The 72,089-nt window shown below is 36.5% G+C and overlaps 5 protein-coding genes across 6 annotated transcripts; 1 reads left to right on the plus strand and 4 right to left on the minus strand.

The window, feature by feature from the left end:
• Positions 1 to 3,468: 3,468 nt before the first annotated feature.
• On the minus strand, positions 3,469 to 6,695 carry LOC116122711. Its single transcript, XM_031408528.1, has 6 exons — positions 6,496 to 6,695; positions 6,160 to 6,408; positions 5,815 to 5,988; positions 5,209 to 5,273; positions 4,286 to 4,402; positions 3,469 to 3,622 (listed from the first exon to the last, which is right to left on the minus strand). The coding sequence occupies exons 1-6, from the start codon at positions 6,604 to 6,606 to the stop codon at positions 3,469 to 3,471; spliced, it is 870 nt and encodes a 289-aa protein (XP_031264388.1). The 5' UTR covers positions 6,607 to 6,695.
• Positions 6,696 to 30,012: 23,317 nt separating this feature from the next.
• Positions 30,013 to 34,816, plus strand: LOC116122714 (E3 ubiquitin-protein ligase RFI2-like). Its single transcript, XM_031408531.1, has 5 exons — positions 30,013 to 30,350; positions 31,541 to 31,765; positions 33,205 to 33,229; positions 33,336 to 33,707; positions 34,113 to 34,816. Exons 1-5 carry the CDS (start codon positions 30,158 to 30,160, stop codon positions 34,540 to 34,542), a joined length of 1,245 nt encoding a protein of 414 aa, XP_031264391.1. The 5' UTR covers positions 30,013 to 30,157; the 3' UTR covers positions 34,543 to 34,816.
• Positions 34,817 to 38,660: 3,844 nt separating this feature from the next.
• LOC116122712 (beta-glucosidase 11-like) lies at positions 38,661 to 42,257 on the minus strand. The gene is made up of 13 exons (XM_031408529.1): positions 42,119 to 42,257; positions 41,908 to 41,971; positions 41,433 to 41,488; positions 41,218 to 41,293; positions 41,053 to 41,124; positions 40,862 to 40,949; positions 40,517 to 40,772; positions 40,174 to 40,289; positions 39,679 to 39,902; positions 39,406 to 39,434; positions 39,232 to 39,319; positions 39,052 to 39,142; positions 38,661 to 38,948 (listed from the first exon to the last, which is right to left on the minus strand). The coding sequence occupies exons 1-13, from the start codon at positions 42,245 to 42,247 to the stop codon at positions 38,702 to 38,704; spliced, it is 1,536 nt and encodes a 511-aa protein (XP_031264389.1). The 5' UTR covers positions 42,248 to 42,257; the 3' UTR covers positions 38,661 to 38,701.
• Positions 42,258 to 43,263: 1,006 nt separating this feature from the next.
• Positions 43,264 to 46,056, minus strand: LOC116122713 (phytochrome A-associated F-box protein-like). Of its 2 annotated transcripts, XR_004126950.1 has the most exons (3): positions 44,965 to 46,056; positions 44,330 to 44,418; positions 43,264 to 43,366 (listed from the first exon to the last, which is right to left on the minus strand). XR_004126950.1 is itself a non-coding variant. In XM_031408530.1 (2 exons), the coding sequence occupies exon 1, from the start codon at positions 45,954 to 45,956 to the stop codon at positions 44,985 to 44,987; it is 972 nt and encodes a 323-aa protein (XP_031264390.1). In that variant the 5' UTR covers positions 45,957 to 46,056; the 3' UTR covers positions 44,041 to 44,418; positions 44,965 to 44,984. The 2 variants fall into 2 exon arrangements, 1 of the variants encoding a protein (XP_031264390.1); XM_031408530.1 differs by lacking the exon at positions 43,264 to 43,366 and having other exon boundaries at positions 44,041 to 44,418.
• A 4,380-nt stretch (positions 46,057 to 50,436) lies between these two features.
• Positions 50,437 to 53,727, minus strand: LOC116122715 (F-box protein SKIP5-like). The gene is made up of 5 exons (XM_031408532.1): positions 53,452 to 53,727; positions 52,479 to 52,623; positions 52,316 to 52,394; positions 51,242 to 51,300; positions 50,437 to 50,850 (listed from the first exon to the last, which is right to left on the minus strand). Exons 1-5 carry the CDS (start codon positions 53,597 to 53,599, stop codon positions 50,505 to 50,507), a joined length of 777 nt encoding a protein of 258 aa, XP_031264392.1. The 5' UTR covers positions 53,600 to 53,727; the 3' UTR covers positions 50,437 to 50,504.
• Positions 53,728 to 72,089: the final 18,362 nt, after the last annotated feature.

The raw sequence follows: 72,089 nt of genomic DNA on the forward strand, positions 1-72,089 counted from the left end.
ACACTCCTTGATTGCTTTTGGTCAATGGAGAACGAGAATTCTGTGTGAAGAAGACTGATTGGCTTTGACTGATCTCTCCGGCTTCCACACCTAGTTTTCTTCTGGAAGTCAAGAAGAGAGATCAGTTTAGATAGTACTATTTTCCGTTCGGTCTGTTATTTTCTGTCTGGTTCCCGCGAAATTGACAGAAGATAGCGATCACATAGTTAACTTGAGCCTTGGTTAAGCATCTTTGGTTTGATCTAAACCTACAACCCTTTTCATGTTTATCAGGTCAGCCTAGAAATTCCATGTAATTTTTGCATTCTTCAGAAATCTCTTCAAAGATATCATTTTTTTAGCTGAATTTTAATTCACCGATTCACAGCAAAGCCAATTTTCAGTTTGTTTCTCTTTGTTTTAATAATTTTTTTTAATTATTTTGCAAAATTTATTATCACCACCATAACCAACTGGTCCTCTCCAAATTTTGATTTGTTGGTCGGGACAGATAGAAAGAAGAATAGTATCATGAACTTGCGGAGTTGCGGTTGCTTTACTTTACGCGTTTTCCTGTGTTTGGTCACACTCTGGTTGGCTATTAATCACTGTCATTCGCTTTTTTGTCTTTTTCTTTTCTTTTTTATCCTTTTTTTTTGGTTTTCGTATTACTTACCTTTTCATTTCATTTCACCCACCCCAAGAAAATAGAATCCCTTTTAAAAAAATACTGGGTATTTTTGGTTTATAAACCTTATCTTCTGCTGTTTCCCTCTCTTTCAATTTCCTAGTACCCTTACATGTTTGAGCTTGAACAGGCTGCTTTACGGATAATGCTGCTGCAACTCAAAGCTTTTTGATAACCATTGAGCAAACAGTCATCATGATGCTTACCTAATGGTAATTGGGCAGGTGAAACCAGAGTCTTTTTTTTTTAATTCAGAAACGTTTAGATTGACATGTAAAAAATAATACTCTTTAATGTCACTCCGGTTGAGGGCATTCACTATTGCATACTCTGTTTGTTAATAAATACGTACAGCGATTCAGGTAAGGGAACTGAAGTTAAGGCAAGGATGGGACCTCTGGTTTAAACTTATGAATGTGGCATGGTTGAGGTGCTCCATGTGTGAATGAAGTTGAAGCAGGATATGCAACTGAATAAATGGCCTTAAGGAAAAGCTATGTGTTGAGTAGGCTGTAACGGTAACAAGCCACAGTTGATTGCATTTATCTAAGTTGTGTTGAATATTAACCCCTCGATTTGACTGGTTGGTTGCTTGGGTTGAATGAGGTTTAACCAATGAGAGCTTAGTCATTGAATGTCACCACAGGTTCGAGCCCCTAGTAGGTATCCTTGCATAGCCAAAGGAAGAACATGCTACAGACACCGATCTGTGCCGCGAACTTTGTGTAAGCCGATCTATTGGCATCTGACTCGGACTCCACGTAGGACACACCAAAGTATTCCATGAATGAACCACCTCCACTATATGAGACGACCGTCATCAGCACACAAACAGATCCAAAAATTCAATGACTTCCGTCCATAATATTATGGTACAGGGTCGCCTTTACTATGGATATGGTCCATATAATGTTAGATTAAATATTCTTTTTTAAGCACAAATTTTTTAGATAAAATAAAAGGAAAAAAAAAAAAAAACTTTGATTCTAAAGTAAAAATGTGGGGAAAACGTCACCCCCACCAGGCATTACTATGGATGCGTATCAATGACATCCAAATAGTGGAGCTAGCTTCCAGTTCTCAATGAATTTTTTTTTTTTAATTTTCAAATTTTTTTTGTGCATTTATAACAAAATGCAATGTAAGAGAGAAACTAACATGTTTTTAAACTTGCTTTGGAAGCGCCACAATTTTAACATCTTAATTGAAATTTTTTAAAGAAATTTTTTTATTAAACTACAATTTGGGTATGCTGCGGCATGCTACTATCAGACAGTCCACTATAAGATTTGTCCTGTCCATTATCTTGTTTTCAAACTTTCTGGACGGGTCCATACGAATGAATCTGCTTGGCGATCGTCCATTGTGATAATAGATAACGTTGACGATCCGTAATGACGTCTATTCACAGAATTAGTATATTTCTTTTCAACGTGACGCGTCTTAGTGGATGTCCACGTGTTCGATTAAAAAAATTTTCAGTGCCACAAATTCTGTCCTAGCATTATTGTAGGCCCAAAACCATGTTTTCTCATTCCTTAAAGACCATTTATTAACTGCAGTGTGCTGATTATAACTCTCCTATTCCGGTAAAACTTAAAGTTTTAATGATTCTATGTATTAACACTTCTACTAGAAAAAATGTTTCATCATTAAAAATCTTGATAGCCTAGTATGGCGATTTATGACCAATTTTGATTCTGGTTGGATCTTTCCTATGATTTTTCTTAATTTTATAAAATGTGAATGCAAGTGTTTTAAACACTCCGGGTATTTATGAATTGGCCATGGTCTCTGAAAGTGTTTTGGAGTATAGAATGGTAACTTCTTCTAACAGGCTAGCGGAGAGTTTAGACTAACAGAGGACACTGCTAATGAAACCCCCGCCAAAGAGAGAAACTCCCCGAACAGAAAAGAACTGAGCCCATTCCAGCCACCGATGCTTTCCTGACGGTCGGGAAGAAGGGGAAAGCTCTCTTCAACCACTGGACCCTACAAATGGCCCGGTCATCTCGTGAAACTTGCTACCACCCCCCACCAGACTTTGACGCTTCTGTGCTATCCCACGGCTTGGCTGATCGGAAAAGCGGAAGCTTTAAAATGTTGATGTTGTAGAGAGCATCGCGACGGTTGTTGCTGTCAAGAAATTGAATAGAAGTGCTACTCTTCAAACACCAACCCCCCATTGCCTACTATGTCCTTTAAGATCAAGATTGTCTATCAATTGACCAATCTTGCAGGACGGGGAAATAACATAATGGCCTAAACGAGCAACTCGAAAGGAGTCGTTGTCTCTAACATCTACCTCCAGCTTCTGCAAGAGCGGAGCAATCGTGCAGAGGTCGAGAGGACAACACAATGGCTGCAAGTATCAAGAAACCTGCTGATGAAACTGTTGCAAAAAACGGCAATGGAAAGACGAGGCACCAGAGTGAACCTTGATCTGATAGTTTGTTGATTGTATGCCTGTTTGTTTATTCTTTTGTAGAATTGTTTGGCTTAAGTATAGAGAGCAAATCACTACATGCAATATAATTTCTTAGCTACAAAAAAAAAAAAAAAAGTAAGACACTGAGGTAAATTAGGTCGTCATTGTAGCCTTTTTGTTGCTGCGGACGCGCCTTGCTATCTTGTATTGTCTACTCGAGTGTCTGGAAGGTATTTTTCTAAATATGTGCTTGCTATCATGCGAAGAATTTTCTATTTATTGTCTTGGCTCTCCCTAAACTGTGTTTGACATTTCAACACAAGGTTAACATCTCAGTTATAGTATTCTAAAATCACTGACTGATTAGATTAGATCAAACAGAAACACAGAATGTTTCCAAGACCATTATTCGAATTTTTCGGCGGTAAACTTTTGCACAATTCATAGCCATGGAATCCAATTGAATGAAATCCATTAGATCACGAGAGAAGAGCACATGTTTTCGAGAACCGGTGACAAGGGATTTTCTGCGAATATTTACAGATGTAATCTAAAGCGTAGTGACAAAACACATAGGTGTCCCTGACGAATGTGGAGATCCTTCCTCACTCATCTCTGAATCCAATACAAATTGTTAACAACTCGCAATGTCATATCACATACATATAATGAAACTACCTTAAGCTGTGTAGATGGGGCTGTGGATGAAGATCACACTAGCTTTCTTCATTAGAATCTTCAAGAAGTTCAACATAACTTGTGGAGAGATGCGATCCTGTAAGACTGTGCAGCAGTTCTGCAACTGAGTCTTTCCTCTACATGGCGGTGTTGCTGCTTGCGGCCAGAAACATTGCTTGACTCACCCTCGTGATGCACCAAAACCTTGTCAACCTTGTTTTCAACCTCGCTGAGGGATCCTAGTTTGGTTTCATCTAACTTTGTGACACCATTTATTTCAATACCTATCTACTCTTGTCCTGCAAGTTTTGTGTTGCTGCAGAATCTTTCTGCAGAAGGCATCAAAGCGAATTGACCCTTGACATTATGGACTTCTCATCAAGGTTGATGTAATTGATGTCACTAAACAGTATTGGGAATCTCCTCCAGAACGTCTCTTCCTTGTATCATTGCCAAAATCAGGAACCACCAGTTGTCCTCTGTTCCGCAATGCCATGCCCAATTGTATTCACCGATCACTCATAGACATAGATGGGTGGAGTCCAGGACTTGGATCTGGTCCCAATGGCTGAGCATCTTTGGTTCCTCGCTCACTGCTACTGATTTCTCCATTGCACAAGTATCCATCACTGCAAAAAGATACAACTTAAGACCATAATAGTTTCAAGATAAATTATCATAGAAGTTAATCCCTAAAAATACAATAGCAAACAGCGATATGACGATACATCATACATGCTATCAAAGATCAATCCCAGGAACTAATTAGTAGGACAAATATACTGAGGATGAGTCAACCAGAGTGAAGGCATCTTTTCAGTCCGCAACAAGAAGAACATGTCCAAGATACTGATGAGAGCTTGATGTGACAAGCTAAACATAGACCATAGTATTTGACTATGGGAAATTATCATATAAAAAACAGAGATTCCAACTTGAAAATATACTTTGGTATTTGTTATCATTATTTCAGCATATTTTGCAATTTCAGGATCAATTGCCTACCTGAGCTAGTGATCGATTCATGAAATCTTTGTGGTTCAACATTAGAAATGATGACTGACACCGATGGTGATGCCCCATCGCACAATCAAATAAACACGGTCGTTCCTCCTCTTTAATGGCTGGAAACATCTGGTTCATCAAAGGCTGGAGCTCTAGTTCAAATATGGAGAATCTACTACAATTTCTGCTGTTTGACTCAGGAAATTGAGACAGTGATCCTTGTATGAGCTTTTCAAAGTGCTTCGCAAGAAAGCTTGTGGGCACATCAGAATGCTGCCTATTTAAGTAAAACAGTGTCATTGCCACATGTTAAAAATTAATTCAAAATAAAGTTGATTAATAAGAGATGGCAAAAGCATATACACTTGACTCGAAACTCATATCTCTACCTGGTGAATGCTTGCTTGTCCACCGTAAAATCTGATGTTGCCTGCCAAAAGTAATGCTTCCGGGTTGTGGATTTGTCTCCCTAAAGAAAAGAGGCTGTCTAGCCAGCTGCATCAAACAAGAACATCTTCAATCATTACTAACTAAACTAAACTAAATGCTTTTCAGCTTGTGCATGACCAAAAAGATGACAAAAAATCTTACTCATTATCTTGTACACCTCACTTATTTAAGCATTAAACTTGTATTTCTTCTACTAAACGAAGTCACCATAAGGAACCAGAAGGATAATATATGAACATATAATGGGAACATCCTTAAGTGCCCTGTAATTCTTCCTCTTAAGTCTCATAAATAACTTCAAAAAGAGGAAAACAACACAACAGGTAACTCTTTTAGGCAAGTTTCAGTTCTACAAATTCTCAAAAAAGTTTTACACATGTGAAAGGCAAATTCAGAAAAAAAAACCTAATATTTTAGAACTGACTTCCGATGAATTCCGAAATTAATAAGACTTACACCATTATAGTTATAGTGAGAATTTCGAGAAATATTCCCCTTTTTGTACACAAAATTATCAGTGTGAGTGCATATGCATATAAATACAGCCAAAAGGCATAAAACAACAACAGAAACAAAGTAAAATTACCACGACATCCAAAGTCTCAGGTCCATCATCAGAATAAGTTGCCTTGATCGCCACGATATCTGACCACTGAATTTCAATCTTGTTCTTCAAACCGCCATCAAGCACTTCCCACACTAGCTTATGCTTCGCAAAGTAACATTTCCCCACCAAGTCTCCCTCGTATCTCGACTTATACTGCACAAACCAACATTCAATCGCAAATTTCAACCATCTAAATTAGCTACTGATAATTAATGATCCCCTAGAAGTCCTTAAAATCATTATCACCCAAATACTTTCAAAAACTATAAATTAAAATAAAAAATAAACCTGAAACGTTACTTTTATTAGTTTATTCAATTATACCTCCCAAGTTCCGATCCTGAGAAGCGAAGCTGGAAAATTAGAAGCTTTTAGCTTATCATTCGAAGCTGAAACGACACTTCCTTTAGACTTTCGCTTCCTCAAATTTGCGTTTTCTTCCGAAAGCTTCATTTGAATCAAATCCAAAAACGACGGACTCTTCTTAAGATTTAACCCCAACGGACTCGGCTCTTCGAGTGGATTGCACATGGAAGGTGGAAGCGGAAACGGCGACGTGTTAAACTCACATTCCTGAATATAAAAATAAATCAAATTGAATTCCAAATCAAAACATAAAATTTTGAAATTAAAAATTATAAAAGCAAAATAAGGAATTACTTGTTTGAGTTTGGATCGTTTGTGAAGCGGACCGAGCTGGTCCGCCAACGAGTCGTCGAGCTCTAACTTCACAGCAGCCGATTTTTTCGCCGAATTCATCGACTGAACCATTTCAATTAATCGCCGATATTAATTTTTTTTGGTCAATTATCCGAACAGAATATGAAAATTCTTTCTCTAAAGCTTTTGCCTCTTCAGTGAGAAAGTTTTGTTTGTTTTAAACAAGTGGGAGGGGACGCACGTGCCTAACGGAATTGCCACGTGTTCTGTCTTGAACATGAAGAGAAGCTTCGCTGTACTGTGGGAAGGTGAATTTACGATAATATTATTTGTCTTATTTGATGATTGCGCACGGTGAGGGGCGTTTATGTCTTTTGAGGGATGATAAGGATGATGACGTGGGAGTAGAGGTGTCACGTGAGGGCACGTGAAAAAGATTTTGGATAAAGTGTGGGACCCGGTTCGCGAAGAGTCTGAGGCGGGTGGATTTGTCGTGTTGTACGGGGAAGTGGCGTGATTGGTTGAGAAGCGACACGTGGACGGACGCGGTGAGATTGGGAGAGGCGTAGGATAGTTAAGTGGAATGAGCAGATGCGTTTGTGGATAATGTTTAGAAATGGGATTCCGCCGTCCTTCGTTGACCGACTTTAGAGAATAGTTTTGGTGCGTCGGATGTACGTGCATTCGGTTCGATACGTTGATTTTAGATTTTATTCTTTAATATCAAAAGATGGATAAGATTAGACAAGCTCAATGATTACATTAGTAATAATAAAATATAAGGGATATTTGCACAAAACGCCGTCGTAGATACCTCAACCCTCGTTCTGTTAAATTATGTTAATGAAAATCCGTTATATTCTGAAATGACCTTTTTGCCTTTGTTCAAGCTGTTGAAAAATGACAGATTTTCCCACGAGAAAAATTTTATGACACCCCCATCTTTCAAAAGTTGGTCGTCAGTAACTCCAATAGCTTTGCGAAGCCTCTGGAGGCCTTCGACTTTAGGCCTCACGAGAGCCACCAAACCCATTGATGCTACACAATGTCGTCGATTGAGGCCAAATAAGGCCTTGCTTAGCAAATTGATGGTAGATCCAGCCTTTACTAGTCTCTCGGCGTTATTAGAGGTTAGATCCGGTCTCTAGGTGGTCAATAGAGGCAAGATCAAAGCTCTAGGCTTGCCGTTGAGGTTGTTAATAAGCAGGGATTTTATGAAAATCCTGGAAACTCAAGAATACCCTTCCTTAAAGGTGAAATTATCAAGTTTATTTAACCTTCAGGTAACTTTAACAAAAAATGTTAATTAAAAGGAGGGTTAAGGCCACATTTCTAACGAGAAAATTTAACTCTCTAGACATCCCAAGTTTAGATTTTAAAAAATAACCCTGAAAATCGAAAGTTGTTTTTTTTTTAAATTTAAAAATCTGACATGGCACACTTAATTGTAACTAAGCATGCAAAAAGTGGCTAGAGTGAAAAGATTGAAACGTATATGGGTAATAGTTAATTAATGAAAATTTGTTTAAATTCTGAAAATTAAAAAATGACCCCCTCCCTTCAAAATCGCTTAATCGAGCAATATATCCAAAAAACGACCGACAAAACACCTTCCATTTCTCTGTGATTTTCGGCGATAAAAGTTTCCTATTTTTGGTCAATATTTGATCCTAAAGCTTCGTTACAAAAAAATTATAGCTGATATTCACAAAGAGGAGGAAAACCCAATCCCACTCCAAATCCTAGAGTCTGGCAGCAGTGATGGTTGTCAAAGAAGACGCCCTAGTAGATCATCCGATGAGTGAAGGTGGTCCGATGAGGAGACAACAGCAGCACAAGAATAGAGAGGAAAATAAAAAAATGGTTCTGAAGAGGAGGATGCCGACAAGAATTCAGGTGAGGAGGAGGACGCTGGTGAAGAAAATGTACGTTTTTTACTGGTGGTTTTGAATTTGATGAAAAAATTGATTGGTTTGTGCAAATTTGAGAGATATGTAGCTGGTTTTTATTATTATGGTGGTTGTGGCGTTTTTCGAGCAGTTCGCAAATATTGGGGGAGTGGCTTTGTTTGGGTTCCAGAGGATGGGGGAAGGCAAGGGAGGTCGTAGGGAGGTTGTTTGTAGGAGGTTAGAGGGTTGGGGATGGCAGGAGGGGGCAGAATAGGGGGTTGAAGGGCTATCCTGCATATTGTAGGGCTAGCCACGCATAGCTGCATGCGCACAACTGAGCGTGCATAGTTGCCTGTGGCCAGCCCTACAGTATGCAAGGCAGTCCCCAACCTCCCATATTCCACCCCCTCCTGCCATCCTTAGCCACCTCCAATCATGAAACCTGCCAATGCAGGCCCTACACCTGCCACAACAGCCTCTGTAGGGCCTGCATTGGCTTCCCCGATCCTCTCGAAGCCAAAAAAAACCCACTGCCCGATGGCCTCAAAGCCCATATCCTCCAAATTGGTAGTCTATTGGTTGTTTTGGTTTTTTTTTTTTTTTTTTTTTTTTTTTTTTTTTTGCGCAGATTTTCTGAAGCATAAATTATAAAATTATGAGTTGAAGGTTATAAGCTATAAGATACCGTACTTCCCCGTAAAGTGACAATTAGGTCAAGTTGGCAAGTTTTTATAGAATAATGGTATTTTAGAGAAACAAATGAACGGTATGGCCGATTCAAAGATAGTTGTTTTGATCATTTTGCGAACAGAGAGGAAAATTGGAGCAGGTCTTTTAGGGGTAGGGAGTGCATTATATGTTGCTGCACTCAGTTAAAGCCGAAAAAATGAATGTGGTTCGTGGTGGTGGGAAGCCACAACGTTTTGGGATGATGGAATTTGCCATGATGTCAGGCTTAAGATGTGGGTATTTCCAGATACGGAAGAGCAGGAGAATAACGACGAGTAGGGCAGCCGATAACTTGGCTAATTTTTTTTTTTTTTTTTTTTGGGGGGGGGGGGGTGGGGGGGGGGGGGGGGGGGGGGGGAGGGGGGAGGAGTCTATTACGGGATGTGATTTAGAGGAGAGGTTAGGAGAAGATGGGTATACCTCTTCGAAGAAGTTCAAAATATGCCTAGTATGGTTCGTGCATACGATCCTAATGGCTTTTGACTCAACAAAAGTCATTAAGATGGATTGAGTGAAGTTTGCAAGCAACATGAAGTTCTTTAATGCTTATCCGTGGGGACGGTTATCATTTCAGCTAACCATTGAGTCTTACGCAGAAAAGACATGGCGATAAAGCATCGCCAAGCTGTCGAGAAGGATAAAACGAGCACGTACAATTTGTTTGGCTTCCTATGGGCAATACAAGTAAATATTAATAGTTTTTTGTTCTATTTTTTGTATTATATGTGTTTTAATTATGATATGAACTGTTTTTTTACAATGTAGGCTTGGATGTATAAGGCCGTCCCTTTCCAGGCTAAGGCAGGGGTAAAAGAAGACTTTGAATGAGAGACCGTAATTTCCTAGAATGTTCCGGTGGCACATCGAGAAGTGTGCTCATTAGGACTATGACAAAATATAAATGGAAAGTCAAGCGGCTCAGGTAAGATTAAAGGATTAATCTTTTGAATATGCATTTACTTTAAAATGTGGCTTAAATTTGATTGATTTTTTTTTCTTATTGTAGGGAGTCGTCCGTCCTCTCCTCACTCGTAATAGGGGTGAAGTGGGAGAGGAGTATGTTACATCGTTCACAACACTAGACGATGTAGCAGATGAGGGGATAGACCACCTAATACAAGACCTAGAAAGGGTCACGCATGTTAGTGCAGCTGAAGGGCCACTACTTGACAATGTGTTATAAGCCGAGGAGGATGAAGCTCCAATCTGCAGGAGGTGAGAGGAGGATGAAGAGGTTCGTACGCCTCCACCCAATTGGCAAACCGGTACAACAATAACCGATATGTCAAGGCATCGGGGTCAGGAGAATGCGGTGGTTGACCTCATAAACGGTCTCTTTGACAATTTTACAACAGCCGTGCATAAGAGGTTTGAGAAGATGGAAGAGTAGATGAAAAGGGTGGAGGAGAAAGTTGATAGGGTGAAGGAGGAAATTGGTGGGGTATTGAAAGTGGTTGAAGTGTAACCTAAGCATAAATGAGAGAGCCGAAAGAGTAAGCACATAAAATCTCCTTACACAGCAGTTTTGTATGGAAAGAAGAGGAAAACAAAAAAAAAAAAAAAAATGAAAAAGTCCGTGAAAGTGGAGAAGCAAAAATGGAGGAGGGTAAGAAGGATGGCGGAGGAAGTGGGAAAGTTAAAATGGAGGAGGGTGAGGGGAGACGTGAAGGAAGTGGGGCAGTGAAAATGAATGAGGGGGAGGAGAAAGACGGAGGAAGTGGGCAAGTGAAAACAGGGGAGTTAAAGGTCAATTTTGTTAGAGTGGATGCCCTAGAGCCAATCAATTACTGTAAGATTGACTATATAATAAATGTTTATTTATCAATAAAAGGCATATTCTTTTATATAGTCTAAATCATAGTTATATGTAATGATATATGTCCTTAGGATGGTAGAACCGTGACGGGGGTATCAAGTGTTTCAAATCTTGATAGTGAGAACCCTATGATCATATATGGTGGCCATTCTAGAAATATTCGTAGCCCTAGTATTATTTTGACCAAGGACAGAAATGATATGGTAAGGCTATCAAAGCGTTGAACAACCCTGCCGAAAGGCAATGACTGATCTTACTTATTAAGGTTGTTTGCCGACAACCTAGTACAATGCATGGGTGCTTGCTAGAGGCAAGTACACTAGACAGACCCACCAGACAATTCCATATGGATGGTAACCCTAGTGTCTATGGAATAAATCCTCTAACAAATGGTGGTGCATGTGATCCTTAGACTTGAGATCACCGGAGTGCCTTGTGCACCAATTGGTGTAGTTTGACACTAGCCCAACGTAGTTCTATTCAGAGTCATCAATACGGTAGTGATTGGCTAGATTGAGAAGTGTATCGAGACTATGGTGGGTCGACAAAGGATTCATCACTCTTGGGTACGGGAGAAGTTATCTCACTAGGTAATTTAGTAAATGGCAATGACACTGAATCTATGGCCACAATGGGATTGAGTTGATGCTCAATCCAATTTATTATTCCGGTCCTTGGTCCATTAACTGAATACAAACATGTCGAGGATATCGGAGGTTGACACTATTTCTGTACCTTAGTCTCGATGAGATAACAGATGATGAAATGATTGGATTGCACGATAACCATACCGTTGACAGGCTGTGGCTTTGATAAATCCCAATATACCGGGTGGCCATGATGCCTTGCTAGGGGCCAATCTTGGTCTATGTGTAGTGAGATGATTAATTGGTGTTAATCGCGATACTACACACTGCTGATATGATGAGGAGCCTACGAGTCACACACTTAGAAAATAATTTAAGAATCAATTTGTGAGAAGGGTATTTTCGTCTTTCAGGACAAAAGAGTATTTTGGTAATTTCACAGTACAATTAAATTTGCTGAGGTTGTTGCATGTATTTAATTTTAATATTAAAATTAAATTAGTGAGATTATATTTAAATATATCTATTTATATTTTAAATGAATTATTATTATTAATTAAATGTTAATATATTATTATATATTAATTGATTTAATTATAATAATAATTAATTGATTAAAATATCATAAAAGGGGTGTTTGGTTATAAGGGTGAATTAGGGTTGGAGCCCATGTCTATTCCTAAGTGGAATATAGTTTAAATTGCTGCACTATATATATAAGTGCAACTTACAATTATTAAAAAAAAAAAAAAAAAAAAAAGGGTGATATATTCATTCAATCAAAATAAAAAAACCCTAGCCACCCTATATCTCTCTCTCTCATGTTACACTCTTGTGTGAAGAAGAAAATTCTTCTTCTTCTTCTTTTTTCTTGATTCTTGAAACCCTTGATTATTCTAGCAAAATAATCAAAGGTTCTGCGGATCATCTTCATGTGGACTTCCATGAGTGCAATCCTACATTGGATCGATTAGCAAAGAATCACATGAATAGTGTCAGTGAATAGTATCCAATGAACAGTTCGGTGAACAGTATCTGGTGAATAGTAGCCCGTGAACAGTGTTCATGTCTGAAGTCAGAGATATTCAGAGGAGTCTCCAAACGTCGGTATGAACTAAATCCTTGTATGGATTTGTTTTTATACAGTTTTATTTTACATTTCAGTTTATGCATAAAAACGTTATAATCTATACCCGGATCTTGGTTCGTGTAATTGATCGATTTGTTTTAAATATTACATTTTTTTCCGCTGCGCGAATCCGGTCAGTTACTAATAGATTTGTATAGGCGAATAGATAAGGAAAATAAAAAAAATCATTCTATGCCTATTATAATGATTCTGGAAGTGATAGGCATGTGAAGTGCAAGACCGGGGACTATCCCCGGGAGTGGTTTGAAAAGATGTTGACAATGGACAGGTGGCTCGACGACTCGATGAGTTATTTTCTCGTATTTTTCCTTATTTTTGCTTATGAGATATTGGCACTTATGAGTTTGCAACAAAGCAATAACAATGATATTCTGTATCCACATTGTACCATCACCGATGTGGCCTTTGGCCAAAGCTGAGTAACTACATATGACACATTCATGAAAAAAGCCAATGGTGGAGACGCAACAAAGGGAGGCAAGCGGAAAAGAATGGCCACAAAGGACTTCAATGGTGTCCTTGATGATTTTCGGTTTGATGAGAGGATGATGCAGTATGTACGAGGGGAAAGCCCAAATATGCCAACAGTTGGGCAAACGTGAAAAGAGTATACTATATTGTGAACATCAAGGATATGCATTGGATAATCGTCGTTTGGCTACTAGAGGAGGGCTTGTTGCAGATCCTTGATTGCAACCCAAGTATTTGTCAAGAGAGGCAGTTGGAGACGGAGTTGCAGCCGTTGTGTACATTGTTCCAGTGGCTGTTGTGCAATAGCAAGATGTTTTAGCGCTTGGGCGATGAACTATTGACGAGAAAGTAGCCACTCAAGTGCCTTCCCGTCTCAATAAATAACTCGAGGAAAATTTTGTATAAAACTTACATAATACAATTGTTTTATAAGCTGATTCTAATGCTAATATCTTCCTTCTATTGTAGTGCTGTCGACATGACGAACACCCCAATGGACAGGTTGAATGACGATACAATGAGCAACTTTCAGGAGCGCTGGGCTATTGAGTGCTTCCATGGGCATATGGATCCTTTCTAATTGACCAAAACCCAATCCAAGTCATTGTTGATGTTGTCATTAAAAGGTATGGAAGTTGGACTTAGAGTTCTGTAGTTTATGTGAAATGCATTTCTCATTAGGTTGTCTTGAATTGGATCATCTTGACTTGGATCAGTTGGTGTTGTTAGGCGTCAAGTTGTTGATGCTTGAGTTGTGGTGTTATGTATGTTTTGTGGCCAAGGCCAAGGCTAGATAATTTTGGAACAGGTGCTGTAGAAGAAGACGAAGAGGCTGCTGATGCTGAAGGTGTACTGGATAATTTTGGAGGATGGGCAAGTGGCTGAAGACAATGATGAAGAGGGAGGATGGAGGCTGTTGACGCTGCTTTTATTTTGGGTGTATATAGGACATTTATTTCTTGTTTATAATGTTGTAATTTAATGTAATTGACACATTTCAGATTTGTACAAAAGCAATTCAGAATTTCTTTCCCTCTTTTGACTTTGAGTTTATTTAGTATTTTTGTTAAATGGAAATGTTTAGTGTTGATGCAAATAGGTTGTCAAATTGAGGAGAAAATATGGAATTAATGTGTTGCTGCAATTAGGTTGTCAAATTGAGGCGAAAATATGGAATTAATGTGTTGATACAATTAGATCATCAAATTAAGGAGAACAGATGGAATTAATATGTGTTGGTGATTTTATATTGTCAAATTGAGGAGAAAAGTTGGAAATAATATGTGTTGGCCATGATCGCTTAAGCGTCGAAGGATAAAAGCGAAGAATCATTTAAGTGATCTTGATTCTGTCTTGTACATGATCGCTTAAGCGACTGTACATCGCTTAAACGACTAAGGCTAAATATACTGGAATCGCTTAAGTAAGACCTGGAATCACTTAAATGATCCAGTATATTCAGATGATCTTTATTCTGCCTTTGACAAGATTGTTTAAGCTATAACATACATTGCTTAAGTGACCAAGGCTAAATATACAAGATCACTTAAGCAATATGCGGAATCTCATAAGCAATCGTGCACTGAAGATGTTTTTAACAATAATTGGCCTCGGTCACTTAAGCGATTTATTTTATCGCTTAAGCGACAAAGGCTTATAAACACTAGATCGCTTAAGCGATCCCCTTTTTTTTTTTTTTTTTTTTTTTTTGAATAGGTTGTCAACCCCATATTAAGTGATGTTAATGTGAACTTCGGACGTTCACAACATCACAAGAATAGTAACATTAATGTTAAGCGACATCGGTTATTAACACATATTAAGGCCAATTAAAAAGGATTATTTGCAACCTAATTCCATCAACACATATTAAGGCCATGTAAGAAGATTATTAACGTTAAATTACACCTCGGGCGTTCACAACACCAAAATATAACAATTAAGATATGTGGCATACAACCATATGATATATGGATAAATGTCATAGCACACTAGTGTGACACGTTAGTATAAACGTACCTCATTTCACAAATATGGATTGTGTATTTGAGAATGATTATTGTGCTCTTTTTACTGACCAAAATGCAATCAAATCTTGTACGAGGTGGGGAGACTAGATTGAAATAAGCTTGAATTTTGACTGTATGATTAGTTCAATGGACTATGACCATGTGTAGATGAAAATGGAAAAGAAATATTAAAGCATACAAATTTTAATGTTTTTAAAGTACTAAAGTAAATTAGCCTTGATCGCTTAAGCGATGTAAGATCTTGTTTAAGCAATCCTGTATATTTATCCTTAGTCGCTTAAGCGATGTATGTTATCGCTTTAGCGATCTTGTCAAAGGCAGAATAAAGATCATCCGAATATATTGGATCACTTAATCGATTTCAGGTCTCGCTTAAGCGATCCAGTATATTTAGTCTTACTCGCTTAAGCAATGTACAGATGCTTAAGCAATCACGTATAAGGTAGAATCAAGATCACTTAAGCGATTCTTCACTTTTAGCCTTGGTCGCTTAAACGATGCATTATTGCTTAAGCAACCAAGGCCATTTTGCTTCTTATCTCCTCAATCTTTTGATATTGTGCACGTTTGAGTGACAAATTGTATTCCGTATTGTGGGTCAGCTCTATATTCAATCATAACCATCCATATTTGTGAAATGAGGTACGTTCTTACTAATGTATCACACTCGTGGCTAATTCAGTAAATTGATTGATTGATTGACTTGACACGACAATGATGTTGATAATATTCATTTGCCTATCTTACTTCTTTGGGCAACAGTTAGTGTCTTCCAAAGGTAATATGAGAAATTTTACTTACTTAAACCCTTTTTAAAATGGGAGAAAATGAAAAATAATTAATTTTATTTAATACGATATAAAGGATGATTAATTCAAGGTAACAATTAAATTGAAAACAACAAGTCTTCAACGGTTGGCCTTGGCAACTCTCTTGATTTTCATCATTCTTCCTGATGATATAGCTAGAAATACAAGGATATAAAATCAGTTAAATACACCCAAAAAAAAAGAAACTAATAACTTCATCAAATCGCTTAAGCGATCTACTGGTCAGATCTATAGATAAGAGCAGAACGCTTAAGCGAGCTTCTGTCGCTTAAGCGATATGATGTTCACCAGATCTTATCAGAGCAGTAGATCGCTTAAGGGACCAAGGATCACTTAATTCATCTGGTGTTAACTAGATTTTATCTGAGCAGTAGATCGTTTAAGAGATCTTAGATCGTTTAACCGATCTGCTGTTTAGAGCTACAGATAAGAGTATATCGCTTAAGTGATCTGCTCTTATTAGGAGATCTAAACAGCAGATCACTTAAGTGACCTAAGGTTACTTAAACAATATGTTCAAATTTATAAATAACAACCGATAGCTTAAGCGGTCTTCTATCGCTTAAGCGATTTGCTCTTATTTGTAGATCTTACGGTAGGTTGCTTGTTTTCTTGCTTTTGATTGATTCAAACCTAATTTCTGGATTTGCATGTGATCGATTCTGGCAACTGCTTCTCTTATGGCCAGATTGCTTGCAAATTGAGCACTTATTCATCCTTTGGGGAACCTCACAGTCTAATGGAATACGCTTAACTCTTTTTCTCATTTTTTCTATCTTCCTAAATGGCGGATGGATGATAATGTCAACCAACTCTGGAGGCACCACCCACTGCTCTTTTAGAGGATTTGAATATATCATTTTTGAATAAGCCAACATGTAATGGTTTGCCATATAGAGATTTGAGCAAAGTTCCATGTAAATTCTTGAACCAAAATTTGGCTTCTGTTGGTGTTTTAGAGCTGCTAGTGCATGAGGACAAGATAAATGTTGAATGTCAATCACTTTACAGCTGTAAGTTTTACTAAGAAGGTTAACTAGGGCATTCGGACCATAGCCAGTGAACTCTTGAGCATTAAGAGAATAGGCAAACAATGCATTTGATAGTTCTATACATTCTCACAATAATTTCTCAGCTAACGAAAAAAGGGTGTGGTAAAAGTATCTAACTCCATACAATGCTCATAGAACCATCATGACAATGTCCTCTGGATTGCATCAAAAAGGGCAACAATTGGAAACTCTCTTTCTATTAACAACTTTGAATTTATGGACTCAACAATGTTTGTGGTTATGACATCGAACCTTCTTCTAGGAAAGTAAGCTCTACTTTATCACTCGAAACCAACATCATGCTCAAGATACTTAGCAATTCTATCATCTTTGATTCAGATTTGTCGGAAGTACTCCTCAAACTCATCAACTCGATAAGCTTTTACTACCATATAGTATGTCTGAATGAGACTAGCACACTTAAACTTTTATTTTATGTTTTCGCCAAGGTACCTCATATAGAATCCGTGATGTGTTTAAAGGTAAATAATGGCAATCCCCTTCTTTATAGAGTTCTATGCGCAACTCGTCTCTATCAGACACTATCGTAAGTAGTTGCTAAAAAAACCAAGCCCACAATGACTTGTCGTTCTCAGCATCAACTGCACACCATGCAACGAGATATATGTGATTCTCGCTATCCTGTACAGTGGCCACCAATAATGTACCTCCATATTTTCCCATCAATAACCAACACCTTTCTCATGTTTACAAAACCCCTTATAGCAGCACCATAAGCAACAAAAAAAATATTTAAACCTCATATTCTTGTCCCACTTCAAAGTCGTCTCTTCAAAGTCGTCTTGCTGCCTTGGTTTGTCAACTCAAGCATATAACGATACACTTATAATACTGCGTACCTATGCTCTTGCATGCCCCTCACAAAATATTGTGCATGTTGTCTCCCTTTCTAGCATTTCCAACAACTAACATCACATCATAACTCTATGCGCACAAGTTTCTAAATGTCCTTAGGAGATGGACCTTCCCCTTCAACAAACTAACTTTTGACAAATTGTCCAATAACATCAGCGGAGGCTTGTCGATGCTCACTTGAAATATGTCCCAACCCACATGTGTTTTCACAGGTATATGTGCTAACAATAAATTTTTCAGACTCCGCCAACCTTCTACAATAAACTTGCCACTTGCACTTTCGATCACAACATGCAACCGTCACTACCAATGAATTAGACTTTTTGGTGATGAACTCAAAATTACCTCTCACAGCAACAAGTTTTAGCTTCCTCACCACTTCCCCCTTGCTGTCAAATAAATAACCTACGCGCAAGTCTGATCCATCTGCAAAGACGTGAGGTGATTCACTAGTACACGCAATTGCTGCCTTTGAACCTGCATAAACGACCATAGTGTTCTCCTCCTCACAAACTACACCTTCTGAATAATCTGTATTTATAAGAATCTCTACATGTGCAGGAACATGTATGGGGTCTTCCTCGTCCACATTTTCATTTTGCCCCACATGACCAACCTCTTCTACAGTGTCCTCCTCACCACCCAAATCATCGCTTACTCTTGAACCAACTTCCAAAGCTTTATCCACAACCAAAACTGTTAAAATCGGCCTCCAACCATTATCGTCCACATCAAGTATAAATAACTTCACATCTTCATCAGACATTACTACAACAAGGGGTACCTTAAAATTTGCAAGAGCTTTGCTCAAAACATACTTCACAACTATATCACTACGTGAGCAACTCAACCCAACTCTTCTAATAATTTCATCAATCAACTCATCAAAACTAACTTCTGTACTCAAAGCAATTGCTTTAACTTGTTTGCTCTTCCCAATCCACTTCCAGCAACTTTCTTCCTCCACCCACTCACCAAAATATTCAACACCTGAAACCACTTGTCCCATGTCTAATAATAGCCAAGTACCTATAATGCAAGAAAACAAAAATTATTAACCGATATATTAAGGGTTGACAAATTTTAAAAAGCATCTGCAGAGTCGCTTAAGCGATCTAGTATATCGCTGAAGTGATCTAGTATAAATAAGTTGGATTGCTTAAGTGATCTTCTGCCATATACCTGATCGCTTAAGTGATCTGCTACCATATACCAGACTTGTAGTAGACCGCTTAAGCAATTTTCTATCATATACCTAATCGCTTAAGTGATTTGTCATATGTTGCATGATATTAGACATACCAGATCTCTTAAGCAATACACCATATCACTTAAGCGATCTATCAGATCCAGAACACATTTTCAGTCATCTCCACCTACAATCGATGCTACCACCCCCAGCTACTACACCTGGACTAGGTCTAGACCCGTACCCGGGTAAAAAATATAGTGATATGGGTCTAATGCATTGGACCCATTTTTTATGGACCCATACCTGACCCGACCCGGCCTGTATTTTCAACGGGTTATACGGGTAAACCCGCGGGTGCCTGCAGGTACCCGTTTATTATTAAAAAAAAAAAGGATTTAAAATCCTTAAATCAGTAAATCATAATCCTAAAACATATTAGTTCGACTCTCAACTCTCAAGTCTCATCCTAGTTCCCACCCAGTATAGACGCAACACAACTCTCTCACTGTCGCCATCTCCTCTCTCTCATCGTCGCCACTTGCCATCTCCTCTTTTTCACCGTTGCAACTCGCCATCTCCTCTCTCTCACTGTCGACATCTCCTCTTTCTCACAATAGCCACTCACCATCTCCTCTCTCTCACTGTCTCACATCGTCACCGTCGCCATCAACATCTTCTCTCTCACATTGTCACCGTCGTCGTCGCCATCTCCACTCTTCATTACTTTTCATTTTTAGTCCATCACACCTCCACCGTTGTAGATTGGTGAGTTTTTACCAAAGATTGTATTTTTATTCATTTTTTACATCTAGGTTTTGCTTATTCCGTCAATTGCTATCTGGGTTTTGCTTACTTTGTCCACACTCACTTTGTCACACTCACTCATTTTTTATTTGTTGTCTATGTTTTCAAGAAAAGAGTGAAGACCCCTCCTGTTTGAATTTAGAGTAGTTGATTTTGGAGGTGTAAATGTAAAAAATTAAAACTGTAGGAATTTTGGGGTATAACTATCATAATTGAAAACTATTAGGGGTGAAATTGTGAAAACTAAAACCTGGAAAGAGAGAAAAAACCGGCACTCATGGGTCCACTCATACCTGCATAGGGTAGGTTACAGGCCCAATATTTTGGACCCGTATAACTCGACCCATATTGAGCCGGTACCCATGGCAACCCGGCCCACCCACCCGGTTTGCCAGGTCTACCAACTACCCACAATGCAAGAAAATATTCAACAAATTTCACTCCTTTCAACTTGCATTACATCAAACACAACCCAACAACCTAAACAACTAAATCAAAATCATAACCCAAACCCAATCCATCATTAAATCTTTGTAAATTGAAATTTAAAATGCAAAGAGAAGATACACATACCTAAACGAAATGTCAGGAGGAGAAGGAGGCAGATCTTTGCCGAAGAAGATGTTAATGGCAGAGGAAGAAGAAATTGTTAACGGCAGAAGAAGAAGAAGATATAGAGGAAAGAGGAAGAGGAAGATGTAAAGGAACGAGGAAGACGAAGATGTAGACGAAGCTTAGAAGAAACAAAAACCAGGGGATGTGCATTAATGTGGCGGAAGGAAGAAGAAGAAGGTGTTTGGGTTTGTTTGCAAGAATTTTGGCTTTTTGAGGACATATTACAATTTTTAAAAGATTACACAATACTTTATTAATCCTAATTAACCACTAATCAAGTTTAATTAACCTTAATCAATAATAAGGCTATTTACTTAACACTTTAAAACTACATGACCTTTTAATTAAATTTAAACTTCATTTGGTCTTTTAATAAAATGCCCCGACGAAGCTTCGAAGAAATAGCAACCAGCGGAGGTGCATTAATGTAGCGGGAGGAAGAAGAAGAAGGTGTTTTGAGTTTGATTGCAAGAATTTTGGCTTTTTGGGGACATATTATAATTTTTAAAAGATTATACAATACTTCATTAATCCTAATTAGCCAATAATCATGTTTAATTAACCTTAATCAATAATAAGACTATTTACTTAACACTTTAAAACTACATGGCCTTTTAATTAAATTTGAGTTTCGCTTAGTCTTTTAATAAAATGCCCCCATTTCTAATACAGTGTGGGGCTTATTATAATAGGCCATAGAGATGGGTACAAAGCCCGCCCCCGCGGGGATCGGCCCTGACCCGTCCCAAACGGGGCGGATTTTCCCCGAAAATTTCAGGCTACGGGCTACGGGCCGGGATCAGGCCCAATATTAGCCCTCGAATTGGAGGACGGGCCGGGGCCGGGATTGGCTTTGACCCCACCCCGTCCCGGCCCGCATATTTATATATATAATTATATATATTCATTTTATAATATAATATATATATATATATATATAATACACACATTATAAATATTTGAAAATCATATACATTATACAATAAAAAATTATAATTGTGTAACAGTGTAAGTATTTATGAAACTATATACAAATAGGTAATAAATAAACTAGATTAAATATAATAAATCATTATAAATATTTGTATTATTATATATATATATATTATAATATATATGAAACAAAAGTTATGGCTCCGTTTGGTTATTAATAATACCCCTTATGTTTATATTTACAAAAACACCCCTATAATAAAACATTAAAGTTAACAAAAACACCCCAACCAACCCAAATATAGACAGGCGGCCACCACTACTGGAGGGTGGCCGAAGTCGCCGTATCGGCTCATGACCGGCTAGATCTTGCCGGTCGTGCGCGATATAGCCTTTTCTGGCCAGATCTGGCGCATTTGCCATAACGATGATCGTGTTGGCCGTCGTTACCGACTATTATGGCCAAAGATCTGGCCGTCAACGGCCAGATCTTTTGCCTTAGATCTGGACTTTTCCGGCCAGATCCACTGTGGATATGGCCGAAAAGGCTAGATCGGCTCAATACAGCTAGATTCAGCCGGTAGTGTGCCATCCTAATAGATTCCGGCTATTTTTTGGCAGTGGTGGCTGGAATGATAAAGTGGATTACTGGGGTATTTTTGTAATTTTTAAAAAAATATTTAGGGGATTAATTAATTATCAAATTTAAGGGGTTTAAAAAAGTTGAATAATATTGGGAGTAGTATTCTCAAAAATCAGAGTTGGGGTATTTTACTGTTTAACTTTTTTAGGAATACTAAAAGTAGTATTCCCAAAACAAAACAAACGAAGCCTATATATTTGACATTATATATATACATTATATATGGTATACATTTAACATTATATATTTAATATGATCAATTAGTATGATGGTTTTTATATTAATATGTACATTATAGATTTAATTTTTTTTTTTTTTTTTTTGATGATATATGGCTTTATGTTAATTATTGTATATTATATTTAATTTCTTTTTTGGTTGGTATATATAATTGGGAGAAAAGAATAATAAAAGTATAAAATTAAGGATTAAAAAAAAAAAAAAAAAAAAGCCAAACGGGGAATTCGGGGATTGTTTGGGGAATGGGTTTTTTTCGGGGATTCCCGAATTCTCCGAACGGGCTTCGGACTGAGACTGGGGAATCCCCTCGGACTTTCAGACTAGGGCCGGAGACAGTGGTCCTCGCCCGTGCCCATCCCTAATAGGCCATCCACAGGGGGTTTGCTAAAACTATCCACAAAATAAATCTTCAATTTCAAGGTTGACTGTGGCTCTCCATTACTTTGGTAACTTCACAATTCTTATACGTAATATTGGTGTGATTATTTCAGAATATAGTTATTTACGTCTTTTATATAAAAATTAAATATAAATTTTTGTTTCTGAAACAAAAGATACGATAAAATGAGCCAAAATATATTCAAAATCAGTTTTGGATACTCTTAAAAACTAGTCTAAATTTTGAATTGACTAAATCTATTTCATAATATTTTAATTTTAAATATTATATCAAATAATTTTCAAATATTAGAAAAATTATGGTTTAACAAAATTTTAAATCATATTTTAATTTTAAAAATTTATTTTAGATCACAAATCAAACGGACTAGTATTTTACATATTTCAATAAAATTAATTGAGAACTTTTAATATGTCAATTAATTATTCCTTATTTGAAGTTGATTTTTGGTAAGTTTTACATGTTAGCCACCCTGGCTTTTTTTTTCTTCTTTCATTGGGGACTTTGGGGTAATCGAAAACCCAACTTAATCCAACCCTACAAACTCCTAACATGAATAATAAAAACAAAAAAAATGCAATGATACTATACATATAAAGTTGAGATTTTTAAATCCTAAGTGATATGGCGGCTTAAATGTGTTTGGCATAGAGCTAAAGTTACTCAGGCCTGGGACCCATGAGAAAAATGAGGACCTGAACCAGGCCCAAGACTAGTAGGGACTGGTCCTATGGGCTGGATAATTTTTCCCCCTGTCTTTTTATATTTTGGGGCGAAATAAAATTTTATAGGGGGTTTTTAGTATTTTTCAGGGGTTGATTAGTAAGTTTCAAAAATTAATAATTTGAAAAAATAATAAATTAATAGTTAATTTTAATTTTAATTTTAATTTTTAATTTAATAATATACCATTTCACACACTCACGCTTCACAAATAAACAATTAAATAATTTTTTTATTAAATTATTCATCTTCAATTTCATCGTCAACACTAGTTAATCATTCAAATCTGTATCCCTAAAGAGTTCGAATAGTTCAGGATCTTCAGGATGCTATTGTAGTCTTCTTTCTGCATGAGTCCAATCCCATAAACACGTTATACTTCAATCATCTCATCGGTTAAAGAACATCTGTCTTCAACAATCCGACCTCTGTTGAAAATGTTGACTCGGATGCAATTGTAGAAATCGGCACAGATAAAATGTCACGTGCCATTTGGGATGCAATGGGGAATCAACTTTCATGTTGGTTCCACCATTGAAGAATATCCATGTCAAGTTGCTCTTCATCGTCATAAAGGTCAGGTCCACCGTAGGTAGCGATTCAACTCATTTGGTCCATGGTGTACGAGCTGGAGCTTCTGCCACGTTCCACATACGTCCACTTGCTCCAATCCTTGACAGAGGGCTGATCAAGGTCCTGATCCTCTCTCCTAGACGTTCCACTTCCACTTCCACTTCCATTTACCTGTTCTCATATAAAGAAAAAGTCTATCCAATTTTTATTTAAAGTCAATCAAATAAGACGTATATCATCCTAAATGCTGGCCTAACTCAGTAATTACACCGTTAACTAGGGTAATTTAACCTAGGATCTAGAAAAATGCTAATCCATTAAGAATGAAATATCTAACCAAATCTCTCATTTTTTTCTTCCATATTTAAACTTTCACGTAAAATGTTATTATATCTATATTGAGCCAAGTTTTAGCAATTTGAAGTAAAATATCTAACACTAATAGTTGTTGGATAATAAATACCACTTAATGTATTAGTAGATCTATCAAAAATTTTAAGAAATGAATAAAAAAGTTCACAAACCGCCCAATCATCATAGTTGACAACTTCCTTTGGATGGTCCTTCCGGTTGACGAAATCTGTAATTTGTTTCACGGTTGGCAAAGCTTTTTATAACATCAAGTAGGTAGAGTTCCAACGGATAGGCATGTCTATACATAGCTTCAAAGGTCGAACCGGTGGCTCCTCTTGCTTATAATATTTGAAGTACTCCTGCCATCTTTTATTGGTACCGCTGACGATAAATCTGATAGCTCTATGCACCCTCTCCATCTTTGAATGTATAGCATCTTAACCTGCTTTAACTATCAAATTGATGATGTGGCAAGCATATCTCTGGTGAAAAAATTTACCTTCACCACGTGGATCCAATCTCTTTTCAAATAAAGAGATTGTCGCAGTGTTAGCAGCTGCATTATCAAGCGTTAGCGCTACAACTCTATCGGTTAATAAATATTCTTGCAAAACTTCAAGAATTGTAAAATAAATAGTTGCAGCACTATGTTTTTCATATAATGATTTAAAACCTATCAATTTTTGTTGTAAACCCCAATTATGATCAAAGAAATATACTGTGACAGTTAAAAAATCGGTTTTTGATCTACAAGCCCAAATGTCTGATGTAAGTGCAATAGATATATTCCTAAAATTTTGAAATTCGTTTTTAAGTTTATTATTTATTTTGTTATAAAGTTTTAGTATATCTCTTCTACTTGTACTTCTACTAACGGGAGTATATGCTGGACAAAATGCAGTTTTAACTATATTAATAAAAAAAAGATTTTCAGATAAACAAATGGGAGAGTTTGTAGCAACTATATATCTTGCTATTTCCTCTCGTGCAACATGTGTATTGTATTACCATGTTGAGAGAGTTGAGGATTGAGGATTAAAATTAAGTTGAGTTTGAATTTGTCTGCTTGATTCGCTTGAAGATGCATCGGGCAACTACATTATTTGGGGATGCTTCTTCTCCACATGTCATCGCATAGTCGAAGTCCCCTTCTTAGCACCAATAATGGTTCCACAGAAATTACATATCCCACACGATTCTTCGCATTCCCCATTTATCTTTGGCCGTTTTGATTTGGTGAAGTATCGTCATACATCGGACACGACCCTCTTTGACGGTCGGGGGGGTTGGGCTATGCCCGTGCCCTTGACTCGTAGCTCGTATGTGTTTGGCTACATCTCGTCTCGACCGAATGTGGTTGTGGAATTGCTGCTGCTTCCTCTGGAGGAAATGGTGAAAATGGATTGAAGCCTTCCATTTCTTCGGTGGATGGAACGTAAAACTCATTTGGGGAAGCCATTATAAATTTATGATTAAATAATAAATAATTTAAATGAAAAGAAATTAAATAATAATATGAAATTATGATGATATTGAAAAATAGAAAAAATTGAATAATATAAATAAATAATATGAATAAATTATAAATATAAATATAAATTGAATGAGAAATTGATTGGAGATTTGGAGTAGAGAGATTGAGAGAATGAAAGAATGAGAGATTGATTGGTGTGAAAAAAATGAAAGATTTTAGAGTTATTTATAGTGTAGTTGTGGGGGGAAAAATGAAAAAAAAAAAAGAAGTTATAATTAATATAACCGTTGGATGGCATGTGACCGTTGTCGGCCAACGGTTATAAAACTTTATTTTTTTTTTAATAATTTTTGTAAAAAAAATTTTAACCCTCGTAATTTATATTTATTTAAAATTAGCAGAGGTTTTTAGTAATTGTGCATGAGACTAAATGGAAAAAATATAAAAAAATTTGGGCCCAAGCTCGGGCCTTGGAGGAGGGCCCAGTGGAGGGCCTGGGCCCTCCTCCTTAGGCCTAGTCCTGTTTTGGGACCAAGCCTCCTAGGACTGGGTTTTGGGGTAGAGCTTTTGGGCCCGATCCCAAATACCCAGCTCTAGTTTGGCACCACATTAATTACTAGGAAGTTATTAATTTATCTTATATCTTAATTATCGTAGTACTAACATGTAAGCAACCCCATCATTTGGGATGATCTCAACTGTGTATAATATATAAATTAGTAATACAAAATGAATAGTTACTAGCATTGATGTTTTATGTTAGTAGTTTCTACATTCAATGCTACAAATCTATTATGTATTATTTATTATGAGATTATTAATGTTATAAATATCAATCACAGACACATGCGCACACACACATACACATATATAATCGGGGTATCTGAGCCAGCTTACGTATACATCAATTAACTTTTGGGGTCCATTGAACACCCTACAGGTTTAAAAAGATTAGACAAGTCATAATGTTGTGGGTGACTCTAAGATTTGAACCCAAAAACTTGATAAAATGAGCAAATCTCCTTGACCATCAGACTTGACAAGTATATCGCAGAAGCATAATGTGAAGAATCGCATCAGCTTGTTTTTGCATTGGATGCCGACATTATTGAGATGATAAACATGCTTCTAACTGACAAGGAAATGGACATGATGATGAAACAACTTGGAAAGGATGGAGATTTTTGGAACCAGTATTTGTATTGTGAGGCTGAGAATCAACAGCTTTGTTGTTGAAGAGCAAGAGACATCTTTGTGTCTGAAAAATTGACAACTTTGTCTTAAGAAGAAGAGCCAAAGGTTTGGTTTTTTGTTTTTACTACAACTTAAACTCAAGATCTCTTAGTCTTTTAACTCCTCAATCTATTCTTCACTCTATCAGGCCACAAGGGGTGGTTGGTTTGGTTTATTTCCTCTAGAATGAATTTCGATGTTTTGATTATGTATTTTCTTATTACTTGTTATAATATAATCTCTTTCTTTTTCTATTCTTTGTGTTGAGTTTAGTTATGCATTTTCATTTATTTATTAATGTAATATATATATTTGTATCAAGTATACTACTACCATATCATAATGTTATTTCCGATAACTACATAATATATGAACTGATATATTTGATTTTATAAAAGAATAGAGGGTGTATGCGCAACAAATCAACTCACAGCCCTGCAAAAAGCTGCATCCTGTTAAGTTGTCTAGTTCAAATTGGTAACACTTTCCTCTATTGTGTTTATTAATATTCTATCACGAATCTCTTACTGAATATTCCAAAAAACTTCATTATTAAAATAATATGAAATATTCCAAGTACATGCTGGTTATCTTCAAGATATTGGCACTCTTATCTAAGCACGTGTGAAAAGGAAAATACTAAATGTTAAAGAGGTTAGTAAGATGGTTAAAGAGATTTGTCCCGCTCTTAACTTATTAGGTTCTCTTGAGATCATATATCACATTATGACTTACTTGGTCTTTTAGACTTGTAAGGTGTTTAATGAATCCAATGATTAATTGAAGTGCTTACAAACTGATCTGAATATCTCAGTTACCAAAAAAAAATAATAAAAAAAGGAAAATACTAACAAAAACAAATGCAAGAAATTGGCTTCCTGTAATTCATAGCATGTATTACCTCCATTACCCAAAACAAAAACAAAAAAAAAAAGGATGAAAATACTAGCAAAAGCAAATATAAGAAATTGGCTCTCTTTAATTCATAGCAAGTATTCCCAGCCCAGTCTCAGCATCTTTGTACGAGCATTTGGCATTAATAAGTAGAAAGAATAAGTCTATCCTTACAAAGAACTCTACAAAAAAACTTACCAAGTGAAGAAAAAAACAAAGGAAAAACGGAAAAAGAGAAAGAGAGAGAGAGAGAAATGATGAAGATGAAGGGTGGAGGTTAACTTTGTAGGCTTCTTTATAAGACTAACATTGCTGTAAGTAGAAAATACCGAAAGGAAGCTCAACTTTGAAACCCTACACATTATATGTAACCTTCTAAACTAATTAGGCATAATAGACTCACCGTCACTCTCTTTACAAAATATAAACATCCCAATATTCAGATAATTACATACTGCACATCAATGTGCTAACTTCTTTTTTTTTTTATATATATATATAATTAAGCTTTTATAAACCAAAAAAATAAGGGCAACTCAAGAGGCTACAAACAATCTGCTACTGGACAAAACCTAGAAACAGTAAGAGAAAACAAACTCCCGGAAAGGAGCGTGGTAACAAAAAGTCCCGCAGCTGAACATACCCAGAGTTCACCACTTTGCCTTGTTTTCGTGTTGGATGAATGAACAAGTAACACTTTCAGTGATGCTTGGTTACACATGGGCAGAATAATTTGATAGCCAACTTTTTGATTTATTGAAATTGTAATACAACATGTTATTGGCTTGGAGAAATATATGATGCTCAATGAAACTCTAAATTGAGAATTCATAAACATGACAAGTTTCACATGCACACCACCACTACCACTACTTCAGCCTGCCCGAAGATGGAAGCAAATCAACCCTTTAATTTAATTCCAACCACTCCACTTATAATAATAACATTTTATATCTTATACCCTAACTTCCATAAGGATGGCCTAAGGATACCAATAATACGGAGTTTCAGTAGGGATTGAATTATATCAACTCTAGGCTTTAAAGTTGAGGGGTTGGCTTGACGGTCAAAAAAATTTACTCTCTTTCTTCAGTTTTTCGATTCAAACCTTGAGGTTACTTACCACAATAATATTGTGGTTTATCTAGTCCTTTAGGTTTGTAAGGTATTTAATGAATTCTAGAGATTAGTTGAGATTCATGTAAGCTGACTTGAATACTTCGATTGCTAAAAAAAAAAAAAAAAAAAAAACTATGACTTAGAGAATTTAAATTTATCTATGAAAATCAAAGTTATCAATGATCTCTATTATAGTGTGAAATTCGGGATTTATTTTGTTTGTCATTATCATTATAATCCCTCGTTTATGACTTGATTTGTTGTTATAAATTTGACCACGAAATCACAAAGGAATGATAATGTCTAGGCCATATGTTAAAAACTAATGAATTTTATTTATCAAAATATATAAAATGACAATATCCAATTATAATATTATCTTTAAGGAGAGTTTTTCAATTCAATCTTAGTTTGATTAAAACTAATAACAATCTTCCTAAAAATTAGGAAAAATAAATCAAAATATAATATAATAAGGAAAATATATGAAGCCCTAATTAGGAATGAAACTAATAATAGTATTTCCTAAAATAACCTAAAGCTAATAATAATCTTCCTAAAATAAGATAAAAGATATGATAAATAAATTAAAATAGAAAAGAAATTAAATTATTCATAATATATGAAGCCTTAATAGAATATTTATCAAAATTTAAAAAAAAAAAAAAAAAAAAGAGTTGTAAAATTGTGATAGAACATAGAAGCTTCGCGGTTAAAACGGAGTCGCTTAACTCAGGACATACTTAACGTATAGTCAAAAGTATTTTATTTAGAATGTAAAAAAAGAGAATGAAACAAAAAAAGGAGACCGTCCATTTTGATGATGATGAATTGATGATATTAAATTCAAAGGCAGTCCATGTAAGGTCTTAACCACGTAATCTGACAGGTCGGAAAGAGAAACACAGATAGATTTCGGGTTCACAGACAGAGATAGATATAGGGATAGAGATAAAAAAAAAAGAGCATAAAAGTTTTCAGATTTGTCGCTTAGGATTGTAATTTTTGGGTTTCAATTGGTGGACGAACGACAACATGGTGGGCTCTATAGCCACGACCACTCATCGTCGTCCTCCCATGGACGCTGCTGCTGGTGATGATGATGATGATGATCAAGCTATTGAGCCCCCTTCTTCTTTGGTTTCCTGCTCGATTTGTCTTGACTCTGTCTCTGATAATGGTACCAGATCCACCGCTAAGCTCCATTGTGGCCATCAATTCCATCTCGGTCAGCTTTTTATTTTCAATTTTGGGTATTCTGATTTTAACATGCATGTTGACCATTATATTTATTTTGTGCAGCAATTAATGATTTTTGCATGTCAATTCTGTTCCCGTTTAATGTAGTTGCTGTTAACTGTCGATCATTATTTTTTCAATTTTTGGAAATTGGGTGAGTATTTAAAACTTTCTGGTGTTGGAGAAAATAAACGGGATGAAAATGTGATTATAACTGGGATTGTCTGAAGATTATCAATAGGTCTTAGTGAGATCTCGTATAAGTGTTTAAAGGTTCGCTAATGTCTATAAATGGTGCGAATTGATGGGTGGAGAAAACTTGTGACTTTTTTATACTGTAAAGGATTTGCGTTTTTTCAGTCCCAATAATTTGAATAAGTCACAACGAATTGGTGTTAGATTTCAGATTCTGTGGTGTTATGCGATCAGACTGCAAAGGCCAAAGAGAAAATATATCAGAGTTGAATGTTTCCATTTGCGAAGAACATGATGGGGAATGTGATTAGGCTTGGGTTTAAGGGTTATGGAGATAATGTTGAAGGCCATAAAATCAAAATGTTCCTAATTTAGGGACATAGAGATGTCATCATTGGTGAAAATTGATCCCTGTGACACTTTTGAAAACTCAGTGAGGCTTTATTTAATTTTATTGACATGACTACTTTGTTTTATTTGGTTAAAACTCATGGTGTATGGTAATGTCAATATGGCAATCTTTTGTGAGAATTAAGGGGGTGCTTTTTTTTTTTTTCATAATGGAACATTAGAAATATAAATTTTGTTTCTATCTTCTTGCTGCTTTTAATTTGAGATATGAAAATTATTTTAATCTGGATAAGCTTTGTGTCCCACTCATATTGTATGCAGATACAACACCAATCTCGGTAGTACTTTGAGTTTAAAGTTATACTTAACATTGCGATTTTAAATTCTACACTGTGTTCATATGAAGCTATTATATTTAATTTGTTTCCTGACTGTGAACTGTGCAATTGTTGACCGGCCTTGTTTCTTTTAAAGGACATAGAAAGAGTTTAGGTGGAGATTGTATTTATGATGCTTGCTCAAAGCATCCATGCATTTAGATTTATTCCACTTATCTGACTAGTATTTCACATGTATTACAATTGGTTTTTTGTGATGCATAATTGTAGCTGTAAATTGTACTCTATTTTGCAGATTGCATTGGTTCAGCATTTAATATGAAGGGAGCTATGCAATGCCCAAATTGTCGGAAGGTTGAAAAAGGTCAGTGGTTGTATGCCAATGGTTCTGCTCGTTCACTTCCTGAGTTTAGCATGGAAGACTGGATACCCGATGAAGACTTCTACGATCTAAGTTATTCTGAAATGGTAAGCACAATTAAGCATATTGTCTTGTTTCAAGTGGTGTTCTGTTCTCTATTTTGAAACGGTGAACACAATTAAGTGGATTGTCTTATCTCTAGGAGTGTTCTGTTCTCTATATAAGACATAAAATTCTGTTTGTGCATTTTGTACTGGCTGATTATATATTCTGAATTGTCTTTTGGTTAACGCCATTTGTGTCTCAGGCCAATTTATCTCTACATGTTCAGTTTCTTTAAGTCCTGACTTTTGGCTTTGGAATTTCTATAAAGAATGTAAAGTTTTTAAATGTATTTATTTTCAAACACATAATGTTATGAGTTTTCTGGTTTAGAAGTTTCTAGTTTCAGTGAGATATGGCAAAAGACTCCTAATAGAACTCCTAATGCCAATGCAATGTATAACATTGGGCCAGGCATTGAGGTTTGACTTCTGGTCCAAAAACTTTACAGATTGTTTTTTGCATCATGGACTTTGGCAGCTCCTTGATTTATCATTTGCTTCTATGTTTGTTTCTGTCTTCATAGTTCCATTTTTAAATTTATGTTTTTATATTCACTGACATCTGAGTCAGGTTAGATTTACCTGTTCTAGTTGGCATTAGACGGTTTCTTCCATTCATATTATTGAAAACAATATCTTTTGAGGTTAGTATGTTCCAAGAGTTAACAAGTTCACAGTTTTACTCGATTTTAATGGTGACTTACATTATTCTTGGTATATCAGTAACTGTTTCTTTCTTTTCTTTCGGTTTTTTTTCATTTTTTTTTTGAGACTAGAGGCTCTTAAGGCTATATCTTTTTCCTTCACTAGGAGGATGTAAATGTAATATTACATTGATTCTTTGGTGCATCTTTTGTGCTATTTCTGGAAGTTATTGGCTGACAGTTAAAAGTGCAATTTGCTCATGATATTTGTGATTGAGATCATCTTACTCATCTAATTGTTGTGGCAGCCCTTTAAGTTCACTGGGTGCCCATTTTGGTGACATTGGCACGAGTTGGATCATCATTTGAGTAAGCAACACTCCCCTTCTTGCGTTTCCTTTATTTGATATTCTGTTGCTACCATTTTTGTTTGCATATACTGTGTTTTCTAAACTTCATCACCTTCAAGGAAAAGAAGTGCAATCAGAGCATTTACTGTAGGTGGAAAATGTGTACTGTTGAATGGTAAATTTGTAGATTTTAGGTGGGGATTTGGCCATCAGTTTTCTGTATTCATGGCAGATCTGTTGGGTTGATTGTTCATTAGATGGTTTTTACCTCAATCTTGTGTGTTGTTTTACTTTTGTTTGGTGCTACTTATCTTGCTTTCTTGTGTTGGATTTTTACAATTCTATGTTGAAATGTTTTATTGAAACTGTAAAACAAAGAGAACTTGGTATACTTGTCTCAAAAGCATCCCCTCTACTTTTTTTCTGAACCATTAACAGTGTCCTCCCATAGTGACATCTGTTGAACTATTTCTGACATATTTATGCTTTATATCTTTCAGGGGGGTGGAACCTCCTCAACTACATGTAATATATTACTTTTGAATTACCTTTCCTGATAATTTTTCCTAGCCAACTTTGTTACAACCACCAAAAACAACAACACCATGTAAATGAATATCTTATCCTATAGACATGACCTACGGGGACACCATCCCTTATTCGCTGAACAAGAAGCAGCATCTATGGCTCATTCATACGTTGCATATGTCGGACCAATTCCGCCTACAACCTCGAGATCTAGCAATAATGTTGATGATCCCCTTTTAAATTATCACTGGAACGGTCCATCAGGACACAATGAGATTTTTCCTCCCCATGCATTTCCTGCCATCCAGTACCATAGTTGGGGTCGTCATTCCCCCCCTTTCGCCATATCCAGTAGCCATATAAACGGTGCTGATCCGGCTTCTCTTCCACCTGCCACGCTTAGATCTTCTCATGGTGAATCTGATGCTGTAACAATGTCCAGATCTTTTCCACATCCATTTGCCTTTGATCATGGGTAAGCTGTTGGCTAGGTTGAGCTTGACTGTCTTTTTTCTTATTTTCCTGCCAGTGTTTGGGTAAGGTTGATTTTAATTATTTATCTTTTTTCTTTCTTTCCCTTCTTCTTCTCTATCAATATATGTTTTTTCTTGCCAATCTGTAGATATATGTTTTTGGAAGTGACATATCTTGAATGATATAAATAGTGAGAAGCATTTATCAATCTTTGATTATAACCTCTAACAACCTGCAACTTTTGTGTTTACTATTATTATGTTTCACATTTTTCGGAATAGTATGATGTCTTCACCGTATCCAACAGGACATGTATTACTTACAAGAGGCACAAAAAGACCCCACCTTTTTCCTTTATGCCTGTTGATCACTGGAATGCTAATCATGCATGCCTGTACTTCCTCAGGTCTGGTCCTAGAGCTGGGAGCTCCTTTGTTTCCTCAGTCGTTCCTCGTCATCCTGGCAGCACTGCTCTAAACACTTCTCATTCCTTCCTTCCTCAGCAGCAGTCAAGTATTTCAGCAGGGTTGCCCACACCTGTAGTGCCAGGTTTGAGGAGATTTGATGGTCCAAGGAGCTTGCCTGCAGTAGTGCCAGCACCCCCCCAACATGATCAGAATGGTAACTTCTATATCTTTCCACCAAGCTCATCGGGGCAGAACCTACAAGAAGCAGAAAGTCCGTTTTTGAATCATTTTCATGTATGGGAAAGAGAGAGGTTATCTCGTTTCCCTGCTGTAATAAGAGACTCAAATTGGGGTTCGTTTCATCAGAATAGTGGGGCCTCAGACTCGGGGAACAGGTCAGGAAGCTTTTGGCATAGGCACTCCTCTTAAGAGGATGGGATAAAAAACCTTTGAACGTTTATCCTGCCTGTCAGAAAATTGCGTGAATTGCACGCATCCGAACTTGATGACTGGAACTTAAAAAGTTAAATATGTGAACTGTGAAACTCTTCTTTTGTAAATTTTGGGCATACTTGCCCTGAAACTGTTGTCCATTTTTGTAAATCCTGGGAAAGTTGCCTTATCCTGTGGCCCCCGAAACTCAACGTTTTGGCAGTTAAAGTATTGGTGCAAATGCAATTTGTACTTGTTTCCACTTTTCAGATATTTTCGTGCGGGTCTTCAGTTTAATCTGTTGATACGATCCATCTTCAAAGTTGAAGTTGGAGTGAGAGGGCAACCGCCATTGCATTAGGCTCGCCATTTCGCGGGCGGATGGTTCATTAATGATTAAACACAAATTAAAGGGTTAAGCCTTTAACTCTGTACAGTGATATTCATATTCCCAATTGTATTTCAAGTTTTGGATGATCAATGTGAATTTAATATAGCACTGTTACGTTATTTGTCACTTTAATTATTATTATCACTTTTTTAAACTTTGTATTCTATAAACAATAAATGATTTGATAAGTTCATTAAATCATCGCATTCACATCACGTGGAATACTATTCTACGTGATAGAGAAAATTCTCTTTTTTAGAACTTCAGTTAAAAGACCATGGTTCTGTTAAATTCGTTCATCAAAATTTGTGTAACCATGGTTCAAATGAGGGCTGAATATAAGATCTCTGGTGATTTTCTGGGATCTTACACGAACTTTATTCATTGTTTTAAAAACTGGACCGATGGGCAACCCGCTTTGATGGCAGGGTCACGGTTTAACCGGTCCAACCGTCGGTTGGACCGGTGATGTCATCACACATCATAATGACATCAGCACATTTTTAAAAAAACTTTTTTTTTTTTTTTTTAGATTTCTATTTTTTAATAAGATAATAACAACTTAATTATTGTCCAATCCAATATGATTCAAAGTTCAAATTCAACAACAATCCTAACATAATTTAAGTATTTAACAACAATTCAAAGTCCAAATCCAAACATGATATTGTATTTACATATTAAATGTCAAAATACATACTAATTAATAACAAAACATTTGATGCAAGTGTTTTTTCTTTGATCCGTCTCCATGTTGATTGAGCTTCACACACTAGCATCAAAATTCATCACCATCATCATCATCATCATCATAACTATCACCACCATCAAAAGAATCAAATACAAAATACATTGTTAATTGTTTTTATATGGCATATAAATGTAACATAAAACAAAACTTGTCGTCACTCACAACCACAGCCACGAAAGAATATGATTACTACAGTGCTAGTACCAACTATTAGGTTTGAATGTGATAGAAAGTTATGCTCACAATCACAGCCACGAAAGAATGACTTAAAATGGAGTATGCCAGCCCAATCTGCAGATATCCTATCTTGTTTAACCAGATTTTGCAAAACTATATATGAATGGAACTCACCATCAAATTTTAAAAATTAGATAGTTACATTTCAGTGCCCCACCAAAACCTGCTGATTGAAAGGACACTAATGCAGATTCACAGGCAAGGTAGAGTCAGAAGTTAGGCTCCTAATGCTTCTTCCTTCAAGTTACTTTTTGATAGTCTTTCATGAGCGTATGCTAACAGGAGCAAGCCTCAGAATGCAAAAAAACTATCATAACAACTATCAGCTACGGGAAGCTTTTTATGACCTGAAAATCTATACTAGCTAATCCAATTACTTAATCATCTACAGTCTCTCAGCAAAAGCAATTTTCATCTTTGTTTAAACTCTTGGTCATGTATCAGCATTTTCAAAAAAATATTGCAAACTCTACATCCAATCAGTGGTAGAGCATTGAACTTTCTGTAGTGGAATCAATCAAGGACTGATTTTTAACATCAATATCTGGTTCTACAGAAATTAAAAGATCCCAACACCTATAATATTTGGTTCTAATTATTTGTGGGGAACATATCGCATATATAGTCCTTGAAACAATGGAGTTGAGACTTTAATTAACATTGTCATTAATTCCATCCAGTTTGCTATTACTTTCAAATAGTGATCGCTTCATGCTAAGAAAGAGTAAGAGAGAGATTCAAATGCAGGCAGATATGGAGTTTGTGTGAAGAAACTGAGAGTTTATTTTAAAATTCAAATAGATCATATGATAAGATAGGAATCAAATTTTGAAACGTAACACATAAGCTAAGACGCTTGTGACAAATTAATATAATCTTAATGAAAGAAAAAAATTGCCAAAAAAAACTTTATGTTAAATGATCCAATAGATAGAATGATCTTTGGAGGCAAGTAACATCATGGAGAGTGACATTATTGATTAGGCTCTGTTTGGTGCAATGCACTAATTAAATTCCTTGCACTTTTTTTGTGTGCAAATATACTTGAATCAAAGTAGAACCATCCTCAAGATCATGTTAATACAACCACAACAGCTCTATAGATTGAAAAATGAAAAGGGTGTTAACTTAAATGTAAAGAGAGTGAGGAATGGCGTTACCTGGATCGACGAATGGAGCTGTTGCCATCGATTTCTAGTGAGGGAGGAAGACGTCGTCGATTTTCAACGAGGGAGGAAGATGTCGTCGTCAATTTCCGGCGAGTTCAGATGCGATTTAGGTGGGATTTCAGAGAGAACAGAAGACAGAGCCGAAACCGTGAGAATTTTCACAGAGATTAGAGTGTTTGCTGAGAAATTTTCGTGAGAAATACTGAAAGAGAAGAAGATGAGAAAGGGCTGCGACGCTACGTGACAGAGAAGAAGAGAAGAAAGGGCTGCGTGAAAGAGAAGACGATTGTCGCGTATTAGGGATTTAAATTGTGGACCGGTTTTTTCGCTGGTCCGTTTGGACCGGAGGTTCACTCAGATTATCCGGTTTTCAACCGGTTTAAAACGTCTCAATGCATATTAGCGGGTTTGAGGGTGACTCGAACCGGACACGTGACCAATTCACGGTCCAATTGGTTGGGCCGGCCGGTCCAGTCCGGTTTTTAAAACAGTGACTTTATTACAAGAAGAGTAAACGACATTTTCCCACCCAAGGTTTGGCGAATCTGCAAGTTCTCACCCCTAGTTTCATAAATCGTAGATTCCCATCCTTAAATTAACACCGTTACTTTTCTCTCAAAATAACTCCGACATCTCAAATTTCTCTCAAATAACCCTTAGAGGAGATCCCGGCCAAGCCAAAAATCCGGCCTGATTCCGACACCATTGGACCTCCCCGACACCACCATCAGCATCTCCTTATCCTCCTCACCAAAACCCCTAACTTTTCCACCCGAAATTTGGTTGGAAAGGGGTGACAAAACGCGAAAACCTAAGGGAGAGGCAGCGACGATCGGAGAGCAATTGCAGTCAGCGATATTGCAGGTTTTGGTGGGGGGAAGTCGACGATGCTATTGGTGGTCTTGGGGGTGGTTTTTGGTGATGTGACCTATCGGAATTTGGATGAAACGCCAATTGACACTAAAGCAACGGCTGGCAATTGGGGGGTTCAATCAGGCGAGAAGGTTAGGGGTTTTGATGTGGGGGTTGAGGGGATTGTAATGGTGGTGTCGGGAGGGGTTGATTGTGCTGGAGACAGGCCGGAATGGTCTGAAATCACCAATGGGGTGAATTTGAGAAGTGAAAGGTTATTTTGAAATTTTTTGGTGGCGTGAATTTAAGAAGTGAAGGGTTGTTTTGAAATTTTCATCTTTGAAATGACCATTTTACCCTTTTAACTGTTAGATTAAATAATTTTCAGTTAATTTAAGAGTGGGAATCTGCAATTTATGAAACCAAAGGTGGGAACCGTAGATTTGCCAAACCTTGGGTGGGAAAATGTCGTTTACTCTTGCAAGAATGAGGAATCAACAACCTGCACATCCTGTAACCTTCAGTGATTAAAAAAAATAATACTAAAAAATAACGCCAACAATAATTCGTTTCTGCAGAAACATGTGGCATTGTTAATGCATATAGTTTAATGAAGCAATTAATAACTGGAAACAGAGAAATATTGCAAACTTATTATTGATAGGAATACTGTTATCGTAGAATTTGGTTTATTGAGAAGCAGCATAACAACTAAGAAGAGTAACTCTAGGATTACATAGATGTATGTATCTAGAGCTACTGAAAGCAGTGGGTATGACAAAGAGTAGATAAATTATTGCTGAGTTTGAAAACATAATCTGAATTGATGATGTTTCCCTTCAAAAAGTGGGAGTACCAATGGGCAGATAGCTTGGGATATCTCTTTAAACCAGGATCATTCAAATCCACATAGTACAGCCCGAAGCTGGATCCATACCCATCCAGCAATTCGAATACATCTAGGAACGACCATGTAAAGTACCCTCTTGTATTTGATCCATTTCTTACGGATTCAAACAGATAACAAAAAAGGGAGTTAGGTTATACTGTAATGTAATTAAAAAAAAAAAAAAAAGGTGTTTGATAAAAGTAAAAGATTTGCATACCTCACAGCATCAAGCACACTCCCAATGTAAGCATGTATGTATTTCACCCTTGACATATCTTCCAATGTTGAATTGCGCAGACTCCGTTGACCTATTGACGAAAAGAGAATGATTTACAAGTGTTTGATCAAATTGATGCATAAATCTATTCCAGGCAGAGCTATTTATTTAGAGACAGACCATTTTCATAAATGTAAATAGGAGGATTGCCATAAACTTGTTTAAAGTACTCCAGCACTCCTCTCAAACCCCAGGGCTGTACAGGGAACTGAATAAAACAATCCCAATTAGAAATACAGTGAGCTAACTCACCTAAACTAAGCCAATAATAAAATTATGTATTTCAAATCCCACCTCATATGCAGATGTATTATCCGGTAGTGCTGCCACAAACACAATCAATCAATTACTTTAGTTTCTAAAGTAGCCAGAAGATATTCCAATGAGTTATATGCTATGTAAAATGAGTGGTGATCATAACCGACAAGTAGAAATCTTGGATGAAATTAATCAATAGCTAAGCCTGAGCTTTGGTTGGTAACTTCATTCAACGGAAAATCAACTTGAGTACTAAGTGAATGGAGCCATCATTCAGTTTAGTGAAGAACTAATATGTAAAGAACATACTGTTAACTAACTGTATTGCCATGTCTGCGTTAAAGTCTCTGACTTCCTGCTTCAGACTGTTGGAATTATCTTTGATGTAAACTGTGCTGTAGTGTATCAATCCCAGGAAATCAGCAGAACCCTTAACCTGCTTGGACTCATGATCGGTGAAGACTGGAAGTCTGGAGCCCACATTTTTCTTCATTATTTCGGGATAATCTCCGAACATCAATGGATGTGCAACCCTGCAATGCCGCATACAAACTAATTAAATAAAGGGTACAAAATGAAAGAACATGCCAGTCTATAAGAATTATGAGCAGACAAAGACTTAAGGCCTTTAAAAAGGGAAAAAAAAAAAAAAAAATCCGAGAAAAGTTAGAACAACTAAGGGCAAAGTGGAAGTGACATTATCATAGAATCCAAACAAATGTGAGATAGAACCCAGGTTACATAAATACCACCAAAAGCAATATATAGAAACCCTTCTTATGTTATGCAGGATACTTAACTTACCAACCAATTAGGAAATCACTGGCTCTTTGAGTAGCAATTACGTCCTCTGTTGAGTTTGTTAGAGGGACTACCCCAAATGCGTAGATGCTGATACCTATATAACCATGCTGCTTGCCCTGCACCACTGTGTGTTGCAATTAAAATCTATTTTGCATAGACATGGCCTAAACTGACATCTAAAAATTAAATGTGTGTAGGCACAACATTTAAGTTTAATGCAAAGACAATTTTATTTTAGGATTTGATGCAAATGAAAGGGCATATTCTTTTTGTTGGATCATATGATTGTTTGAGTCATAAAAAAGATGGAAAAGCACATGATATAATTTTTTTTGGATATTACCTGATACTTGTTCCTATAGAGTCTTGTAGCTGATGCATGCGCTAACAAAATATGATGAAGTGCCATGTATGGCTCAGAGGTGGAGTTGCCTCTGGAGCAATTGAATCCAAATGGAAAAGAACACCGCTGAGGTGGCACATATCCTTGATCATAACCGCCAAGCACGAATACATTGGGCTCATTTACGGTTGTCCAATATGAAATCCTGTTGCCAAACTCTCTAAAGCATACTTCTGCATAAGCAGTGAAGTCTTTCCTGCATTCGCATAGAGATGATTCAAGTAGTGTCAATCAACTTTTTTGGTGCTAGGCAATTTACCAATCACAAACGGTTTAGAATTATACACAATTCTTTGATTGATCCATCCTCCATACTCATCTTCAAGAGCCTGGGGAAGATCATAATTGAATAACGTAACATGCGGTTCAATTCCTGCGTGATCAAAACAAAGATATTTCCAAGACACTATCTGTTATCATTTGTGAAGAGAAAAAAGTTGATGTTAAGACATTATTGATGAAAAGTTGGGTCTCACCATGGGTGGTTAGTTCATTTATGAGGTTGTTGTAATACTGTAAACCCTTTGGATTCACAGGTCCTTTTCCATCTGAGAGAAATAACACGAGGATAAATATGTGAGATTAATCAAATATTGGTTAGTACTTATTTGGTCGTTAAGAGTCTCAATTCAAAATTGTACTTGGGATTAGTCTTGACCACGAGATGGAAAATCTATAGGCATCTAAGCCTGTGTCCGCCATGAGTTGCACATCTTCCTGCAAAAGTACATGAATAACTAGTTACATACAGACCATCAAGCTACAGCATCTAAAACAAAAAAAGGATAAACGAAATTTGAATTTGTGACTTAGTTATATAGAAAGAATCGGCATATATAAGGCACCATGTATACACCTTGTATTTGTGATACTCATCACATGCTACATCTCCTGTGGCTCCCTGTGCCTTCCCTGAATTTTGAGAGGTGGAAAATCAAGTATCGGAAACATACTTTTGATTGAAGAACATACATGCTATGTCTCCTCTGGCTTCAAGCTAACTTTCGACTATAGTGATCCATAAATTACTTATCTATTCTCTTTTAAATTTTAACCACACCCTAGAATATTTACACTGGGAGATATTGAATGACCATAATGAGGAGTGATGATTCTGTGAAATAATAAGGATGAGTAGCAGGTTAAACAGACCTCAATAGTGTTCCAGAAACTCGTTTGAAATTTGTCTAATCCCCCAAATAAAATGCAAATCTTGTATCTAAAGGTGATTAATTTAACATAAATCAACAAAACTCAAGTATGTTACACATTATGTATTGGCATATTCAATTTCAGTAGAGTTTTTAATCCAAAAAGTTAAGAAAACATACCCTCGTGTGCAAAGGTATCCCAAATGCTTGGAGTCCGCCCATCTTCGTTTGCTGCTCCCTCCACCTATTGTATGATTTTTATATTTTATTTTTCTAAAATAAATTTTATGATTAAAGTAATGAACTTTCTAGTAAACATTTTGCCTATTTTACTATGTATAAACTTAAAAATAAAATAAATAGCTAAATATATGAAGTAAAAGTGAGTGACCTGATAAGCTGAGGTGCCAGAGCCAAAAATGAAGCTAGGTGGGAAGTCATGTCTACTGAATTCATCAGCGCTAAGCCCTGTTACTGCTAAATGAAGCAGAATAATTAGCAAGAAAGAAAGTCTAAACATTTTTTCACTGTGATGCAGTCAGAGGAATCAATGCTTCGTGCTGATATTTTACGAGCAAAGTAAATGGCTTTGAGTAGGCTGAGGCAGAGGCCAGAGTTAGACGTATCCAAAACACTTGGTGCTGCTTCTTTATGGGAATTAATTAGTACACAGACAAATCTGTTACAATCCAAGTGCAAATTCGTTCATGACCACTTTAAGAATGGGACCAGAAGACTGATGGGGGCCTGTCTTCTGTTTTTTGACGTATTTGTTCAAGAATAAAAAATCTGCACGTAGTCGTTATGATTTATGAATCTGAATATCTGGAGAAAAGGTTAGGTTTCACTCTATTTATTTTTCTCCTGTTTTTTATCGTGACAAATGACAAATACATAAACTTTGGTGATAATTAGATGCTTAAATTATGGTCTTTAGCAGTGATGGGAACAAAGAAGGTAAAAGAAAATGAGAGCCCTATGCTTCGTGGTGGTTAATTGGGGTAACTATTAGAGTTTTTATCCAACTTATAGTTTTAAAGTCTCAAAAGATTAGTTGAAATATATATAAACAAACTCAACCCCGTTCATTGAAAAAAAAAAATAGAGCCCGTGACTGATATCGAAAAAGGGTCCCCTCATCGACAATTGCAGCTCAACATTTAACATATCAGAACTAAACTTCCTCACCATTAATACTTATAAAGTTAAGAATGAATTGTTTTCTTCTATTTTTTCTTGTCTTCAATTCACAGAGCTTGCCCTGCCATATTGTGCAATGGGATTGAGCAATAACTTGTGTAGAAATCTCAACAACCAACAATTATTTTTGGGCATTATTTTTTTAATGTGCAATAGCACCACGATATGTTTGATCTGATGCATAACGGATCCAACGGTTGAAAGGGAGTGAGGCAAATAAAATTCTTGGCAGCTTTGCTTCTGTGCAGCCATGACAGTGCATACCTATTAAGTGGTACGGATTCCAAGAAAAGCGCCATCTGTAACAAACACAAGCATCTATCTGTAACTCACTGACTCTTGTCCTTTTCCTTTTCCTTTTCACATACATAGATTCAACATTTTTCACCTATGCTTCAACGTCAAATGTCTGGTTCGTTTTCCTGCTCTTAATTAGAAACTTGACAATTGAGATAAAAAAATAAGAAAAGCAAATTGTGAGACACTCAACCTATTTACGGTATCATAAGATAAGATAAGGTGGTCAAGATGAGCAAGCTATCGTGCACGTTTACAGTTCTCGCCTGAACACGAATTATATACACGGTACTGGGATTCCGATCAATAACACAAGGCAATTGACAGAACATACATGATGAGCTTCTGACTTGGAAGCAGAAATGTCTCTATAGCATAAGAACCTATTTAGCGGACTCCTATAGTCAGAATCTAAGGCATCACAAGTTGATATCATTCATAATAATCCTGAGCCATTGGTCATACAGCATGAGATAGTTTCCCAACAATCAAGAGATGTAGCAGTAAATACAGAATAGGACTCAAGACTACATTCAAGTTCAAACTCCTTACATTCGTACTGATGAAGTGATATCTATTCAAATCATTCCTTCATCATTCTCCATCAACTTATTATCTCGCCTCCCTGTACTACAACTAATTTTACAGGCAACAAACAAAGAACAGAATTCCAACAATCATATCCTATCACGGAGCATACAAAAACAAGAAATAAAGACAATGTTCTGCAGTCAAAAATTTCATTAGTTTGACTAGACCAAAAACAGTCGGTAACCTGGAGTTACAGTGTATCTAGAAAGAATTTACTACACCCCACCCCAATCCAATTACCAGGTATTATTTTCCTATCTTCATTCTATCATAACTTTTGTGCACACGACAAATGGAAATCTTATCAACCAGAGATATCACATTATTGAATCCACAACATTAGGCGTGCACAACCACATTAATGAGGCTATGGCAAATTGACAAAAAACTGAATTTTGATATCTGAAGTTGAGTACTTATAAGTGAAATGCACAAATGACAAACATAAAAATGGAACAAAGATGCATTCATCAGCATTTTCATTGAGGATAATGCACTAGTAATACTGCCTTACGGGTATAAAATAAACTGTTTAGCTTCCAAAACCTTCAGGCCTGCATATTTTTGCTACTCCATCTTTTACTAGAAATTTATCATTGAAACCTAAAAAATGCAGTAACAGATAATCAATATCTTAATAAAATGCATATTACTTCACAAGATGGCCAGTCCTGCATTATCATAGTAAAACAAATAGAACAACATTAAGGCCTTGTTCAACTACCATAAGTTCTGACCAGCATATTACAACTGAACTAATATTAAAGTCAAGCAGATGGAGACCAAAAAGAGATCTATATACAGAGATGTAATATGATGATAAGTTATAACATTTCATAACATCAAAATTCTTCCATTGATATAAATAGAAAAATCTTATGATAGTATGGAATATTACTAACGCTGCAAACCGGTTAAAAAATTTAATTACCCATCATCACAATCTCGAAGAGTGTTTCCCACAGAGTTCATCAACAATTCATAAAAAGAAAAGAAAAAGAAAACCTATAACACATTGACCAACGCTAAAAGCACACATTTCTTTATTAGAATTCAAAGCAAATTTAACAAATAAACCATTGCAATTGTAATAACATAATAAAACCAGAAGCAAAGAAATACAAATACTGAGAGAAACTATAACAATACCAAGCAAGTGAAAAACAGCATCAAGTGTACAATGGCAACTCTGTCCAGGCCCCAGAAACATGGCCATTTTCACACACATAAGCTCTAACAACAGGTTCACCATCGTCATGGTACCCAAAAACCCTTCTCAAACAAAATGCAGAATGCAAGTCCCAGGTCTCTTTACACGGACAAAATGCGCAACTGATATCAATTTTGCTCCGATTGCCATCGTTTATGGTTCTCCAAACACGAGAGCGCTTAAAGTTCTTGAAAATGCCTCTAAAAAGCATGTAATTTCGCTTCTCTTCGGTGTGAACACAACCTGGCCAGTCAGAAATGTACAAACAATCCCCTCGAAATCTACTGGCAAGAAGTTTATTGCCTTGCTCACGACTCAAATTCCAAACCCCAGATGCCAAATGCGACTTAACCGATCTGCTACAAAATTTCCTCTTTTTACCAGAAGAAACGTCGAGACCCACTTCAGCCACACAATTTGCAACGTCATCAACAACAAACCCACAATCATCTTGAGCCTCAGAATTATTATAAACAGTGTCAAAATAAAGATCGTCAAAAAGTGACCAGGAACAATCAGCAGGAAGAGTCCCAGATTCTAGATTGCTGGAGCCAGTGTCGGTTGACGGAGTGGCTGATTGGATCCTAGTAGAACTTTGATAATTTGCATCAGGGCCCAGCTCACGCTCGAGGCCGAAATCTGAGTTCTCTAACAAAACGCCAGAGTGAAGGAGGCCTGGGCAGCAGACGGAAAGCTTATTGAGGGACGACCACAGGTCCAGTGGAGCGGCCGAATCAGTGGAAAGGAGATCGGCGACAACGCCGGGCATGCTCCTAGAGCACTTGTTCTTCCAGCAAATATTACGAATAAGAGAAGAAAATTTAGTGCAGACAGAGGCCAGGCGGGCCCAGTTTCTTGGGTCGTCCTCCAGTTTGAAGAATATGTTGAGGATGACATCGTCGGAGAGTTTTGAGAATACAGTCTCCGACATTATTTTTGGTTTGGGTTTGTTTGGTTGAAGTTCAGGTTGGTTAAAATTTTATTGAACTGACGAGAGTCTGTGGCCTTATATTTTGTTGTTTAGTTGGAGGTTTAGTAACGTATACGCTTTTGGATGAGTAACGTATGAATACTCAATTTGTCGCCATGTGTGGTCGAAAAACTTTCTGTTCCTGCTCACAGACAGGCTGACGCAACTTGTCGAGATTTCATGCTAGTCTATTGCAGTGGCGAGCCGAGTTAAGACTTTTCCATAATCGTTTGATTACGAGTTGTATTATTTATTAAAAATTCATTTTTACCAGAATTTAAAACTTATTCTAAAATTTCGACTAGAAATGATTTAATAAAATTGTTTAAGAAAATAAAATTAGAATTAAGAAATGAAAAACATAGTTGTCATGTTAGAGTGGCTCTAACCGCTGATATTTGGAGCGGTAGAGCTAAACAAGATTATATTTGTGTGACTAGTCATTATTTTGATAACGAATGTAAATTAAATAAATCTTTATTGGGATTTAGATTAATGAATGTGGATCATAGTGGTCAACAAATTTATAATAAAATTGTTGAAGTTTTAGAATAATATGATATTGTTCACAAAATAATAAGTCTAACTTTAGATAATGCAAGTGCTAATAATAGAGTTGTAGATGTTTTTAAACAAAATTTTCTTTTTTATGACAATTTGAAGTTTTTTCGCTAACATTGTGCATGTCACATTATTAATTTAATTGTAAAAATTGGTATGAAAAGAATTAGAAATAATATTGATAGAATTAAAGATTGTTTAGCTTGGATTACTAGTACTAATAGAAGAAATTTTGAATTTCAAGATGCTTGTAAAACTTCAAATTTGTCTCCTAGAACTTTTGCATTAGACATCCCAGTTAGGTGGAATAATACTTATTTAATGCTTGATTCATATTTACGTTATGCCAATTTAATTAGTTCTTTTGTAGCAAGTAAAGGGGTTCTCATTATTTGGTAGAGAGTGATCGACATATAACTCAAAAATTTCATTCTTTTCTTAAAGTCTTTTATCTTGTCACTTTAAAACTTTCAAGTGTGTATTATCCTACTAGCCTATTGGTAATACATACAATTTTAAAAATTTCAAATTTATTTGCTTGAAACAGACACAATGAAATTTTAGCGAGACCAATAAAAGCAATGAAATTTAAATTTAAAAATATTGGAAACCCATTCTTTTTTTTTTTATTATTTAGTTGTCATATTTGACCCTATGATTAAATTAGTGGGTTTAGAAAATGTTTTAGACATGTTAAGTGAAGATTTATAAGAAGAAGCGTATGCCAATCAACTAGGATAGATAAGACAGTGTCTTGCAAATGTATATTTGCAATATGAAAGCAGGTATGTGAACTAGTAAAGAGGTGCAATACCCGAGGAAGTACTAGCAGAAGACACAAATGAAGACTTCAACTTCGACTCTGAGAGTACAATTAATGGGCAAAAGAAGACCCGAACCCGAAGCATAGCCTCCTCTTTAGAAGCATCAACAACAAATATAATGTCCTCCATGCAGCTGCAGAGTAACGAGTTTCACCAATATTTGGGACCTCTTGACTTGCTACTAGTAGATCCACAACAAAGAGCCAACTTTGATGTCTTAGAATATTGGAAAACTAGAAAATGTATTTTTTTTGGTACTATCAAGACTTGCCCTGGATGTTTTCTCAGTTCCTGTCTCAACCGTCTCATCTGAATAAACATTTAGTGCAAGTGGAAGAATTTTAAATAAAACGAGGACTAAACTTTCACAAAAAATGATTGAAGTCCTCATATGTCTTTGAAATTAAGAATGGTTGCGTCATCAGGATTAATACGAGGTTGTCAACGATACTTTTAATAAAATCATTTCAATTTTATAATTTATATGATATATATGAAAGAGGTCCTAATGAACCTTCAAATTAGTTGTTTTGTAAATTGTAACTTTGTAATTTATAAATTAACTGTCAATTATTGCACTTTTTTTTCCTTACCAAGTTTTTGTTCCAATTGAGTTTTTCTTGGTAAGGTTTTTAACGAGGAAATAATTATTGTAATTTCTTATTTCTTATTTTATTTTTTTATAAATGAATAAATCTAATTTTGCTTATATTATAATTTAATTGTATTAAAATTGAATTAATATTTGCAATGTTAACTAAACAAAAATTAATTTAATTTAATTGATATTTGAAAGTTAACTAAAACAAATTACACAAAAAAAAAAAACATTAAAAAAAAAATTTGTTTGGCCAGCTCGGCCCGACCCGCACAAAAACCCATCGAGTTAGGGTTGACGAGCCGGGTTGGGTTGACCCTTTTATACAAATAGGCCACGGGCCGGGCCCCTTTTCCATCTCTATTTTTGCCATTGCACGTGACATCATCTCCAGCGACTTCGCCAGTCAAATCCATAGATTGTTAGGCTGATTGTCCATCATGTGCTAGCTATGACATCATCCGAAAGATTATGGCAACGGTCAAAGTTGTTGATTGACGGTTGATCGATTTTGAATTTTTTTATGGAAATAATTTTTTTTATATTTTATTTCCGTAAATAAAATTATATTTATATTAAATTAAATAAATTAATATTATATTATCTCTAATGATATCATCTAAATTTAATATAAATGTTTTATGGAATAATTTTAAACTATGGGCTATGTTTTATCTAATTAATTTTTAATGAATTCCATTGGATGATATTTTCGCCCAAAAAATTTAAAATAGCAAGATTTTATTGTACTCCATTACTATTCATGGCTAAAAGTAAGAGTAATGCTACGTGTATAAAAAAATCTTATAAAGATTTATATATAAAGTGATGTAGCAAGAAATGAATGAAAGAGTGAACACAAAAAGTCAAACTCATCATATTTACTCTTCCATTCATTTCTTGCCACATCACTTTGTACATAAATTTTTATAAGATTTCTTTGTATATCTAGTATTATTGTAAAAGTAAACGACATAATCATATTTTATTTCTTCATATTATTCCCATTCCCATTCCCATTCCCATTCTCATTTCCCATACCTGTCTCTGTTCCCGTTTCCATCATTCAACGAAGTAAATGCCAACATTGAGTTTTTGCTTTGGAGCAATGTTTTAATAACCAACCGGGGATAAAACCTGGCAAAGTGGTCGGATCCCAAGTTGACCGGTTTGACCGACCCGGTGTCTAAAATTTGAAATTAAACAAAAACAGCCTAGAAAATTTATAAGTCCCTATAAGTTTAAAATCTTGCAAAAACACCCTAAACACCACCACCGACGTCAACAAACTAGGGCAAATAGGGCTTGTTTCTGGCGACGATAATACTTCCCCATCACCATGAAAACACTCCCCTCAGCCTCCTGACCAAAATACATCTCACTCCTCCCCATTTCAGCTGGCCATTTATTTTTGCTATTTTCAGTCGATTCACTCACCGAAATGCACCTCCGTCGCCACCATGCACTCACTGGCTCTTCCTCTTTAAAACCCCCAGCATCCCAACCTTCAATTGTTCATTCATTGTTGTCATAATTTCTAGGCTTTAGATGAATAGTAAAATTGATAACCTGGCTTGGTGAAAGCCCCAGGTCCCAGTTGAACTTGTTCAAGCAGTTGGGCTAAACCGGGTTTTAAAACACTGGTGTAAAGACTTTGTTTACAATGGTTGCTATCATTTAGATTCGAAAAATCTGTTATGCAAAGGTGAAAATAACTCATTAGTATAATGATGGAGTATTGTAATAAAAGTTAATGTTCAATTTAATAAATATAAATACAATGGTTTAATGAAAACTAGTTTTGTGGGTATTAAGGAGTGCCAATAACTAGCGGTGATCAGTTTTAAGTACCCTACATTTTTTGAAAGAACTAGAATTGGAACCGAAACTGATCAGCTCCTAAGATTAGGAATCGAAACCGAAATCAAAACTGAAACCGAAACCGAAACCGATCGGTTTCGGTTCTGGGTACCCAAGTAAATTACCCCCAATAGTTGACAAAAATTACAATTTAGTCCCAATTCATACTCAAATACCCGAACCTCGATTCCAGTTCTAGTTCCAATTCCAATTCTCGATTCCAATACTGTAAGAACTGGAACCAAATCCAAGAATTCTCGATTCCAATTTTCCAGAATTGGAATCAGAACCGGACCCTAATGAGGTCGATTCTGATTCTACCCTTTACCTGTGCTCACCCCTATAACCTCATTCCATTTATAAATGCCAATACCATTTCCTAGCATAATCAATTCATTGTGTTAATGCACAACACAAAAACAAGATATGGACATAAGCTTTGGAACACATAATTAAAGCACCAATTACTAAGTTTAAGAGCAGAAATTAATGAAACAAGTATGTAATTAGATGAAGTAGATCAATCACTTTAATATAATAAGTTACAAAATAATTCTAAAAGTAATTCTAAAAGTATGATAAAGATGACACCAGTATGTGAAATCAAAAGTAACTTTTGAACAATGGATAATTTACATGCAATGCAAAGAAAATACAATACAGTAATCACTTATGGTCTACATCAAACCAGAAATACAGATAAGTTCTAGCATAAATAACTCGAACTCGCTGCAGAACTAGATCTCCACTAGTCAAAACTGCCTTTGCACCTCCTTCAATTCGAGTTTGCAGAACAGAAACACTATCACCTTTACTTTTCATCAGAGACTGTGTTACACAGCTTTTAGCTGTACTGACAATTGGGCACGAGAGATAATCCAAAGGATTCGACTCACATTGAAGTATACAACCGTCAATGGTAAGCCTTCCACCCCTATGGAGCAAGCAGCAACCAAGCTCTGCCTTCACAGTTAAGTTTGCTAGCTTACAGGTCGATAGAAGCTCCAAGGCACTGCTTAAACAAAACAAGTGGTGGGAACTAAAATTTGTTGCTTATGATGACAACCGTATAGTGTTTTTGGTTGGATCCCACTCTAAGCTTTTTGGATTAAAATTCTAGAGATACAGTTTGAAATAAAATCACTTAACCTTAAAATATACAGGAATGCCATGCAATGAGTAGCCAGTGCATGTCAAATTATGTCTTGATTTGTTATATCATTTATGTAAATATAATCTGTGTACATAATGTAAGTCTTGCAGTATGACACATCCCTAGATCTGCCTACTTCTGAGCCATGATTAAGTCTTATACATTAAAAGGCATCACCTTTCACTATAGGCATATCCCTTCAATATTAGATGCTCCTGAAAGTAGATAATCACCAAAAAATTTTACAAACCTGTCTGAACCTCGAGAGCATATGAGGGTTGTTTCATCCGGAAGCTCACCTCCTCCAATCTAAAAAAGATAAGTTGTCACAGTGAAAAAGAAATCGATAAAAATTTCAAAATAAGTCTTTTTTTTTTTTTTCTCTCTTGCAATAAAACAAAGAAGTGGGTTCCAACTTCCAATAGGCAAGAAACTGAGCAAACAAGTAATATTAGTCCACTTCCAGCTGAAAGCAAATTTGTTGTTCCTCAATGTGAATTTAGTCAAATTAAATATTTTTCAAATATTATGGAATATATGAATTGATTCCTTCACCACGGAAGAATTAAGGTTCACAAAAAAATGGGAATAGACCATGAATGTATTCATGCTATGCAGTACCCTGTAACTAAATCAACTAAATTTTGGAAAATTGAACTCAACAGTTCTGGCATAGATGCACAATTGACAGGCAAATACGATTTCAACTGCTACACCAGAATAGTTAGTAATTAGTAAAGTCCCCTATCAATAATAGAGAGAAGAGATTCAGGGCAACAATGAAACATTCAACTTACATCTACAGACCTATTCCAGCAAATAGGATAGGGTTGAATGTTAGCAGTAGCTCCATAAGGCAAAAATTACCCAGAACATCAGATGGTTCTAGCTCATGTCAGTGCTAATTGATTCAATTATTCAAGTTTGAATCATGGAAAGCATAATGATCGACCAGACTTAAGATTCCCATTTCATATTTTTAGAACTAGTAACTATATTTTGTGCTCAAACATGTTTTAAAGCTTGTTACAAAAAAGACATAACAAATGGATGGAACCAATTATAGCGAGATGCTTTCCTCTCAAACTTAATTTTCATGCCATTCAAAAGTTAAATTGAGATACCTCTCCAATTTTTCAGTGTACAATAGAAGGTAACACAGACCTGTTAGTTAACAGGGTATATAGCTGGTAACAAAAATAATAATGGAAATAATGCAAAGTTAAACCTGCTCTAAAAATTTTATAGGAAACGAACCACACTGTATTTTATTTTAAAAATACAAACATGAAACCATTTTTGAAGAAATAAACTAGTAACATACCAGGCACAGTGGTTTTCTTATCTGAATATTACAGGCAAGATGACTGCCGCCTGATGAAATTAAAATGGTGTCGCCAGGTCTAAGAGGAACAATGTGATAAACAAGTTATTTTAGACTATTATATCTCAAGAATCATGCAGAGGCAATTTGCAGCTTTACAAACCTTGCTGCAGTTACAGCTTTTTGTAGATCTGGGAAAACTCCGGGCTCTGATAAATCTTTAATGAACCGATCTACTCGCAGCCACATGCGAGGATGACACGCCAAGTAATGCCATCTGTGGCAAACGAGGGCGGTGTTATATCGATCTGCAAAGCTCCATAGTAATTTGTGAAAGGGATTGCACAAAATGATGCTATACATAATTTCAGAGTTATGAAGTTGATTTAGACAATTTAAAGAGATAGGGATTTTACCATATTAACATTCAAAACACACATCTTATGCTAAACAATCATCACAAGCACACTTGCATAACAAAATTATAAATATATGGTATTGATTTTTTCAGTATGAAGTTATTTTACTGGATTAGATTCCTCCAATTTAAATGACCAATCTTACATCCCAGCAGTGAAAACATATCATATTACAGATTCAACAGTATTTTATTCAATCACAGAAATGTTGAAGCTATTATCTTTCGTAGAAGTTAAACGCACCAAGATAGAACCTGATACTAATGCAGCACCCATTAAAATACTCAAGGTAATGGGAAAAATATATAATTAATAACAAAGTCACACTAATCAACTAAACAACTAAAATACTTTCACTGCTCCTAGAACTTCAAAACTTGCAGTATATGAGACAGATTTTTTGTTTTTACCTGAAAAGCTTAGTGCCCTAGAATAAACAACTTTTACCACAAACCCATTCAAACATATACATTTAGATTTCTTCCAACCCTTAAAATACAGGAGGAATACATAATTATCAAATATATATCATCCTCAAACTACAAAATCTTCAAAAGGAAGATAAATTTCAAAACCCATTTTCCAAAATCACATTCCCAACAGAAAACCCTACCATACATGCTAGAAAACAAACAATTAGCTCGAAAATTCCCAGTACATAAATAGCTTAATTAAAGACAAATAAGCTAGAATTTAAACCAAGTTAAGAGAATTCACCTGGAATAGGCGATAAGAAACTAAAAATATGCATAAGGCAGCCATCATCAAGGTTGTTTATTAGGGCAAAACAAGATTTCTTCAAAGTTTTATTACTGCCTCCTATCAAGCTTCGCCTCTCATTGTAAAATTTCTCTTCATTTTCCATTTCTTGAAACAACTTGATTACTAGTTAGATGATTTTTCTTTTTACTCTATTGTGGGATGGATAGTAACACAAACTGAAACCATTGGTAAGGGGAAGCCGACACGACACAACACTCAGCTAGTTGAACATTTGACACGCCTCAAAGATTTGGAAATTTGGATGTGATGTCACCATGCTTTCCTTAAGACTAAAAATCAGTTTGCCCCCTATAGTTTCCAAACCTCCCCTCATGGACAACTGTCCCAATTGTTTCAAAAATTAATCAATTATCCCTTAATAGATTCTGAGAATGTGTATGGTACATTATTGGAAAACATTTTCTAAAAATATTTAAATTATTTTCTAACTCCCCACATTTATTAATTTAGCTAAACACCCCCGCATAATAAAATTTTATAAATTAACAAAACACCTCACCCACGCAATCTACTGCCGGCAGTCAGCCACCATCGTCGGACAATGGTCGTCAGTCGCTAGAATGGCACACGACCCACTAGATCTGATCGGTTGTGTGTCGATCTTGCCTTTTTCGACTAGATCTATAGCTAGATCCACGGTAGATCTGGCCAGAAAATGAAAGATCGACGCACGACCGACCAATCTAGTCGATAGATTTGGCCGGAAAAGGCTAGATCCATGGTGGATCTGGCTGGAAAAGGAAAGATCGATGCACAATCGGCTTGATTCAGTTGGTCGTGCATCGTTCCAGCACCAGTGGTGGTAGTGGCTGTTGGCGGGTGATAGTGGCTTGGGTAGGTAGGGGTGTTTTTGTTAATTTATAAACTTTTATTATGAAAGATAATTATTAAATGTTTTGAGTTGAATAGAATATGATTGGATTTTGAATTGAATAGTCAATATTAAAACAAGCACGTTTTTCATTGGATTGGATAAGATAATATAATATAATAGAGTATGAAAAATGTAACAAATGCAGCTATAGTTTTTTTGTTTTTGGTTCAAATGTTGTGATGGCAATTCAATGGTGAGGGAGAGAATGAAAGGGAAAAAAAAAAGAGGGGGAGAAAAGAAAAAAAGAATATAGGCGAGGGAAAATACGATTATACCCTTTTGAATTTATCAAAGGTTGGATGGAGTTAAGATTCTAAGGGTGTGTTTGGTTGGAGGTAATGTTGAATTACTAAGATAATGCTATCTTATATTACTTGATTACCATGTTTGGTTGTCAAGTATTAAAAGATTCCGGTAATCTTCCAAAACCAATAAGCGTTTGGATCATATAATGTTTTATTATAAATGGATGTTATATTAACAGAAAGATAGATCACCTTGAAGATTATTGGGAATGTTTAAGAAATGTATTGGGTTGGTTCGAATAAAGTGGTGAATAATATATTTGATTGGGAGAATAAATGGGTGGGTATGTTATATAGATTACCAAATTGCTCTCCTTTTTAAATATTAATATAATATTATTTTTTGAACCATTCCTTTTAACCCCCTACATTTGAAATTTGCTAAAACACCCTAGCCATATAAAACTTTAATTTGTAGCAAAATCACCCTCACTGACCCTCAAGCCATTGTCGCTAGCCAGCCACCACTGCAGGTCGCCGCCGGTAATTGACGGAATGGCGCACGACTGGCTGTATATGGTCGGCCATGCATCGGCAAAGCCATTTACGGCCATGGATCACAAATCCATGGTCGTTTCACGACCAAATTTGTGGTCATTTCACAACCACATCTTTGGTTGTGAAACGACCATAGAAACTGCTAGATTTGGCCGAAGAAGACCTTATCGGCACACGATCGGCCATTTCTAGCCATGGATCACATTGTCGTTTCATGGCCAAAGATTTGGCCTTTTCACGGCCACGTCTTTTGTCTTGCAACGACCATAGAAACGGCCATATTTGGCCGTTTTCGGCCATAGATTTGTGATCCATGGTTGGAAAAGGCCCTATTGATGCACGATTGACCATTTCCATCCATGGATCACAAACCCATGGCCCTTTCACGGCTAGAGATCTGGCCATTGCATGACCACATCTTTGGTCGTGAAACGGCATAAAAACGCCCATGGATCACAGATCTATGGCTAGAAAAGGCCTTATCAGTGTACGACCATCTAGATCTCGTCGGTCGTGCGTCATTACGGCGATTAATGCTGACAACCAACAATGGTGAGTAATAGTCAGCGGTGGTCTTGGGTGGCTGAGGGTATTTTGTTAATTTTTAAACTTTTTTGTGGCTAGGGTGTTTTACCTAATTTCTTAAATGTAGGGGGGCTGGGTAATTGTTATTTGATAGACTTTGAGGGCAATTGTGTTTGAAATGGTATTTAATTAAGGGCAAAATAGGTTTAAAAATCAGATTACCCAGTAAAGTTTTAATAACACCCCTAGGGGAGGGTATCGAATTAGCCCCCACATTGCCAATGGTAAACACTAGTTGCAGTAAAAGATTCCTATAATATTTTATCACTTGCAAACCAAATATCGGAATCTTGCAAAATAAACAAAGATTACCCCTATTATCTTGTATGCTAAAGGTGCAACAAATGGGTCGGGTTAGGCGGGTCAACCGTAACCGGTCCCATGTATACCCCGCGGGGCGGGTTGGGCCTTCATAGGCCAACCCAGCAACCCGATGGGTTATATATATATATATATATTTTTTTTTTTTAAAAACCCGTCCAACCTGCCGGGTTGACCCGCAGGTTGTACAAAAACAATTTAAAAAAATTAAATTAGTTTTTTTGCGAATACCCATTTTACCCTTGAAAGATAGCCGTTTTTTAGCAGTTGGAGGGGTCTTTTTGGTCATTTTCTTTTTCCATTTTTTTCTATAAATAGGACCTAAACTATCATATTTCCTCACATCCCAAATTCTCTCATTCTCTCTATTGAAATCTCTCAATTATTCTCTTTGTTGTCAATTTGCTCTCATTTTAATTTTTATTAGTTTTTGCAATTTTCAATTCATATTTCCAAATTCCAATTCTCCTTCTTTAATTCTTTATTTCTTCTATATCCAATATTTTTTTTTTTTTTTTTTAACTAGAATGGATAGATATTTCCATCCCATCAATTTCGATGATAAAGAAAATTATCCTAGTCCCCATGAATTTACTAACGTAAATGTAGTAGATTTTAATAGTCCCGCTATCCCATTCTTAGAATCCGATACACCTCATAATATCCCCACCCTTCCTTCCCATGCTGTTACAGCTCCCGGTGGTTCTAGAAGTCATCTCGTAATCGTCGTCTCGTCCAACTCTATCTCAAGCAGAAGCGAGTTCATCAACTGCAATCGAAACTGACGATAGGCACACATCTGACGTTTGGGTGCATTTCAATAAGTTTTATGAGATAGAAAATGGAGTTCAAGTGAAGAAAGCAAGATGCAAGTATTGTGAAAATATTTATAAAGCTGATGCAGGTAATAATACTAGTACTTTAAAAAGACATGCTAATAAACATATTACTCAACTTGGAAATAGAGAAATCAATCAAACTCAAATAACTAATATGGGTACTACTTGGCATTATAATTTTGATGTATATAGGGAACAATTAGCTTTATATATTGCTGCAATTGATCAACCTATTAATATGGCTGAAGATAAATATTTTGAAAGATTTATTAAACATTCATTTTTTCCAGGATTTAAAAGTTATTCTACAACTGCAACAAGAAATGATTTAATAAAATTGTTTGGGAAAATGAAATTAGAATTAAAAAATAAAATACATAATTGTCATGTTAGTGTGGCTCTAATCGCCGATATTTGGAGTGGTAGAGCTAAACAAGATTATATTTGTGTGACTAGTCATTATTTTTCTAACGAATGGAAAATAAATAATTCTTTATTGGGATTTAGATTAATGGATGTGGATCATAGTGGTCAACAAATTTATAATAAAATTATTGAAGTTTTAGAAGATTATGATGTTGTTCACAAAGTGATTAGTTTAACTTTAGATAATGCAAATGTTAATAGTAGAGCTATAGATTTTTTTTAAAATAAATTTTATTTTTTATGACAATTTGAAGTTTTTTCACCAACGCTGTGCATGTCACATTATTAATTTAATTGCGAAAAGTGATATAAAAAAAATTAGAAATAATATTGATAGAATTATGAATTCTTTAGCTTGGATTACTAGTAGTAATAGAAGAAGTACTAAATTTCAAGATGCTTATATAAAATCAAATATATCTTCTAAAACTTTTGCATTAGACATGCCTGTTAGATGGAATAGTATTTATTTAATGCTTGATTTATGTTTACCTTATGCAAATTTAATTAGTTATTTTGTAGCAAATAATAGGGGTCCTCATTATTTGGTAGACAGTGATTGACATATAGCTCAAAATTTTCATTCTTTCCTTCAAATTTTTTATCAATCCACCCTACAACTTTATGATGTATATTATCCTACTAGTCCATTAGTAATACATACAATTATAAAAATTTCATATTTATTTAAAAAAACAGAAACAATGAAATTTTAGCGGGACCAATAGAGGCAATAGAATTAAAAGTTTAAAAATGTTGGAAACTAATTCATTTTCTTTATTCTTTAGCTGCCATATTTGATCCTAGAATTAAATTAGCGCATTTAGAAAATGGTCTAGACATGTTAAGTGAAAATTTATGAGACGAAGCATATGCCAATCAACTAGGAGAGATAAAAGAGTGTCTTGCAGAGGCATATTTGCAATATGGAAATAGGTATGGGAACTAGCGAAAAAGCGAAATACCCGAGCAAGTAGCATTAGTAGAAACAAATGAAGACTTCGACTCCTGAAGTGCACTTAATAGGCCGAAGAGGACCCGAACCCAAAGCACAGCCTCTTCTTCAGAAGCATCAACAATGAATGTACTGTCCTCCATGTAGCTACAGAGTAATGAGTTTTACCAATATTTGGGAACCCCCAACGTGCTACCAGTAGATCCACAACAAAGAGCCAACTTTGATGTCTTAGAATATTGGAAAACTAGAAAATGTATTTTTCCGGTATTATCAAGACTTGCCTTGGATGTTTTCTCAGTTCCTGGCTCAACAGTCTCATCCGAACAAACATTTAGTGGAAGTGGAAGAATTTTAAATGAAAGGAGGACTAAATTTTCACAAAAAATGATTGAAGTCCTCACATGTCTTCGAGATTGGGAACAGTCCCGCCATCAGGATCAATGCGAGGTTATCGACAACACTTTAATAGAATCATTTCAATTTTGTAATATAAATGATACAAATGAGGGAGGTCCTACTGAACCTTCAAATTAGTTGTTTTGTAAATTGTAACTTTGTAATTTGTAAATTAATTGTTAATTATTGCACTCTTTTTTCCTTACCAAGTTTTTGTCCCAACTGGGTTTTTCTTGGTAAGGTTTTTAACGAGGCAATAATTGTTGTAATTTCTTATTTTTTTTTTTGATAAATGAATAAAACTAATTTTTCTCATATTACAATTTAATTGTGTTAAAATTGAATTAATATTTCAAATGTTAACAAAAAAAATTAATTTAATTGAATTATTGATATTTGAAAAGTTAGCTAAAAAAAATTACACAAAAGAAAAAAAATAAAAAAATTTCGGGCCAGCCCACAGCAAAACCCGCCAAGTTAGGGTTGGCGGGCTAGGCTGGGCCAACCCTTTTGGCCAAGAGGCCGGCTGGGTTGCTTAACCCACCACGGGCCGAGCTGGGTCGGGCGGGTTATTTTTCCACCTTTATATGCCCCTGATCTAAACGCAACCATAGTAGTTACTATTGGTAACATAGGAGGTAAAAAAAATTAATTTCAAATGTTAACAAAAAAAATTAATTTAATTGAATTATTGATATTTGAAAAGTTAGCTAAAAAAAATTACATAAAAGAAAAGAAATAAAAAAATTTCGGGCCAGCCCGCACCAAAACCCGCCAGGTTAGGGTTGGCGGGCTAGGCTGGGCTAACCCTTTTGGCCAAGAGGCGGGCAGGGTTGCTTAACCCGCCACGGGCCGAGCCGAGCCGAGCCGAGCCGAGCCGGGCGGGTTATTTTTCCACCTTTATATGCCCCTAATCTAAACACAACCATAGTAGTTACTATTGGTAACATAAGAGGTAATCTGATTACCTTCATTTTCTTAGGTGTTTTAAGATTACTTGGTAATCTTTTTTTTGTTACAATTTTACCCCTTAATAATAAAATTTTTGGACAATAATGTCCTTGTTTTAAAAACAATTTACTTTAATCTGCCATTACAATTTTACCCTATTTGATTAAGTTTTTGGACAATAATGCCCTTATATTTAAAACAAATTGCATACCACCACCGCCGGTAGTGGCTTGAGGTGGGTGGGGGTGATTTTGTTACAAATTAAAGTTTTATAAAGTTGGGGTGTTTTAGCTAAATCTGAAATATTGGGGGTTAAAAGAAATTATTGAAAAATTAATTATTATATTATATTATATTAATATTTAAAAATGAGGGCAATTTAGTCATTTGTATAACCCCCTAATTTATTCCAACTAACTAAACACATTTTCCTAAAGATTCACAGTAATCTTCAAGGTAATTTAACTTTCCATTAATATAACATTCACAGTAATCCAACATTCCCTAAAGCAAACACACATGAGTTTGGATCGGGGGCATATAAGATAACGAGGGTTAATGTTCATTTACTTTGCAAGATTCTTATATTTGGTTTGAAAGTAATAAAATATTATGGGTATCTTTTATTGCAAATAATGTTTACTGTTGGTAATATAGGGGGTAATCAGATACCCTCCTAGAGGCTGTTCTTAAAAGATTATCAAGTAATATGATTTTTTTACCTATTTGGCCCTTAATTAAATGCCATTTCGATACAATTGCTCTAAAATGTCTACCAAATAACAATTACCCAACCCCCCTACATTTGAGAAATTAGCTAAAACACCCCAACCACAAAAAAATTTAAAAGTTAATAAAATACCCCCAGCCACCCAAGACCACCGTCGGCCACCACGCTAGCTGACGACAATAGTTGTTGTAATGACGCACGACCTGCAGGGTCTGGTCGGTTGTGCGCCGATAAGGCTGTTTCCGGCCATGAATTTGTGATCCATGGCCAAAAACAGCCAAATCTGGCCAGAAATATGGTCGTTGCACAGCCAAAGATTTGGCCTTTTCATGGCTAGATGACCTAGATCTGTGGCTGTTTCACGGCCATGGTTCTGTAATCTATGGCAGGAAATGGCTTTGCCGATGCATAACCGACCATATACAGTCAACTATCAGCGGCAGCTGGTGGTGGTTGGCTGCCGGCAGTGGCTTGGGGTGGGTGGGGTTGATTTTGCTACAAATTAAAGTTTTATATGGTTGGGGTGTTTTAGCAAAATTTCAAATGTACGGGGTTAAAAAAATGATCCAAAAAATAATATTATGTTAATATTTAAAAAGAAGAGCAATTTAATAATCTATATAACATACCCACCCATTTATCCTCTCAATCAAACATATTACATACCAATTTATTCGAACCAACCAAACACATTTCCTAAACATTCTCAGTAATCTTCAAAGTGAGATCTATATTTCCATTAATATAACATTTCTCTATAATAGAACATTATATGATTCAAACGCCTATATATTCATAATAGGATTTTAGAAATCCTATTTAAAAAAGTGTACCAAACGTAGCCATATTTTTACCATATCCCAATTCATCATGAAAATAATAAAAAAAATAATGTAATTAACTGATAAGCGTGCAAAAAAGATTTTGGGCAATATGGCCCAACCGCAAATAATGAAAACAAATTAATTTCTCTTTCCATGTTTGAACTTTGGGGCTACCTTTCACAAATGTGACTTACCTTAGAATATAAGGTTTGTAGGGTATTCAATAGATCACGAGGATTAGTCAAGATGCGCGCAAGCTGGCCTGGACACCTTGATCATCAAAAAAAAAAAAAAAAAAAAAAAAAGGCCCAACTACAAATAATGAAAGAAAAATAATTTCTCTTTCACTGTTATGACCGTTCTCTACGCCACATCAATGTGAAAAAAAATTCTAAAACATTGATGGATACTTGTTGATCTGTTGAAATTATGTGTAGTAGTGTTCAGTTAGCTTGGTAATTGTTGAAAATATTTTCATTATGAATTTATGTAATAAGGATCTTCTTTCTAGTAAACATTAATCCAATAAAAAAAAATTAGAATTCTAAAACCTTTTTCATTCTCTTATTCTCTTTTTCTTCACACATATATTGTTTGGATTTATGCTTTACAAGCAGATTCATTTTCCATAAATATGATAAATATAGATAAATAAGACATTGTTCATTTATGCATTGATAAAGCCATATCGTAAGGTTCTAGAACTTATAATAATGATAGGAACTATTTATATGAGAGATTCATGTAAGGGAGATAGAGTTCTTAATTAAAGTCCGAAAGGGTTCAAAACCTATAAATAAAGTTGGACACTTTATAAGGAGGGTGGTGTGTCGTTTACTTCAATTAAGGGAGTCACTAGTCTCAAGTCATCGAAGGGTTGAGTTTGGGTAAACACACTTGTGTATTTGGAATGCATTGAATAGGATCGCATGAAATTTAAAGCTTATGTGCAAATATCGAAACTAAAGCTTAAAATTTCACACCTTGGCAACAAGGTATATGGACCTTAATCTTGAGTGAATAAAGAATTTTTGATTATGTTATGTTCTTTTTTATTATAATAAAGAGTGAGATCTTGATTGATGTTGATTGACATACTCAACTAGTTGGGAGAATATGTTTATGATCGAGGATACGGTTGTCAGCCGAGTCGAGCCGCTCGCGAGTCAGCTCGGCTCGACTCGTTAAATACTCGAACTCAGCTCAAGTTTAATCAAGCTGAGCCAGCTCAAGTAAGACTCGAATTAGGTATTGAGCCGAGTTTGAGTCTACCTCGGCTTGACTCGATTTGGCTCATAAGTCAATAGTGGCTCGTTTAGGGTTTTTCTGCAAAAAATACAAGTTTTAGGTATGTTTCGTAATTTGACATGCAAAAGGTTAAAAAAAATTGCAAATTAACCCTTACCCAAATTGCATAAATGATTTCCCCGAAATCATAAACCCTATTTTCACATTACTAATCATCAAGAAACCCCGATTTCCTTAAAATCATACCTAACCACCCACAAACATAAGAACTACCCAATCGCTGACAAATTTTATTTTATTTATTTATTTATTTTTGTCTTGGATTGAATAATTTGTTATGTAATACATTATTTATGTTGATTTGGATGCAAAATTACCAAAAATTGGATCTGATTTGTGTAAAACAAGATCTGCAGGTTATATAAAAAAAAGGGTCAAACAAGCCGTAATCGAGCCAATTTGAGCTCACGTTAATCGAGTCATAATCGAGCTTTTCGAGTTGAGTCACAAACTGGCTCAATTATAAACGAGTCGAATCACGAGTCGAATTTTCCTTACTCATGACTCGACTCGAACTCGTCTAATGCTCAACTGAGTCATACTCGTTTAGGGTGATATTCGGCTCGTTTACACCCCTAATCGAGGAGAGCTTTGATTCATAAATATGAAATTCATAAGTAGAAAATATCCTATGTAGTATTTTCCTGGTTCTTGGATAACAGTTTTGACCAAACAAATTGATATGCATTTTCAATTGACATTTAAATATATTTAAATCTTAAATTATCTATTAGACAAGAAATTGTAACTCATGGGATCAAGATATAACTTGAGGGGTATTTCGAGAAGTTTACCCAACTCAAATTGTTAATATTTCATGCAGGGTAAATACGTAAAATTGTCATATGGACAAAGTTCAATTAATTGTTTAATTAACCAAAATGATTTTAATGGAAATAAAACCTTTGAGAGGGTTTGTTTGATAGTTTGGGAGGCTCGGGCCATGCCTCAAAAATATTTGAAATCAGAATTTTGAAGAACGTAAAAACGTTGTATATGCAAAAATATTAAAAATTTTGTATAAAATAGAATATGCATGTTAAAAATGTGAAATTTGGAATTGTAGATATGCATGTGTTTAAGTACATGAAATATATAAAACAAAAAACACATTCTATGGGGTCTCTAGAGGGTAATACAATCATTTTGCTGCTTGAGCCGTAAATATTAGTATTTTAAGACTAAAATGATTTCTGAGAGATTTTTAGAATTTGAAAAGTGTAGTTGTGTTTGTTTCATTTTTTCCAATCCAATCGTATCCAATTCTACCCAAAATACCTATTTATTTCAATATTCTCAAAATTCAATCATATTCTATTCAACTCAAAATATTTAGATTTTTTTATGGGGTTTGTTAATTTAATTAAACAGCCCAAACAATAAAAGTTTATAAATTGACAAAAACACCTCCACCCATCCACATATTCTTGGCAGGCAGCCATTATCGTCGAAAGGTGGCTGAAATGGCGTACGACCAGCTGAATGTTGTGGTCCTGCATAGATCTAGCCTTTTCGAGCCAGATTGACGCACAATTGGCCAAATCCAGCATTTAATAGGTGGATTGTTTTTGTTAATTTTCAATATTTTATTGTAAAGGGTGTTTAGCTAAATTAAAAAATGTAGGGGATTAAAAACTAATCTAAATATTTTCAAAAAATGTTTTCCCAAAATTCACCAAACATATTTTCAAATTCAAATCTTCTTCTCGTAATAACAACCCAGCTCAACTTTTTCAAAAATATTATAAATACTTTACCAAACACAACAGTGGTTATTTAATTTTCCGTCCACAGGAATATTGTCCTTTCACTTGGCTTGGGATTCTACAGCCACCTGGACTCTACACTGCAACCATAAAGTCAAAAGGGAGCCAGTAGGGGTGCCATTGTGAAACCCTTCGACGCTCAAGTTAGATTTGCACTTTTCCTCATCCTAAAGGTCAACTTTGAATTACTTTCTTCGACTACAGACTTTCATCATTGGCCTTGGACTCGGCGGTCCAAATTCTTACCCTTTTTTGTATTAAAATGTAAAAAGAAAGACTTAAACGATGTATATTTCAAATCAAGAGGTGGATGAGTGTATGGGCAAAAAATCGTCTTGGGCTTGACGAAGCCCAATAACGAAATAAACATGTCACGGCCCAAGACTTTAGCCCAATTCCTGTTGGGCCTATGCTTAAATTCACCTTTTGAACTGCCCACTCTATGAGTTAGGCTATCCTACAAGTTAAACTAAAACTGAGTTTTGACCCATTAGCCTACAACAGTCCATACATAGAAAGTCAGAATCTCATTTTATTTCCTCTTCTGCTAAGATCCTGAATCTTACTGAAACTAGTAAACCCAATCTGATAAGGACAAGAAATCATCTTTCTTTCTTGATAGGGATTATCTCCCAAAGTAGGACTTAATGTCCTACTAGGATTCCAACCCCTTGACAAAACTCCATGTAATACTTTTTTCCCTTAACTCTTATTAAATAGTCTCTTTCAGTCTTTACTGACTTGAGCATCGAAGTGCCTATGGCAAACACTATCCTGGTGTTTCCCGTAAGCTTCACGTTTGTCTCTTCGTGTGTATAGGCCCAACGGATTGTCAGTGGCCTTAACCTCATAGGATCAGATCCTATTTTCGTAACCATAGATTTTAGCATCTACAGTTTGGTGCCCATCGTGGGGCCTTGACAATCATCCATTCACAAACGACTTGCAACATGAGAAGAGGCACATAACTCCCTTCGACCAACATCGTTGATCATCACCACTCTTCAGGTCATGCAAACCTCCGATCATCCTATATAATTGGCTTGACTCTACCAGCCTTCTCAAGCAACACTCACCCCTCAGCCATCAATGTGGGTCAGGAGTGGAACATGTCGGTCACCATACCTTTACTCGGCTCGATCCAATCCAAAGCCTTGAGAGTCAATACAAAAAGCCGCCAACATTCCATGACAATTACATGCACCACTCGGCCTAGGGGCATTCTGTCCAATTAGATGAATTAAGATGCTAGCTACCACTCAAACCTTTTCCCACTCAAGACGTATCCACTCGGCCAAAAAAGACGAACTGTGTAAGCCGAGCAGAGTAAAGTGATCCGAGTGGCCCGAGATGATGGGTCCTACCTCAGCCCCTTTCAACTCAACACTAGGGTGAGCAGACTCATCCCCTAGAGGAAGGATCAACACTGGCGTTAAAGACGCCATCAACGTGAAAAGAGTCAAAACACCTCCAAAAGCTGCATAAAGACCAACCCCTCAAACAACTACAATAAGGACAACGGAAAACTTCAGCCAAATATACAGGAATAAGTCTCATAAATAAACAATCTAAATACAGCAAATCTCAAGGGGACACATGGTCCGAACCACAAATGGCTTGCTTAGTCTCATCTGTCTACTTTATCGTCGTTGCTGGACAAAACCAGATCCACAACCGGCGGTCGCACCTGCTCCTCAACTCTGTCGTGCACAGCAGAAAGTACACTTTTTTGTCTGGAAGTCCACCGACTTTCACAGCCAATCCAAAGAAAACAAAAATCCACTTAGCTCAGTCTCTATCCCAAGTTGATTGAGACCACTTAGCACCGCTCAAAATGACTCACCCAACAAGTGTGACTCGACTCTGTTAACGTCGCCAAGTCGAATCAAGCAGAGAGCACCTGAAACGTGTCTGTCCCTTAACGAAAAGCCCACCTACTTTCTCCAAGCACTCTACTCTCAACATGTGATTTGACCAATCCTTTTGGTCTGCTCAATTCCTGCACCTTAGTAAACTTGTTCGGCTCAACCAACTAAGTTGGGCAAACGAGTCTCTTATTTTTCTCAACTCTGACCACTAAACCAACATTCAGGAAACCAGCCCAGGGGTTTCACTCGACTCCATCAACACTTCAAGATGGACTAGCAGATCAAAGAAACCCCACCTACTAGAAATTATTGCTCGGTCCCACCATAGTATCCAAGCAAAAAAGATTCAAATAGAAAGGTTGGATGTATCAAATCCACTTTATGAGGAATAGAATCCACTCTTTCAGGAAGCCAGAATGAAAAACAAGAAAAACCTTTGTAAACCTTCTCAAAATCCGCTAGAAGCCAAGTACTAGAAACCGTCCAACCACAAACCACTTACCCCTTTCTCCACCATCCAAAAACAAGATGAAAGTTGGCACTCCTGGTGAATGACACGCATAGAGAACCCTTTCCATTGCACCTACTACTGCGCCCACATGGCAACCATCTATTCTCCCTTTGAAAATGAGTCGCTTATGCACTTTCTGTTATCGATACCAACATCCTCTTGCAATCCCATCCATATTTTCATTCACACACACACACACACACACTCTCTCTCCCTTTAGTCTTTATTATTATCATTATTCACTCTCTCTCTCTCCTTCCATCTTTGCTCTTTCTTTCTTTTGAACCAAACTTAACCAACTTCTCCGTCTATTCCTCCTCTTCTTCTTAAAAAACCAGTCGATCAAACATTCTATTCTAATCAAAGCCTAATCTTCGCCTACATCGTCTTCATCACAAGCGAACTCTTCTAGCTTATCATTTGGAACACCAGTTTCTCAACCTTCACTTAGCTTTTGCAAAGCTACTTCGGCTTCTTTTGTTGCCATAATCTCTAGCACACCTGTCACAAAAGCCTCACTCTCCCTATCGCGTGTAAACCCTCTGCCCCCTCTGCTGCCAACTACAGTTTGTTTATTTCTCCTGTTGGTGCCCCTGATAGCACTCACGTAAACAATCGAAGTTGTTTACTCATGCATTTTCTCCAATTGGCCATGTGCTTCCAATCGGATCATACGACTCCATTGGATCATCCATTGAAGTTATGGATCTCTTTTGGCCCCTTCCAAGTTCATTGTTTCACTCACTTTTCGGCAAGCCATTTCTACCACTCGGCTCAGCTTGGTCTAAAAAAATTCCTTTTTTTTGAGTCATTTGCAAATTATTAGTTCACTAAATCCTGCCATGTGCCCACCCTGGACTATTTTGCTACTCTCTTATTGGGTCTTGTGAATAATGGTATACCTATATAGCAACTCTTAAGTCTAGGTTAATGGTAGATGCTTCAGTATGTGCTACTCATAACAAGACTCTAACAACATCTTACTCAGGACCAACAAATGCTTATGAGAGTCAAATGAGTATTTTTATCAAATTCAGGATCCTGGAACATATACTCAGTTGGTTCTGGAAACAACAATCATTGAGCAATGGTCCGCGTGGAGTTTTAAGTAGTGTGGGACAAGGTTTAGTTTTACCGGAATCTCCTTTCGGGGGATAGTACAGATTCCTTGAGTGCAAGCAGATCAACTCATTCAGTTTCAGAGATTAACACCTCCAGCGTTGTTGCCAGAAGCTGTTACACATGCCAACGATTGTCTTACTTATTAATTCAAGCTTGCGAACTCCTATTGGCTCAGCTTCCTTAAGAATTTCACTTACAACTTTGTTCGGAGGCATCATGTGTTATAAAAGATAGTTAGTGGCTTGCCGATGGGAAAGGGTCGCTGGTTGAACTAAACTGTGTTGTTGGCTATGCTTTGTTGGATCCAACATGGGCTGCTCAAAATAATACGTCAACAGCCATTGGTAACATAGTTTCATTGTTGCATGCTTTCTTTAGTAATCTTCTGCAAGAATGGCTAGAAGGGACACATGCCATCATTAAACACCTCATGCCCTAGCCCTCTCTTTCCCTTCTTCAAACTTTTGACTCTCTTTCTTTCTCTCTAACGTTTGATGAGAGAGTAACAAAAAGACGGAAGGAGCACACAAAGTAAGCTACCATTCACAGCAACAACGGCGGCAGAAAAACTTATAGCCTGATTATCGTAGTCTTCTTAGAAATCAGGTAGCAATCATCATTTGTTATGCGATTTTCTTTGACCCAATCAGCCTCTCTCTATAGTCTTCAGCAGAACTAGTAGTTATCCGTTCGACAATCCAACATAATCCATGACTCTACTACACCCACAATTGGTCCTTAAGCCAGAACAACAGCAACAACAGCATGTGGGTACTCCTCTACAAGCAAACATGAATATTTTTTCATCACAAAGTGGAGTTATTATGCTACCGCCAATATTAATCCCCTCAAGTCAAATTCAAATATGCTACCTCCACCAGTTGGTGTCTTCCAAACTCACGAAGGCCTTCCCAAAATGTTCGCGACTTTGCATTGACTTGGGGATATACGGTATCCATCAAAGATTCTTCTAGGGATAGATATATGAGTATTTCATGTGATGGAAGGGCGTTTATCGTAAAAGACTCCTGCCTGCATGAATAACTAGTCATTCGGCTTTGCACACTGACTGGAGCATATATAGAAATATCTACCTACCTGATACTGATCTGCATTCGAATCGGCTCCAACCAACTTTACTCGGCTAATGAGGGTTATCAACACCATCAAAAACCCCACTTGGCATTAATAACCGAGTGAGTATTTGCGGATACAATGTGGCGGCAACCGCCACTCACCCGGTCACTCTTTCAATCGTCTACTCGGTCAATGTACTAAAAGAGTAATCTCCATTCGACACAACCTCTTTTACTCCGGCTTCTGCATATATTTGATCTACGACAGCATTTACCTCACCAGGTGAACAAATCCACATTCTTAACTCAGCACACCATGGGCTCCCAAGAGTAACATCAAGTCATTTATCGTCTCATATGGCTCGGTCACCTCCATTCGAGTCATTCATCTCCACTCAGCGGGACAAGCCGAGTTGACCCATTGAGACATTCAACGTTGTAATATCCGCTCGGTCGGACAAGTTGAGTGGACCAATATGATCCTTCGCTGCTATGATCTCCACTGGGCCACACAAGCTGAGTGAACTAGTGGGCATAACACTACCCAGCATTGTGTGACTCAGCTCAACACTTTCACTCAGATCAACTCCATTGGGCTCTCTGTTTCTTCATTTGGTTTATTGCCCAACCCATGCATCCCATGCATTTTACTCCATTCGGCTCTGTGTTTCTTCATTTGGCTTATTGCCTAGCACATGCATCCCATTCATTTTATTCTCCATTCGACTCTTTGTTTCTCCATTTGGCTTATTCAACTTGTTGACACGCATGCCATGCATAACACCATGTGATCATTGGTTATTTCTCCATTTGGTCTTTTCTTTTCCATTCAGTTTGTTCTATATGAGTACACATGAGGATTATTTGGAGCTGAATGATGGCGATCATTCTAGTGGGACTACAACTCTACCTCTGTTTAGAACATCTTTATTCAAGGCTGGGGGTACTTCTTCATTCTGGTTGTGTGAGTTTTGTCGAGTGGACTAATGGTACTTTTGTATCACTTCTTCAAAAGTCCAAGTCAAATGCTCCACTTAGTTCAACAAGCATCGGTGGCAACACTTGAAGAGGAAAAGTCACCTTCAAACGACCATCGACAGCCTCATGTGCGCAACCTCTAGCTTCAAGGACCATTTCCATACGAGCACTTTCATTTGGCACTTTGCGTCTCCATTCAGCCAAAACACCTTCATGGACTTGTAAACTTCACTCCATCTCACGCCTCCATAGTATGACACCATCATAGGATGTCTCACATCCTCTCACTTGGTTCGATGCACTGAGTGAGGACACCTTCATAAGATGTGCCTTATATCCTCTTACTTGTTTCGATTCACTGAGTGAGGACACATTCTTACACCTACGGAAGAAACAACATACTCTCCAAGATACTCAATACCCAACTCAGGTTGGTCGACCAAACTCCTCCCAACTCAGGTTGGTCGAGCGAGCTTTCACATTCTAAACAACAGTCTGTCTGACCTGACAAGCTGCTAGCACTGATCCACACAATCTGCACCCAGTCGGTTAAATCTACTCTCTAAGCTAAATACCCTTTAACTTAGAGAGTAGGGGGCTAACTGTAAGGGAAAAAAATTGTCTTAGGCTTGATGAGGCCCAATAACAAAATAAACATGTCATGGCCTTAGCCCAATTCTTGTTGGGCTTACACTTAAATTCACCTTATGAACTGCTTACTCTATGAGTTGGGCTATCCTACAAGTTAAGCTAAAACTGGGTTCCGGCCCATTAGCCTATAACAATCTATAAATAGGAAATCAAAATCTCATTCTATTTCTTTTTCTACTAAGGTCCTGAATCTTACTGAAACTAGTAAACTCAATCTGATAAGGACAAGAAATCATCTTTCTTTCCTGATAGGGATTATCTCCCAAAGTAGGACTCAGTGTGCTACTAGGATTCCAACCCCTTGGGTTCACTATATGAATAGAGACAGACCCTCTCATCCCCGAGGGGGGGATATTCATTCTCTACTACTCAAAACCACCTACCTATTCCTAAGAGTTATACACCTACACCGTAGTCCTGGTCAACCTTACTGACTTGAGTGTCGAAGTGCCTACGGAAAACATCACCCCGGTGTTTCCCGTAAGCTTCAAATTTGTCTCTTCGTGTGTGCAGGCCCAACAGATTGTCAGTGGCCTTAACCTCACGAGATCAAACCCTATTTCCGTAATCGTAGATTTTAGCATCTACAATGAGTCTAAAAAAAGTTACCTTAGACTCCATTGTGAGCTCTAATTTATGGTCAGGTTTCTTAAGTGTCAAGTGTTACCTCGTATGTGCATGGTGCTGAGGTGTTGCCCATGCAAGTCTTTTGCCCAGGGTGGTTGTCCCCTTTGCAAGAGAAGGTTTTATTCAATAAATGTTTTGATGACTTGTTTTAAATGTGATTTATCTCATGTTCCCTAACTATGGTTGTAATTCTCAAGTTTTAAGAAAGGAATTTCAAACTTTTCGTCTTTGTAAGGAATGCCTATTTGTTTTTCCTTCAATTTTCTCCCCCTTTTTTCTAACCTAACTTATTTTTCTCTTTTCCTTACCCATGAAACCCCCCCCCCCCCCCCCAAAACCCGACTGAGGAAGGCCAAATTTGGCCTCGTAAGCCGTCGATGAAGTGTTACGAGGCTTGAAAAGTTGCCGAAGCCTAATCAAGCCTTGCGTCACTTTACTAGCAACTAATGAGGATAAATCTAGCCTCGTACCATTAGGGAGGCATTCAATGACTGCAAACCCATTGGGAAGTTAACCTTAGAAAGAAAAACTTGAAGGTAAGTGGGTGCAATGCCTGCATAGTGGTTCAGAGAGAATGTTAGCTTGTTAGAGATGTGGTACAGTAAGAAACTCGCACTTGAGAATGGTACTGTGCCAGCCATTGACATTAGTTACAGATCTGTGGGGTTCTAGAGAAACATGGTTAGTTAACCGATCCCGATAAAGTTGTTAAAACGGGGAGAGGTAAGTATGAATCTAGTTATATTAAATATCCCCAATTAAGAGGATTATTTTGAGTATAAATTTCCTAGGGAGACATGAAATAGAGAATGACTGTCGTTAGAGAAGAGTGAGATTCAATTTAGATTACTGTGATAAGTTCAGTTTTAGAAAGGGTTATCAGTTAAGTGTGATGATCAGTAATATGAGGGCTAGAAAGCAATTGAGAAAAAGATGTATGGAGTATTTTTGCCCAGAT

The sequence above is a fragment of the Pistacia vera genome, unplaced genomic scaffold (assembly GCF_008641045.1).
Source record: "Pistacia vera cultivar Batoury unplaced genomic scaffold, PisVer_v2 Contig1363, whole genome shotgun sequence".
NCBI lineage: Eukaryota > Viridiplantae > Streptophyta > Magnoliopsida > Sapindales > Anacardiaceae > Pistacia > Pistacia vera.

What these genes read in the sequence shown, in the direction of transcription:
- LOC116122711 (XM_031408528.1), bottom strand. Translation starts at nt 6,606, where the DNA reads ATGGTTCAGTCGATGAATTCGGCGAAAAAATCGGCTGCTGTGAAGTTA. An exon ending in AACGATCCAAACTCAAACAA is followed by an intron (nt 6,409 to 6,495) that starts GTAATTCCTTAT and finishes TTTTATATTCAG; the next exon opens with GAATGTGAGTTTAACACGTC. An exon ending in CTGAGACTTTGGATGTCGTG is followed by an intron (nt 5,274 to 5,814) that starts GTAATTTTACTT and finishes TGTTTGATGCAG; the next exon opens with CTGGCTAGACAGCCTCTTTT.
- LOC116122714 (XM_031408531.1), top strand. Translation starts at nt 30,158, where the DNA reads ATGGTGGGCTCTATAGCCACGACCACTCATCGTCGTCCTCCCATGGAC. An exon ending in TGGAACCTCCTCAACTACAT is followed by an intron (nt 33,230 to 33,335) that starts GTAATATATTAC and finishes CTTATCCTATAG; the next exon opens with ACATGACCTACGGGGACACC. An exon ending in CCATTTGCCTTTGATCATGG is followed by an intron (nt 33,708 to 34,112) that starts GTAAGCTGTTGG and finishes GTACTTCCTCAG; the next exon opens with GTCTGGTCCTAGAGCTGGGA.
- LOC116122712 (XM_031408529.1), bottom strand. Translation starts at nt 42,247, where the DNA reads ATGTTTAGACTTTCTTTCTTGCTAATTATTCTGCTTCATTTAGCAGTA. An exon ending in TCTATAGGAACAAGTATCAG is followed by an intron (nt 40,290 to 40,516) that starts GTAATATCCAAA and finishes ACAGTGGTGCAG; the next exon opens with GGCAAGCAGCATGGTTATAT. An exon ending in ATAATACATCTGCATATGAG is followed by an intron (nt 39,320 to 39,405) that starts GTGGGATTTGAA and finishes TGTTTTATTCAG; the next exon opens with TTCCCTGTACAGCCCTGGGG.
- LOC116122713 (XM_031408530.1), bottom strand. Translation starts at nt 45,956, where the DNA reads ATGTCGGAGACTGTATTCTCAAAACTCTCCGACGATGTCATCCTCAAC.
- LOC116122715 (XM_031408532.1), bottom strand. Translation starts at nt 53,599, where the DNA reads ATGGAAAATGAAGAGAAATTTTACAATGAGAGGCGAAGCTTGATAGGA. An exon ending in TTTCTTATCGCCTATTCCAG is followed by an intron (nt 52,624 to 53,451) that starts GTGAATTCTCTT and finishes GGAGCTTTGCAG; the next exon opens with ATCGATATAACACCGCCCTC. An exon ending in TGCTCTCGAGGTTCAGACAG is followed by an intron (nt 50,851 to 51,241) that starts GTTTGTAAAATT and finishes TTGTTTAAGCAG; the next exon opens with TGCCTTGGAGCTTCTATCGA.